Consider the following 68,139-nt stretch of genomic DNA (forward strand, 5'->3'; position numbering starts at 1 on the left):
AGGTGCACCCTGTGCACTGGCACTGCCTCATTCAAGGGAGGAGAAACACAAAGCTGGCAGAGCTGATGGGAATACATGGCATTAAGGCAAGCAGACAGAGCACTAACACTTATTAGCTCATGACCAAGCCCAAGCAGAGAAGCACAGACTGGGCTCACCATTGCTCTGTACCTGAGATGGAGAGAAGGGCAGTGTCTTGACAGGGGTGCTCTTGGGAGTCATGCTGTTGCAGGAGTCAAGGAAGGAAAGGCTGGTGCTGGTGGTGTTCTCTGTGACAGGGGACAGGGAGATCTTCCTCTTCTTCTGCCTCTTCAGCACAGAGGGTGGCGTGCCAAAGCTCACCTCTGCATATGGAGAGATGGGGATGAGCTCCCCCTTGCTGCTCTTGCTTAGGTCTGAGATGGTGTGGCCGTCCAGGCGGTACTCAGTCACATTAGGCAGGGATGGCATTGGCTTGCTGGGGGTCTGCCTCACCGGGCTGTTGCTGCTACTGCTGCTGCCAGCAGAGGGTTCCTCAGGTAGGTCAAACTGGGTCAGATCACACCACCCATCTGGGTCCTGCACAGAAGGGAAACCATCAGAACCAGACCAGGAGGAAAAGCTGAGCAGCCAACTGGTGCAGATGCAGATATGAACTGGGAGGTGAAATAAGTCGGTTTGTGAGATTGCACCAGCTTTTGCAAGGAGCCTGGCTAGAGGAGAGCTCAAGCACTCCTCCCCTCTGCTGCCAGCTCAGCTGAGAACCAGACCAGGGAAATGACCCAGCTGAAAGCTGCTGCTTGTGCATAGGGCAGATTTTTCTGTTTATGCAAGGTTGGTTTCCCAGTTCAGTTCACAGCACAGCTGCACAAACAGCTGCACCCCCACACAGAGGGGACGAAAAAAGCAGCTGGGGATAGGTCTGGGGACAGGGGCTGAATGAACTGTCACCCAACACCAAACCACCGTCTTGGGCACATCAATACAGCTGGACACAGGGCTCTGCTGTAACACACACTGCTGAAAGCAGATTAAAAATAACCAGACCAGTTCAGAGATCAGCTGTTTCACAGCTCCACCCCACCAATACCCAAAGCACCATACAAGCAGGCCCCTAAGGACCCACAGATGGGCCGTTAAGCCTTAGGCAAGGACTCTCTGTCCTCCTATACACATGCAAAGTGGATCCTTCACGGATAATCAGCTCATAAGCTCCTGAGGCAGGCTGGGGGCTGCAAAGACATTTCCCTCTGATGGCAGCAAAGTGCTCTGTTAATTCTAGCCAGCCTCCCTCCGTCACCCTGGTGACCTCAGGACTGCTTGACTGACCCAAAATTACTAGTTTCAGTGAAGCTACCTCCACTGAAAGCAAATGGTGGCATCATGCCGGTGTGAAAGGGTCTGTCTTGCATACTACAAGTGGGCCTGGCCTATTCCCAGCCTGTCCTATCCTATTCCATCCCATAACAGGAGGGAAAGGAAAGCCCGTGAGCATGGGCCTGAACCGTTATGAACAGGAGAACTAGGGACGATCTGGCTGATAACGGAGGGCTTGAGATCAGGTTTGCCAGTATCTACAGCCTCCCACACCAGCAGAGCCCAGGCACAAGGACACCCACCTAGGGGAATCTGCAAGCCCAGAGCAATACTGGCAGAGCTGGAAAGGTGTAATCCAGCCCTGGAAAAGAGTTGGTGGGAAGCCACAAGCCAATGACAGACCTAGCCCTCCTCAGGATGCCTATAGTGATGAGCCAGGGGACCCGATAAGTTCACTCAAGGGAAAAGGGTGGGGAATCAGTCTCCCTACATTAGCTGGAGGAACAATGGTCTGTTACTTACGGATTCAATCATGTCCAGAGCGTCACTGAAGGCTGGCACAGATGTTGGGTACAAATAGTTGGCGGCTTCAACGACCCATTTGTACGGTGATGTGAAAAATGAAGAGGCATCCTCAGGCACAGCATCATCTGAGGTCCCCTCAGCGTTATGCTCTGCCAGTTCAGCAGCTGGCAGCTCTGAGGGTAACTCCTGTACACCGGTCACTTCCTCGTCGCTGACATCCTCTTCCTTTATTTCAGAGATATCAACTGGCCAGTTTGGCAGGACATTCTTTGCACATACAACAAAGAGAGTGCAGCCATTAGTAGAAGCCAAGGGAACAATGTCAAGTTCTGGGGAAAAAGAGCAAGGGTCCCTGGACGCATTCAGCTCTGCCTGCTCTCCTACCTGCCATTCAGTTTGTTTCACATCCCCACTCTCCCTCATTGCTCCGTTCCCTATACCATCTGAGCAGGAGTCCATGCAACATAATGAGCACAGGACTGTTTAACTGAAGGTTTCACTTAACAGTATCCCAGGAGAAAGCTGAACAAAGGCTGAGCACGTAGCACCAATTCTGCATTTCCTACTTTCCAAGAGCCTGCCTTTGAAAACTACATGCTTTCTTCATGAAAAAAATAATTGGGTATACTTCCCCTGCTTCCTTTTTTAGAGGAAAGGAACACAATACCTTTTCACCATGTCCCCCAACACGGTCTGGAACAGCTACCTTCTCCCACTAGCAACAGCACAAGAGAGTCAAAAAAAAATTTGGTCTCCAAGACAGACCTGATGCTGGGATTGGCAAGATAACAGTACTAGCAGACTGCTGTCCTCTGCCTGGATAACACACTTGGGCTCTAGCTCCTGGAGAGAGAGGTCTCCCAAGAGTTGGTCTCTTGGAGAGGGCTAAGGGAAGGCACAGACTGTCTATGTAGACACCAGGCTGTGACAAAAGCAGCATGAGAGGCAGCAGAAGGGTGAACAGCTCTGATATGCATTAGCAGAGCAGACGACTGACAGCTGCCTGCTGCAAATGTGCTGGTGCAGTACCTGGCTCCCAGCTCTCGTTCGACTTTGGCTCTCCTTGTCATCCACCTCCAAGAGGAAGTATAGTGACTTGGACTCCTTAGTTTCATTGAGGAAGCCTCCCGTGTCCACCTTCCGCTTGATGGTGGAGTTCCAGTGATTCTTCACAGCATTGTCGGTCCTGCAAAGAAAGCAGAAGGAAACAGAAACCATTTACAGCAGCTTTAAAGCACAGCTAGCAGCTCCTACACACTCTCCAGCCCCATCCTGTGAGCCCAACGCGTGGATCTCCACAGGCCACCCAGGTGTGAAGGCACCAGTGAGCAAAGAGGTCCTACCTCCCAGGCAGCAGCTTGGCAATCTCCGCCCAACGATTCCCCAGCACCTTGTGGGCCTCAAAAATAATGCGATCCTCTTCCTCTGTCCATGAGGATTTCTTCACCTCGGGGTTCAAGTGGTTATGCCAGCGTTCCCGGCACTGCTTCCCTAACCGCCCTTTCAGGTGCTTGGCTATCAGGGTCCATTGTTTGGTGCCATATTTTTTAACCAGTTCAATTACCTTTGAAGAGAGTGGGAGGGAAATAAGGAAACGGAATAAAGGATGGGAAGGTCAACACAGTCATCTTCAGGCTTTGCTCTTTACCTCTCTTGAGACCAGGTAAGGGCAGAGAAAGGCCCCTTAGGAGAAAAAGCTGGAGGGATCCAGCACTGACAATCAGGTATACCAACACTTGAGAGCAATGATTTAGCTGAATTTCTGAAAGAGGCTGTTTCCATACAGACATTTTGCCACACAGTACCTGTGAATGCAGACGACTGCCACAAGATGGGGTGGAGACTGACAGGTGCACCAGGGACAGAGGGGCCCAGATTTAGAAACACATGCCCATTTCTGAGCAAGGGCCAAGTCCCACATGCCCCAAGGCTCCTCTGCCCCCACTCCTACCGAGGACCTGGCCGCATGACGGCAGTCTCCATCAGCTCTGCACTGGTCTGCCCACTGGGCACAGCCTCCCTTTAACAGAGTGTGCCACACCAAGGACGTGGCAGAGCTGCAGCTCCATGCCCCACTAGCGCCAGGACACATAGTGAGAGCTCCAAAGCATAAACAAGCTACATTCACTTAAGAGCCATCCACTTTGCCACTTCCCATTCAACCAGGGCTTTGTCACTTCTGCCTGAGGCTCAGTGCAAATGCTTCTGGGCGTGGAATCTGTTCTGAGTCCCTGCGATATGTCCATGGCACAGTCAGGACAAAACAATCTATTGCCTGCAATGTTCAGCCCACCAAAATCTTAGAGAGGAGGCTAAAGGGTTCTCAAAGAGCACTTCTAGCCTGGCCAACTGTGCTCACCTGAAAGATGTGGGTAGACAGGTGATGCTCACATTGCTCTTGGCCCACAACAAACGTCCCTACTGCAGACTCTTGACTATCAAGCACAGACAAATGGACCAAAGACACCGAACTGAGGCACAAGCCAAGGAGCTGGAGTAGCTTGCAGGGCAAAGAAATGTGCAGTGTCAGGAGGAGAAAGCTGAAGCCCAGTCTGGCCAAGATGGGTATGCTGGCAGTCAGGACATGTAAAGGGAAGGGGAAAGCAGGCAGCAACTGCTCTGCTGTAGGGAGGTGGAAGGACATCATGAGAAGCTTCCTTAGGACATGCTTGACATAACACACAGATAGGAGGCAAAAGGGACAGTAACAGCCTGTAATGGGACCAAAAGGGAAAGAAATGGGGGCACAGAAGTGTTACAGAGAATATGACAAACTAGGACATTTTGCAGCAGAAAACCTTGGTAGAAGTTGGAATGAAGTCCAACTTTTCTTAAGTACATCAAGGTGATGAGTCTGCCTGAGCTGGCCCCTCTCAGCTCACTCCGGAATCAGCAGAGAAACAGATTCACAGAAGTCATGATTCACCTAGCCAACCTCAGACATCACTTCAGTCTGTCTACTGTAGCAGAGGAAATGGCAGTTTTATTTTCTTTTAGGTCCAGCATGGCCAGGTCAGGTGGAGATCTGCCAGCAGGCAGATGAATTAATTCCCTTTTCTGCTCACTCCCTTGGCAGCCTACTGTAGCAGTACTGTGTGAAAGGGAGAAGGTATTTAGTTGAAGAAGCCTAGACTTGCTCCGGCACATCACAACCATGGCTGCATTAGGCTGCTCAGAACAGGTCAGAGTGCTGCTCTCACGGGTATCCAGCATTGGAAAGAATTACCCACAGTTTACAAAAAGACCCAAGGGTCTGAGACCTCCATCCTCTCCGCAGACAGTCACAGTTCAACACTCAGATCCTCTCAGCCCTGACTTACCTTTTGGTCCTCCTCTTTGGTCCAAGGGCCCTTAACCAAGTCTGGATTCAACACTCTCAGCCACCGGTACTGACACTGCTGATCGCTGCGGTTCTAGGAAAAGGAATGAGAACAGCCATGCGTTAGACCAAAGGTTCCAAAAGCCCCTATAGCAACAGCAGTCCCCATACACACAGGCTGTCCCATAGAAAACCTGCAGAAGCACATGAAGAATACATACTAAGACTAGGACACTGGGCACAGAGGTAGGAACCTCAATTTCTCACCCCAGCTCCAACAGACTCTCCCTTGAAAGCCCTCTATGCAAGAAGGATGACTCCCTGCCCTGAAGGATCACCATTTCACCGCATGGAGCTGCAGCCACAGAACAGAGCCACACTGTGCAAGGTGCTGCACAGACACAGAGAACCAGCGCAGTGAGCACAAGCAGCAACATGCAAACACTACAATTCCCACCTGGGCAAGGGGTCACTTACAGGAAAGTGACTGGCCAGGAACTTCCAGTCATTCTGCCCATAATGTCTTACTAACATCTTCAGTTGCTCATCCTGCAAAGAACAAAGACATTCACTTTCACATACACTGAGGCAATACATGCCACGGGCACCCCGGGCTGACAGCATCAAGAGAACAAGGTAGCTATTTTGAACTGTCAAGAAGGGGTTTTTTTGGCATTCTGCATTCAGGGGAGGAAGGTAGCTCACACCATCCTTTAGCAGTGCTCCAGTACATGGAGCCCAACTGGAAAAGGTCGTTTGGTTCTGGGCTCTGTACTAAGGTGAGCTCATACAGCAAGGACAAAACAAGAGCTCAGCTCTGTCCCAGTACAGTCTGGTTCAAACCCTGCTTATCCAGCCTCAGTACACCCCTGACCACACAGTCCATCTCCCAGCTCAGCCACTGCTTTTGCCTGGCCAAGAAAGCTGACTGGTTTAAGCGTATCACCACTAGCCTGGTGGTCTACAGTCTTTTAGTGCTACGGGGCTCTACAGCATTTCTTTCATGAATCCTGCTATAGCCAAGGTGTGCCTACTCTTACAGCTTGCTATAGGTGTCCTTGCCTTTGTGCTCCAGCTGGGCAAAGAGGCATGAAATAATTCCCTGCTCAACATGAGCCCAAGGCTTTGATCCCTGCACAAAGACCACCTTACTTAGTGTTCAGACCCAAGGGGAGATAGGACATCTTGTAGTTTTCACACAGAACAAAGATGATGGAGTAACTGGGAAGAGGGAAGAGAATATCCCAACTAATTTCAGGCTCTCAGCCAGGATGACTAAGCCATAGCCCAACAATCTCGATGCTCCCTGCTTTTGCTAGAGAAAAGGCAGGACATTTCCACTGCACAATTCAGCTTGCTGGAGGCCTCAGCCATCCTCTGGAACCCCTCTTTGTTCACAAGAGCGTGGCAGGCAGCAGATGGCTCACTTGGGGCCCACAGGCTTAAGCTAAAGTGGTTGGAGCTCTTGCTCTCCAGGCTACACCTCAAACTCCCCTGAACATCAGCTCACGGGAGCAAAACAGACACATGGTCTTCTCCAGCAGGAAGACAGCAGGAGGTGGTATTGTGGCCAGCAGATGGAGACTGGGGTGGATGCACCCAAGCCCCAGGGGCCAGGCCAGAAGCCTATCCCAAAGCACTCACTCTCGGCAAGCACCAGGCTCTCACTCACCTCTTCTTGTGTCCACTTGACTTTGCACCTGCCGTCCCGCTGCTCCGGCACATCTGAGTCGGTATCCTGGTAATGCAGCTCATCCTGGTCCTCGCTAGAGATGAATGAACAAAGATTATAATTTCCACCTCTGATAAAAACACAGCAAAGGGAGCAACCTCCACCATGCAAAGCAGAGCTCCACAGAGCAACCTGCACTGCGCAGAGCAGAGCTCCAGATCTACTTTCTTCCAGCACTGAGCCCCAACACCTCACAGACATTCACTCAGACACCCCAGGTGTAAGGGGGTCCCTCAGCTTTGGACTCCCGGTGCATGCTAGCAATTTTTATGCTGCCGAGAGCAGAGGAAGTAGTGTTTCTCTTGATTCCTGCTCCCTTCTGTCCCTCTGGGAGGACTCTGCATGGAGGGACTGGCACCATTTCCCCTCCTTACAGCTCACCAGTCTCCCGTATTGCTGGACTAAAGAAATGGGCTGCGAGGAGCAGCCAGAAGCCAGCCAGCTAGTGCTGGGACAGCAGCCCCAAAGGGCTCTACCCATCACCCACCGGACCCGCCTCGGCCTGCCCTGTCACCCCCAGCTCCGGCGCAGGCAACAGCCAGGCCCGCTCCCAGCCCCCGGGTGGGGCCAAGAGGAGCCTTTAGAGCGGGACTCGCGGAACACGGAGCCCAGGGGTACGGGGCCGCGGCCCTGCCTGCGGCCCGCCGTCCCGCTGCCCGGCCGGAGAGCGGGAACGGGCCGTCCTGGGCGGAGGGGGGGGGGGGGGCGGGCCGCGCGGCAGAGAAGCGCCTCCAGGGGGTCCCCGAGGCTACCCCACATCCTCTTCCCCCTCACCACCGCCGCCCCAGGGAGAAGGCGCGGGGCCCCCACACAAAGCCCCCGCCGCGACGGGGGCTGCACTCACCCGCGGCTGCGGCGCGCCATGGCGGGGCCGGGGCGCGGCTGGGCCGGGCGGCGGCGGCGGCGGCGGCGGCGGCACTTTTCCTATCTCGCGCCAACGGCGCCCCCCCCCGCGCGGGGCCGGGCCGCGCATGCGCGCTGCCGCCTCCCGCCCGCACAAAGAGGCGCGCGCGGGAGGGCGCCTGCCCGCCCCGCCCCCGGGGAGCCCCCGCGGCCCCGAGAGACCCTCCGCGGCCCCGAGACACACACACCCCCCCGCACCGAGACCCCCACAGCAACCGCAGCTAGGCGGTCCTGGGCGCGGAGCAGGAGGATTCCCCCCCTCCCCCGGCTCACCTCTACCCCTGCAAAACCCGCTGCAGCCCCCCCCCCCCCCCAGGATCGCGGCTTTGGGCGGGTTTGGGGTGCACCGAGAACCCCTCAGGACAAGGCTTCGATTAGCTCTGGGAGGGGGGTTGCTTCTGCTACGGCACTGCTGCGGTCTTCTCATGCCACAGCCAGCCAGCCAGGCGACGCAGGACCCCCGGCAGCCACCTCCCATCAAAATGGGCAAAAAAAACCCAAATTAAAATCAACCACCTTCCCCACGTTGCTTTTGCAGCACCTCTCGCTCCAGGGGTGCACTATGGGGCCCCCAGAGGCAAGCACAGGTTTGGCGCTTCCTAGGAGAGAAAAGAGGCGGTCAACGTGGAAAAAGCTCCGCTCTTCCCTGCATCCCGCAGCCGGGCAGCGGCACTGTCACACCACGGACGAAAAGCGGGAGAGCTAAAAGCAGCAGGAGCGGCTACCCTACTGACAGCTGGTCCTAGGCAGGCCAGCACTTCGTACATGTGCGTTTTGAATTCTGGCTATTTTCAGACTGCACGCTGCCTGCGTACACGCAGCACGCACACCTGCTAGTGCCCATGCATTATCTATAATGTCCCTACTTAGCCTGTGCATGTGGATGCTCCTGGCCAGCGTTCCAGAGCAAACAATACAAAACTGAAGAGAGATGTCACTTTGTCGGAGACCCTCCCAGAGTGTCGCGTCCACGCAGGAAGGCTCCATGTGTCATTCTCCTCCTCCTGCAGCAGAAGGCCACGGTTCCTGCAAACACCTCTCTGTTCTACAGGGCTGCCCACCGACAGGCTACAAATGCAACTGAGCCCTTAAAGGACTCAGTTTACCTTCAGCAGTTAGCCACAACCCGTAATCACAGCCCCCGTGCTTAAAAAGAAGCAACAACCCCTCCCTCTCCCAAACTAGCTTAATTAGGAAATTAGCCTGTTAACAAATTACCAGAACTATAAAACCGCTATAAGCCACACTGGCAAAAAAGGATCAAGATCTCAAAGGGGGTCTTCATAGAAGCTGAAGGTAAGTAGTACTTTTTATTTCCCTAGTACTTCTCACATACTTCTTTTTTTAATTATCTTTAAGCAAAAAGTATTTTAGTCTCTTAAAGACTTTCCTTCTAGGCTGGCTATACAGCCCCCCCTCCCCCTGCAGTAAATTCAGGAGCTTTTTATTTCTGCTTTTAATGTGTTCAGTGTAAAAATGGTTTCAGGCCACAGTGACTGCCTTCTCCTTCTTTGATCTACCCTGTTGCCTTTGGAGGTGGCTGGAAGGCAGCTGCTGACTAAGCTGGTGGTGAGAACTTCCCTCTCAAGCAGAGGGGGAGTGTGAAAGAAGCTCCTGCCCACAGAGCAGAAGGCAGGGGTGTATGGCATGAGACCTGCTAGAAGGGCCTGTCCTCAAGGACCTTGCTCGGTGCCCTGTGTGGGCTGTGGGATCCCACAGGCCTGCAGGTGGGGATTACCAGCTGTGGGACTAAAGGTAAGATGAGAGCTGCTCCTCAACCTCTTCCATCCTAACCAGAGCCTGGTTTTATTGCCTTCCTCTCAAAGGGACTCAACTGGGGTTAATGGTCCTCCGACTTGAGGAATGAGGATAAAATATCTTATCTCTGGGGAAAAACAGCTCCATCTTAGTACCACTAACAGATGGAGAGGCTTACTGAGACTGAGACACCCTGTACAAAGCTAAAAGTAGTGGTATACAGGCTGAGGCCAAATAAATAGAACTCTGAGGAGGCTCCAAGCAATGATCAGGCTGTGGTACAATTGTGTTGCTCTAGAAGACAATGACAGGCTGGATGCCCACCTCCCTCCCCTGGATCCTGCTCAGCTCCTTGCTTTCTTAAGCAAGACTGAGACAGGATTTTGCAGAGAGCAGTCCTGCTACTTTAAGTCTGCAATTTGCTAGTGAACAGTAATGTGTTTGTTCTGACAGGGACGTTCTGGTCTCCATAAACCTGACAGTAGTGGGATTCTGCACTATGCTGTCCACCACAAGGCACGGTACCAGCACCCTGACCATAAAGGAAATCCTAGAAAATGGATTTGTGGCCAGGGCCTCCAGCCATACCCATTCTTCTCCTGTCTGCAGTTACTACATGGACTCTAGCAGTGTCTCCAAACCAGATACCTGGGAGCTTCTCACGGACTTGGACAGTGCAGCAAAAGGCAGTTCCCTGTGTGTTGTCAAGCAGTCAGAGTCCCTGAGCAGCTGCGTGAAGACTGACCTGCACAGCCTGACCCAGGACATCTCTGACCTCAGTCTTGTCTGCTTCTGCAAGACCCACCACAATCAGGCTGCCTTTGACCTGTCCAGTTTGCCTTGTGAGCACCCCAGCAGAGCTGGCTGCCTGATGGATGTGGCGTTGCAGAACACCTCAACACCGTGCAAGAAAGAAAAGCACCCCAGACTGCTGGAGAGCCTGCTCTCCAAGAGCACCGAGCTCGTCGGTGACCTCTCAACCCTTGGGAAGACGCCAGGACCCAGATGGGAGATCTCAGCAATAAAAGGCCCCCTGGATACCAGCCTGTCCCTTGACGTGAGCACCGAGGAGCTGAGGTTACTGGGATGCTCCAAACCAGACACGCCGTCCCTGGAGACCTCTGTAGTAATTCCTCTGGCTTGGCCTGGAGCCTTCAAGAAGCACCCTAAAGCTGATCCACAGGTCTGCCACCCCCAAGACCCAGCTGAGTGATCTTGACCCTGTCCCTGTGTTTCTGCATCAGGCTCTGTGATGCTGCTGCTCCGGCTCCATGCCGGAGCACAGTGGGCTGCAGGGTGCCAGCCTGGGGACCTTCTGTGCTGCAGAGGAGCATTGCGTGCAGGGCTGCCGACCCTGCTGCAGCACAGAAGATGAAGCACCCCTGCTCTGCCCTGAGCCAGGGCCTTGCTTGCTGATGGCACCACCTGGTAGAAGGTTAAACCACCCAACCCGGGTGACTGAAACCGCAAACTGCTTGGGGCGCTGCTGGGTGGAGGAAGCTTCTTAGGCTGCCGGTGGCAGCCCCCGAAAGGTAGCCCCAGCTAAGCAGCAGCCCTGCTGGCTCCCCCTTCCTCCCCGATCGCTGTCTTTTGTATTAATGCAACAAAGATATAAATTTCACTGTGCGTGCAGTCTCTGGTGCTCTCTGACCGCCCGGCTGAGCTCCGCTGAAGACGGGCGCAGGGCCGGCCGGGGCCCGCGGCCGGGGCCCGGCTCCAGCCGGACTGGGGCCCGGCTGCCGGTAAAACCCCACCGAGCGCAGCCGCCTCCAGCGCCTTCCCCACCCGCGGGGGGAGCCCCCCGCGCCCCAAGCCCGGCGCGGAGCTCCGCGGCCCGTGGGAGGGGGCCCGTCCGCGGCCGGCTGCGGAGGGGCGAGACGCCGCGACAAGATGGCCGGGCCCGGCCGAGCCCCGGGCGCGGAGCCCCGCGGCAGCCGCCGCCCCGGCCCGGCCCCGCTCCCAGGTGCGCGGCCCGGGGCCGCCCCACACGCCCCCGTTACCTGGCAGAGGGGCCCGGGCAGGTCTCGGTGACGGAGGGGCGCGGAACCGCGGCCCTGGCCCCCGCCGCCGGGCCATGGCGGCGGCGCCGGGCGGGCTGCCGGGGCCGGCCGGCTGCCGGGGCCCGCCGCTGCCCACGGGGAGCGCGGGCAGGGAGGCGGCGGCCGGGTGGGAGGCGCCGCCGGGGCTGGGGATCCCTCTTCTGGCACACTGGGAGAAAAACAGCCCGGGAGCGGCGGGCCCGGCCCGGCCCGAGGCCCGGCGGGGCGGCACGGCGCCGCTCGTCGGGGGCAGCGGGGAAGAGAGCGGCTTCCCGGGAGCCCCCCCGCGTCGCGGCGGCGTCACCCGCCCGCGGTTCGTTTTATGCGGGATTCTAAGCCTCCTCCCAGCCGGAGGCATTCGCCACCGCAGGCCTTCGCCGAGAGGCAGAGGAGCGGGGACAGTTTGCTCTGTAACTCCCCCACCCTGGTCGGGAGGGGGAAGAAACGAGCCCACCTCCATCTCAGAGTTTCTTGGTCTCCTGTTAGGGCTTCCCACCTTCTACAGCCACTTGCTCTCCTTCCTTTTTTCCCTCTCCCATCACTACTTACAGCAGACACAAAGACACGGAGAATTACTCGTTAAAACCACTTTCCAAGGCATTTACAGTTTGCTGAAGAACCAATATAGGCTCCCCCCTCTTCTTTTAGGGATAGAGTAAGGGATGAGCAGTCACGTTGCATGAGAGGACAGAGAGAAAAAAAAGTGAAAGCAGCAACAGTTGCTCGGACCCAGCTTCTGTGAATTACAGCAGTAATTTCTTTAAATACATAAACTCTGTGGCTAGCTGCGTGTCTAACCTTCCAACGGCCTAGCCTCACTTCCTTAAAACCCTCACCCACTTGTACTCCTTCAAAATTCTGCCAATGAATCAGCCCTAAACTTTATGTGTATCATATTCCCATGGCCAAAGCAAGCACTTCTGTTTACAAAATAACAGTTTAAATACTTTCAGAGGGCCAAAGGGACATCTTTGAAAGAGGGATGCAAGCTATTGCTTCCACATGTATTTCACGGCTTCTGGCCAAAAAAACACATCCATTCAGTGAAAAATCTGTTCTTTCACTTCAGCTGTCAGAGTGGCACTACAGATAAACAGCAAACAGGGAGCTGCTTGTATTCTCTGGAAGCTCAGATGACTTTTCTAAACCATGTTACAACATCAGGAACAGGTGACAAAACAACTCAGAAAAAGGACCCAGAAAGTATTTACAGTTTGAAGTATAAACACCATAGAACAGTACAAACCGGATCTATAATTAGGAAGAGGATCACGCAGTTGTTTGGTTCAACTGCAGTCTGTGCCGGTTGACTGATTGGTATTGATACTGCAGAGGAAAGATTAAGCTTATTGTGTAAATCCGTAGCTGGAATGTACAAAGTACTCTTTGTGATAAACACAACCATGCCATTAAGCAAAAATAAGCAAGAGAGGAAGAAATGAAACATTTCAAACATGCTGCTATGAAAAAAGGCATGTCTGCAGAGTAAGCAGAGATACAACCACTTTGCTAACGTTATACTAACACATCTCAATTGGTCAGTAACTTAGCAGGTGCTTTGGGACACCTCCTTTAGAAAAACCTGCATCAAGTTGGCATCCAAAACATGAAGCAATGTAAAATTAAATGACTTTTTGTGGGATAAAAAATGAACAGATCTTTTGGAAAAAGCAGCTTTGACGTTGAAAAGCATGGCAAAGCACAGGTGTCACAAAGGCTGCATAGAAGGCTTGAGTGGGGGAATAATTTAAGTTTCACAGCTTGGGTGTCAGATTAAATACAAAATGTTTTGGATGTCAAAGTGCAGTCTCAGTGTTGATGTAAAAAAAAGTCCTTGCAACAAAGACACACGGTGTTAATGATGTTGACAAGTCATCTTTTCTTCTCACCACTCATACCCTTGGCTCTATTTTTGCTGTGCCTTGAGCTTCAACATTTCATGGTCTATGAATTTCACTTGAATTTCCATTCTTGTGCATTACCTAGCTCACTATCTCTGGGAATTTGGGATACCAAGTAACTGTGAGTAAATATATTCCTGAGTTTCTGCACAGTATCACATTTTCTTAATAATGATCCATTAAATCTTAGTGTCTTTTTCATCCAAATACTGTCTCTTCTTTTCAAAATGATGTATTTCCAGTCTCGTATGAGGCAGCGATCTGCAACAATGTCATTATTGCTTAATTTCAATTCTTCCCCTCCCTTGGAAGAAACGTTTTCCTTCTACAGTAACAAACCCACCTCTCCTTGGTTCACTTTGGCAGAGAGACAAAAGGAGACTGCCTCAGTCTAGCATATTTTCAGCAGCTCCTGTATTTATGGTTGTATTTTCTTTTCCACAGTTCACAAACCAAAATAACAATCTTTCCCACAGTGCAACTAAGGACTACATGTACACCAGGAGAACCCACAATAAGCCTTACTACAAGAAAATAAATACTAGAGTCAGGAAGAAGGACCCAAACGACATTGTCTTAGTACAAGATTTTTTATTCATATATTACAAAATTACAGTTTCAATAAAGAAGTAGAAAAATAGGGAATTATTTGGGAAGTGCTTGCAAAATACAAGCACTTCCTCAAAAGGCATTAATTATCCAAATTACTACACATAAATGATCCAAACATTCAGTGAACTACTGAGATGGCCCTTATCAATATGCTGAACACAGAGGTTGAAAAAAATGGAAAAGTATGTTTTTACTAAAAGGTCTCTCTCAAACTGGGGAAACCCAGGTCTCAGTTACCATTCTGGAATCCAGCTTCACTTGTGTCAGTATCATGCTCCTTATGTAAGGGAAGAGAAGGGGGAGAAAAAAAAAAAAAAGAAAAAAAAAGAATTTTAACAATAGGATAGAAATGTCAGATTTTCGTCTTAACTAGACTCTTTGAGAAAAAGGGAAAACTTGTTAGTAAAAACAGATGATCTGCAAATATGCTCCAAACAGAATTTGAAGCGTCAAATTTACCATGAAGAATTATTTCAGCACAGTACTGGTTGTGAGTAAAAATGCTGGTTTCACATCTACATTGTAGCATTACCACACACTGTGAACATTCATGAGGGCACGCTGCTTTTACTCAATGCACCATTAATGAACTGTATTTAGCTGAAATTACCAAAACTATACTTGCAATGTATTAATCCCCCCATTAAAATAAATGAGAGACTTAATAAATTGAGCACTACACATTCTATACAGATGAACAGTCATAAGTATTCTGGATCACAATTCGCTGGTCTAATTTATTGCACACAAATGTCTTAACACATCACTGTACCTCTTGCCTGCGACAAGTGTAGCTGCTACAAAGATGTATCAGCCTCAGTGGTGATACTACCAACTATTTACTTGTAATTCTGTTATTAAAAATACCTGATTCAGTTTCTTAAACTCAACCACTTGGAAGAAAATGTGCTCCAGGATATGTTTGGCATCTTGCTTTTCCTTTGGGAGTTTACTTGTTACTCCTAGGATATCGCCACATTTTCGTATGTAAAACTCCAGGTCATCATCAGTACCTAAACAAGCATCCCAGAGAAGGCGGCAGTTGAATATCACACGTTATCTGTATCAGCTGGGCAAAAACTTACTACACATCTCCACTTATTGTTGGCATTCTGGGAGGTTAAGTCCTATAAGCAAGTTCAATGGACTAGCCATGATGTATTCCTGCAGCTAGTACTTACTCATCTTGGTTAGAGGTAAGGTGTGTTTAGAATAATCTGAACATTTTAACTTCAAAGCATAAAAAGATGTGAAATAAATCAGCAAGAGTGCACAAAGCAATTTATGCATGATATAGGAAACAGCAGGCAGAAACATAATAGAATGCCATGTAACAAACAAAATAAAATGTCATGGTACATAAAGTCATGTTATCAATTTCCAAGGCATTCCAATTTCTTGGCCCAGGATGACAGTAGTGGATTTTCCTAAGTGAGGCCCATGTTTTAAAACAAAATATAACAATTTCCCTCCAAAAATTTGGACTTTATATATAAATGTGTAAACAATCAGTCTGCTCCACCTACATTTGTTTGTAATCTCTGCAAGACGAGCTTTCTCAGAGGAAAAAGTTTCATCCAAGTCAAACAGCTCCAGAGGGGGAGGAGGCAATTCTCTGAAAGCAGGTGGAAAAACCTTGAAGAGAAGAATTAGCATGCTTTATTGCCATACATTCTTCTTACACTTTACAGATCTCTCAGACAACAGTTTTGGACTTAGACTGGACTTGAAGACACCTTTTATAAAGTCAAAAACAACTCCAAAGCCCACAGTAAAAGGTACACTTTTTAAAAAACTCCATTTATATTTGTAAAAATAACTGAATATTCCAAAAGAGTTTAGTCATGAGTATGCCAGAATGATCACCTAGCATCACAACTAGACATACTGCATTTGCAGTTTGTTTTTAGTTTTGCTCCATGAGATCCGGGTGATGGCTGAGATACCTGAGGTACTAAGTTCACTATAACAGCTCACCTTGGAAATACATTCCCACTAATTCTGGTAAGATTATTTTCTTTTTCATGCAGTCACCACTTATGCCACAAGTTGCACTTGGGTTTTTAAAGAGCAGCGCATGAGACACTACTTTCAGTTGCACCCCTGCAGGTATAACGATCCCAGTACTGTTTCTTTGGTGGCTAAGGTAAAGTAGGATGGAGCCATGATGGCAAAAATCAAAGATACCTGCTTTTCGAAATAAGTTTGACATCACCGTAGCTGGTGTTGTTGCTGCCAGCCCAAATTTCTGCTGGTAAAAGTTTGGTCAGCCCTTGCTGTAAAAGACCAACGCTCCACTTTCTACTTCCCCAAAGGATATGGGAGATGGAAGAAGAGTGGGACAGACTGGCTTTTCCCCTGTATTACTTACACCACCACCACTTTCTGAAATACCACATTCTGTTTTCACAGCGAAGGCTGAACCAGCACCTCACAGGACTGGGAGCAGCTACTCGGCCGAAGGCTTACATACATAAGGCATTCTGCTGTGGTAACAGATGTTGCATTTTCAAGAGCTGTTGATAAGAATTAAGTGTAAATAAGTGCTCTTTCCTAAAAGATAGTCCCTGCAATGTATTCGACTCCCGAGTGATTAATTATTACCATAGCATTTCTCACTTTTTTCTTTTTCTTTTTTTTTTTTTTGAAAGAACTATGGAAATGACACATAGAGGTTTTACATGAAACGGAAGGGTTCTCTGTGCATGGTATTAGCAAGGAGATTACTCACAGCTGGCTGGAGGACAGGTAGTGGAGTCTCAAATTGAGGCTGAATGAGTTGGAGAGGTTCATGTTTCACATTCAGCTGTTCATAAGCTCTGCAGCACAGAAAAAGACAAAGTATATGAGAGAAGAAATGATACAACATACATTTCCACTTGCAGGCTATAAAGATGAATTTTTCTGAAGACACCAGGGACAACATTATGCACAGTCATAGCATTAAAAAAAAAAGGGATGCCTCATTTTAGAAGGATCCCAGAGACCTATGTATCAATAATAACTGACTTCTACAGTGAGCGAATTAGTTAAAATTATGAGAGAGAAGAAAATAATGATAGGTAAATATATTAAGATGTGTCATGGTTTAACCCCAGCCAGCAACTAAGCACCACACAGCCACTCACTCACTCCCCGCCCCCCCCCCAGTGGGATGGGGGAGAAAATCAGGAAAAGAAGTGAAACTCGGGGGTTGAGATAAGAATGGTTTAATAGAACAGAAAAGGAGAAACTAATAATGATAACACTAATAAAATGACAACAGCAATAATAAAAAGGATTGGAATGTACAAATGATGCGCAGTGCAATTGCTCACCACCCACCGACCCACACCCAGCTACTCCCCGAGTGGCAATTCCCCCGCCCCCACTCCCCAGTTCCTATACTAGATGTGACATCCCATGGTATGGAACATCCCGTTGGCCAGTTTGGGTCAGGTGCCCTGGCTCTGTCCTGTGCCAACTCCTCGTGCCCCTCCAGCTTTCTCGCTGGCTAGAGATGAGAAGCTGAAAAATCCTTGACTTTAGTCTAAACACTACTTAGCACCAACTGAAAACATCAGTGTTACCAACATTCTTCGCATACTGAACTCAAAACATAGCACTGTACCAGCTACTAGGAAGAAAATTAACTCTATCCCAGCTGAAACCAGAACAAGATCATAAAAAAGAAGGAAGTCACACCTCAATTCTTCAAGCAACTTTTAAAGGGATGAACGTGCATGAGGAAAAAGCGCTTCAGTTCAAAATGGTTTTTCAGGAAGTCCATAACCAAAAGCTATTTTAAAAAAATATTTGTTACAGGATCAGAAAGGAGATCCCACTATGAATTCACATCCAGTAAAATACAAGAAATAGAGAGTAAGAAGAAAGAGTGTCCACAACTGAGTGTAGTTTCATGGAATCTCTGTTAGGCCTGCTATTATTCAGCGTGTTCACACACGATCTGGATAACAGATGAGTTATGAGGGACAAAGCTGCTAGTGATACAAAACTGGTAAAACTGAGTAGCAGATAAATCTCAAGACACAGTTATTGGGAAATGCAAAGATGAACAAAATGCAGCTTCAGTAAATGGCAAGTAATTCAAAAGTGGAAAAACAACCAGCTCTCAGTTATCACTCCTGAAAGTACCCAACATCACTGCATACAATTCTACTAAAAATATTAGTTCACTGAATCAGCAATAGTCAGAAAAAAGGAAAAAACAATGTCAGGAACTACAGTTAAGACAAGAAACGAGAAAAAACATCACTGTCACACTATACAAATCAATCTTCTGGTATATCCATATTCAGAATGCTGCCTACAGCTCAGTCCCTTCTGCTCATAAGCAGACACAGTTAAGCACAAATAGAAAATGCAGAATACAGAATGGAAATAAATAAATAAATAAATAAATCACAGCTGCTCACTTGATAACTGAAGGGAGGGCACTTGTATCCAGCTGATAAAGGGATGTATCAAACAGCTTTGTGAAGTCTCTTGGGTTCTCGTCTCCTTCTTGCAGACAGACTCGCAGTTGCTCAGACAGCGCAGCTGTATCTGGGAGCAGGTTATAGTCTGAAATCTGAACACACAAACACACACAGATAGACACACCTATGATTTAAAAAGAAAAACCCATTTACATAGTCTCTTTCTAGTTTCTCTCTCACCTAAAATCTCATCTAGAAATAATTATTTCACTCTTTACCAGGTATGACCCTTTGCAGTGCAGCTTACTAGATTAGTAAACTGTGAAAACTCTGTTCTCCTAGCTGTAAACCTACACACCATATGGACGTTGTATCTGGATTTCTGTTAATCCTTTAAAATTAAGAGAGACAGCTTACTAGTCAACTGTGCAAGACTGTTGTTCTTTTTATGCACACAGAGTATACAATTTTATCACATACAGTATTTCCAAATAAAAATAGTGTTTGATACATCAGTTAAAAAAACAACTAAAATTGATACACAGGTTGATCTCTACTCATCTACAGAAAATCTGTCTTCACTTCATCCACACTCCTCTTGTCTGAGGACTCAGAGCAAAGTGCAAACTTACTACACTGGAGCAGCAAATGATCTCATAAACACGGGCAAATTGGAGAGAGACTTTCACAAATGAAATCTGATAACAAATAGCAATCTAAGTCTGACAGATACAATACCAATATTTTTGATGCCTAATCTACCTGTCTACTCAATCTTAGACCCTGAATAAAGGGTCTGCAACAACAGCATCCATCTAGCTGTTAACCACTTTGTGCTAAACACACAGTTTGCCAAAACTGGTGCTGCTAGATCACACTATTATTTACCTCCTTGTGATGCATCTCTTACCTCAGGGTCCTCCATATCCATCTGGTTTAAATGGATATCTGATGTTGTGAGCCACTGGAAAAGCACATCCTGGAGAAAGGTGAAACTTAATTTCAGGAGGGACCGAGTAATCTTAACATTCATTTAATGCTTAAACATTCATATTAAATCTATTGAATAACAGACCATGAAAAAAAAGAAGAAAATGGGTAATAAATCAAAGAATATCTGTGGAGAAAATACAAACTTTATCTGTATTTACATATGGAAGCAATAAGTCATGGCAATGAGCATACTTTACATGACGTGCATAATTTCAGGAACACCTCAGCAGGAAACTCCCCTTCTTACACATAACAATGCTACATACTGCACTTTGTAAAGTGCATTACAATCTCCAGGTATCAGAAACCATATACACAAAGGTTTATTATTAATCAGTAGCCATAATCAAGCACTAAAGAAGCTTAGAAAAAGTAGTAGACAAAAAAAAACCCTACTTAATATTTAAATATCAACAACAATAAAGCAGTGAACAGAATTAGGAAAAGCTTTTCAGAGTCCTATAACATAAATAATAAACTATATCTTTAAAAACTCTTTCCTGTTAGTTGTGCTTTAACAAATTCCTCAGGATGTTAGTATTGGGTTAGAATCTCCATACTGAATCCATTTCATAGCTGTCTTGCTCTATGATGAAGCTAGTAAGCTTGGATTGCTTTGTAAGCACTGTGAAGATCCACTAAGGTGTTTTTTAAAAAAAAACAAAACAAACAAACAAACAAAACTTACCATGATCTTACCGTTTTCTTCTTTATCTAAATATTGATCACTGAACATGTGGGAAGATCCCAGCGCTGCCATCTTTCCACCTTGACTCTACCAACAAAGAATACAATACAGCAAAAAATCCTTCCAAATCACAGTTTTAGAGGCAATTGGTAATGCTGTCTAATTACAAAGTGATTTAAAAAAATAGAAAATTTTGGAATAACTAGTGGCAAAAGCAGCTTCAAACTTGGCAAGCTCACAAGAGCGCAGCAGCATTTTAAGTATATATGCTCTTAAGGCTCATAAATTTATTAAAAACACTGATCTGCATTTCGTAAGAGTAGACAGATAATTGACTGGCAATCAAAAAAACCCCCAAAAAACAGAGAATATCATCAACAATAGCTGCACTTAGGTTATTTTTGCAGAAAAAGAACACTTTTTTCAATCAAGTAAAAAAGAATTAAGTGAAACGAATGCTTTATTAACTTTCTGCAACCTATTCTTCAGTATTCAGAATGTAAACATAGAGGCCAGTGACATGCATGCATGTCAATACTGCACATATTCATGTCAGCTAATGACAGAAGAGTTTGGTAGTTTTATTATTTGAAAGCTAAAATGCAGAATATGCAGGTCATTACATTTTAATTTAGCTAAATTAAACATGCATGAAAATGCATTCATGAAACATCTTTGGAGTTCTTCTCTAAGATACCCCTTAATCCATCCATAAGGACATACATAAGAAATAGTTACGTTTTCAACAGAACAAGAAACCCTGTAATGCTCCCTGCACCAACTGTGAAACTCAAGGCATAATATAACCATGAATACTGCTATAACGAATTTGAAGATAGATCAAACAAAGCTCCAGTTTGTTTAACAAATTTATGATGTTTCATCCTCCATGTTTTGCAAGGTTTTAACCTGAATTCTACATGCTTTACCCACAACAGAATAACTGGGCAGCATCCTCTGCTCTTACTTTCCATTCCTTCACTTTCTATTGCTGTTCTTTACCGTATCTCTTTTTCACTCCAAGAGATCTTGTTTTCCTTCTACCAAGTTTCTCTGCTCTGCTTGAGAGACAACCTCTGTCTCTGGCTTAATTTTCTACCCTTGTGTCTGTAAATTCCTTGAGCTACATAGGAAAAACGATGCCATCTATTTGACATTTATGTCATGGTATTATACCAAACGAAGAACTATCAGTATGATGCGTAATGGTTTCCACTGCACAAACCTATTACACTTCAGTGATTAACCCATGCAAAACACTTCATGGAGGTGCAAGCAATTTATATGGATTTCACTTACAGCATAATTTAGTTGTTATAATTCTTAGAAGAAAACACTCCTCTTCATACCAATTACATGAAGCACATTAGACCCCATATAAACAGGCACAGTCTTGAAACAAGAACACCAACCAACAAGGCTATAAACCCAGAGTTAAGGCTTTATATAACTTAGATGACTTATGTCACAAAAAGACAACTCTATCATTAATGCAAGTAATGTCACTATTATCATGGGTGCAAAATTAGGCACGGGTCTATGGGTCCACTGGATCTATGTGCAAATATTGTGTGGGATTTTATTATACGTTACCCTGACAGCTGCAGATAAAATGCAAGCAGTAAGTGTACTTTTAAGTTCACCTAATGCTGCTGTATTATCTTTTATTTACGAAGTTTATTTCAGCCACAACATGGGTGGATGAAGTTGGGCATCCTCAGGAAAAAAAACAACACCTTCCTAACAAAGATATCAGAAAAACACAGTAGTGTTAGAAACTCATCTACATAGTAAAAAATGTGTTAACATGTTTACGTTCACTAACAATATTAATCCTTTGTGGGCTGGATGGGTAAGATAACATATAAAAATCTACTGGTGCCAAGGTGACAGTCCTCTTCCTTAACTCAATATGGCGTATTTATGAAGCTAACGATAATCTTACTTACTAAATGATCACTAAAACAGGGGGAAAAAAACCCTCAAACTTTAAAGAACTGAAAATATCCATCTGTCAATTAAACAAATATATAATCTTTGCTGACCACCAAATTAATTCTCCTTTGACCCCAGGCAAAGTTTTCCGTAAAAGGAGGCAGGAGTCACTAGGCTTATCTGGAATTTGCAGATGTATCAAAAATAGAAGTGGATATGTAAGTACTCCCAAAAATATGCTCACAATTTTTGTGGGGGGTAGGGGGAGAATGCATGGCTTGTCACATGCAGAGTCATACCTCATGCTGATAGAAAGCAAGAATAGGCCTGTTGAGCGGGAAGCAGACAGATCCTGTTGACAGAACAGCCACTGCTGGTTTCATCACATTCAGTGTGGCACCAAATGGATACACAAAAGTGAGAGCTCTGCGGGAAATACAGAAACTCTGTAAGTAGCTGCATGTATCAAGTAGGCTGGACATATTTATAAAACTCAGTCTACCTAAACTGCAAACTGTAATTGTGCACCGGTGGTGGAATGCCAAGAGGTATCCTCTTGAAAATTCAGATCATTGTAACAACGCTCCAGTCTCTTTCTACAGGTTCAGGTTGACAGTTTGTCTTAAGGAACAAAGAACACTCTTGATCTCTGTTTGTACACTTCCGTATCTGAGAGAAGAGTAGGCGTATTTAACTCACAGATGAATATATATTCTGGAACAAAATTACACAAAATGTTTTTACACTTACGTTTTTCCTTGTAATCAACCACATGGTCATTTATTAGTCTAAAAACTAGCTTCAAGGAAGAATACAAACCTTTATAGTTATTTATGGAAAAGCTGTATTCTTCTCAATGCCTTTTCACTCCTCTGCAGCACAGAGGGATGGAAAGCTAAAAATTGCAATAAATATCTATCTTACCCTGGATTAAGACTCTTTAAAAAGATGTAGGGTTGCTCATGCCTGCAGCCAGACCACCCACTGTCTAGAGGTTATTCATATTTACATTGTTTAATCAAATTCAAATCCACAGACTAGGGGCAAAAAAGATCTGATCAGGAGAGTAATAATTCCCTTCAAAACCTATCACTCCTGCTCCTTCGTTGGTTATCAAGTAATACTAAACAGATTCTCCTTTCCAGATACAACCCTGAGGAGGAAGAAGCTGACATAAGAAATACATTAGAAAACCTCAACACAAGCACAACACGCTCCTGCTAGATTACAAACCTGCTAATTCCGAGTTATTCTAAATCTTTTCATATCAGCTTCCTCAAAGAAAGACACTTACTGTGAGTCATGTCCACTTCCATCTTCATCTGTTGTCTCATGCACTGTTTTTCTTGCAGCTTCACTGATTCCCCTACAAGATGTTGAAAAGCAAAACTTACTGAAAACAACACGGATTATAAGAGTTTACTGTAAAGATTTATATACCCCAAATATTTACCTATTCAAAACTCCATCAGAGATTAGTGCTTCTTTTGGGTGGTGGTACTTGTAATACACATTTCGTACTACAGCATCTTGAAGAAAGAAAAAAAATAAAGAAATTTACATTTTAGCTGATCAGGGTGCTACACATAGCAATGAAAAATGAGTTTAGCTCTTGGATTCCCTGAGTGTTTGCTTCTAACACCACAAAGCTGGCATGTGGCTCCCAAAAGAATTCAAATTAGCCTCCACTACCATTTTCTTCTGAACATACATATTTAGAACAGGAATATATTTGCAATTTCAAATAAAAATATGAAAAATAAGCATACCTCTGTGTCTTCTGCAAAGCAGAAGAGGCAAAAGGATGATCCAGTTAAAAGAATATGTATCAAGTTTTACAAGTTCAATTTTTTTTTACACATCTTCCAACAGCATGATTAATTGAATACTGTCGATACAAAAAAAAGGCATAGTCTAGAAATGTCACCAAAGACACTAAAAATATTTTATGTACACTAAGACACAGTTGTTTTGGGTTTGTTTTTTTCACATTGGCAGTACAAAACCTAATGAATGGCATTTTATTGGTCTGCTAAAGAAAAGTGCCACTGTTTATTCAGGGCGAGTATGAATTGATTCAATCCATTAAAACACGTGGAAAAATGTTTTAAATGAAAGGCTTTTTAACCAAGAAATGTCACTAGAATTAATTTTTGTTAGTAAATACCATTAAAACTAACAACCACAGCAAAGGAATGGAGATGGCTAAGTTGTCATCAAGGTACTCTGCCCATGGAGAGCCTTTGGTGTGGTCCAGTATTACACTGCCATGTACATGTAGATTTCAAGAAAAAACATCTCTTAGAACAAAAGGTACTTTGTTAGAGGGATCTGCTTGGTTTATATCTACAAAGGCTGAACCCATTCTTTAGATTTTGCTGAAAATGGATAAATAAACCATTACCATTATTGAAAACGATCCCGTATTCTTCTAACAAAAAGTTAATATTTGTGCCATATCGTGACTCTCCGCCTTCTCGTAGCATCACCAGGATGGCTCCACCATCCTCCAGGAATTTCTTCAGAACTGAAAACTAGAAGACAACAAAGCTCCAGAAAAAATCCATGTGAAAAAAGCCACACACAAGACTGCAGGAAGTTATACTGAGATGAGGGAAGGTAACTGAGTCTGCCTGCTTGCAATTAACTTGATCCTATGAGAAAAGCATTCAGATTTCAATTGGTGTAAATTCATTCAAAAGCAGTACTATTGCAAAGTCTTCTATGTTGTTCTTTTCTATTTTGCATTAAACAAATCTTAAAACATAACTAATTTGCAAATAATTATTGACTTCTTACCTCAGCAGCACTGAACTTTTCTCTTGGCCCTGCCGTAATCCACAATTTTACCCCAAACAGTTTCTCAGATGTGATCTCATCTTTTAAGCTATAAAAAGATTAATAAAGATGTGTTATTCTTGGATACAGTCCTGAACCACAATTTTTTTTCTTTTTTTTTTTTTCTTTAAAGGACTGGCAAATAAACACAAAGCAAATCACTTCAATCACTTCACATCCTTTTATCTGGGTTTAAAGTTGACAACTTGAGCAAAAATAATCCTTACAAATTTCAACCCACTGAATAGTAAAGCCCCTCTAACAAGGTACTGCGGCAGATCCAGAACTGGTATAAACTGTCACAGCTGCTATTAAACTTTGCACCTGAGGAGCTCTTATTCTTTTTTTCTTTTTGCTCTAGGCACATTTTGTAGTGGTCAGGCAGGCAATATCATATGCACAACAGCTGTTTTGTTTTTATCCCAAACTGTACATCAAGATAGACTCAAAAACCTGCATCAGGAGTTTCATCCTTGTAACTTACGTGCTCTCTCTTCCACAGATAAGATAGCTGGAAGCTCCAAAGACAGAGAGCTATGGACAGCATCCAAAAGTGAAATTATAGCTAATGCCACAGAGTGCAATCAATGCAAAAGAGAGATCTTAGCTTACAATATACATTCCCAAAGGCTGTTTGGGTATTCGATGCAGACCACACACAAATTTCAGGATCTCTCTACCGACTGCAGGTGCCCCAGCCCTTACCCACCGGGGCTGCACAGTGGTGAGGATGAGGCATCCTAGCCTCTTCGCTCAGGAGGGGCCGGTCTCTCCCTCGGAGATGAGGTGGATCCACACATCCTGGGCCGGCTGAGAGAAGACTCTTCTCCACTAGCTGCAAGGCACCTCGGGGCGCCTCCGGCCCTGCCTCTGAAGGACCCTCAGACCACAGAAACGCGGCTTCTCTCCCACGCCAGCGCTTCAAAAAAAGCTGCCGGCAGTTACTCAGAAAGCTGCCCCTCACCTCTGTATCTTCCAGTTACCGCGAAGCCTTTTGCGCAGGGCCTTGTAGCTGCTGGCGAGAGTGAACGCCTCCCCTTTGGACGCGTTGAAGACTATGGCATTCCGCAGGCCCCTCTCCATAGGGTTACCCGGGGCTACCGCAGGGGACGCCGCAGGACGCCAGCTCTCGGGACGTGAAGCGAACCGCCGACGCTCCTGCTCCCCGGCGGGACCCCCGCGGCCGGCGGAGCGGGGAGGGAGAGCGGGGCCGGCGGCCGTTACCACCGCGCGCTCCGCCTAGCAACGGGCCGGCCACCAGGCGCATGCGCGGAGGCCGAGGCCCCGAGCGCAGAGGTCGCTGCGGCGGCTTGTTCCATTCCCAGAGGGGGGGGGAACGGGACGGTGCCACTGCGGCGGGCTGGGGGGGAAAGGAGCGCGGCTCCGCAGCCGGGCCGGTCGGCCCTCGCTGTGCCCGGGCCCGGCGGCGGGAGATACCGCATCCTCGGCCTCCCGCCGAGGTCGGTGTAGGCCTGGCCCCGGGCAAGGCCGGCGCTCGGCCAGTGACCGCTGAGGCCTACCCCGGAGCAGCCCTCGCCTGGCAGTGGCCCAGGGCAGGGCTGTGTCCCCTCAGGTAGCTACCTCCCCCCCTCCCCAACAGGTTTTTGGGCCTTGGACCCAAGTAAAAGCCTATTAGCCTCGAGTAGGGACTTTTTTTTTTTAATTAAAGTTTCAGTGACTTTTTGCATGCAGCCAAGTGCTGAGGTACAGCCACTCTCAGGCACAGTATAACACCAACACCCACTCCCTGCTCTCCTCACACACACCCCCCACTCCCTTACATACAGGACAGAGAGGGAAACACATCGGTATATGCACTTTAATATAAACCATGTCATACTTCTGACAACTTCAGCATGTACAAGATAAAGTCTGATAAAAAAAAATTGTTCCAGCACAAGCTTTGCAACAGCGTGAGCATCACACAACTTCTTGAGGGGCCCTTGTTTATCCCTGTGTTGCAGTTAGAAGGTCTTAGCCCCCTTTCTCCTCCCCACAGCAACAGAACAAAACTACTTTCAAAAAAAGAAAGTGGGAAGTGACATTCAATGAGTACATCAGCCTTTAAATTAAGGCAGAATAAAGAGCTGTTCCACACCAGCAACAGGCATTTTCAGTCGAGCGCTGGAGCCCGGAGGACCGCTGCTGCCCTCCCCGTCCTGCGTGGGGGGGCTCAGCACCGCTGGCCACCCCAGCGCAGGGTGCGGAGCTGGGCTCAGGCTCCCCTCGCTGCGTGCCCTCCTGTGCCCCATGGCGCTCCGGATCGTGCTCGTTGCAGTAGTGTTGGTGTGCCTCAGGCAAGTCAAGCACATGCTGTGAAGTGACCCCCCCACCCCACCCCATGCAGGGTTTGGCCATAAGGTTATTTTTATTTTTCCAAGCAACTCAGCCTCTTCCCCACCCATTTTTATCTGGGATTTTCCTCCCACACACTGGCTCCTCCATAACAGCCTCCTTATTGCTTCAGCAGTATCCCTATCCTGGACCAGAGAGATACACAATCCACTCACATTGGGGAGGGAATAGCTGGCATGAAAGACCACAGTGCAGTTCAGGATTTACAGACCTGCAGCTGCCTGTGGAGCAATGACTGATGAACAGTTCCTCTGCCCAGCTCAGTCCAGGACAAATGGCTTAAGTGGCACAGTCCACTTAAAAGGAGGAAGCCACTGCTCTCAGTAGTGTGAAGAGTTCCCCTCTCTATTGGGGAGGCAAAGCAGTTGGACAGAGCTGGGCAGAGTTAGCGCCACAAAAAAGAAAAAGAAAGAAAGAAAAAAAAAAGAGTGGCCCATTACGGGGACATGGCTGTTCATGTGAATGGTGGTACATACCTCAACCATAAATACAACCACAGAGTGAATACAATTCTGCCAAGTAGCACAAGACACTTGGGGGAGGGAGATCATAATAATCAGTATCCCACTTTCCCTGCCAGGGGAACAGTCATTTAGAGGGAAATCCACCAAACAGCAAAAGTTAAGAGCTCTGTTCCATCCCAGGCAGTTAGTATATTAGTCCCAATTTCCTTAAACCGTGAGCAAAGGACAGTACCCATCCTTTTAAAAAAAAGAAAAAAAACACAAACCACCCATACACAAACACCCAACAAAAAAAAAAACAAACAAAAAAAACAAACCAAAAAACCCCACCAAACATAAAACCCAATCAGTTAAAAATCTGGCTTCTCAAAGCCTTTATAAAACCTAGATGCCCTCTTCAGTTGGTGCATAAGAAAATCCTAAAAATGCATCCGAGGCACTGGAGCTGCTGGCTGCTAGGTCAGGTGTGTGAGTGATGGAGGTGGAGATCGCTTCTTGGGTGAACTCTGGATCAAAATGTCGCAGATCAGCTGGACCAGCCTAAGCCAAGGAACAGAGACATGCATAGTCATTTTGAGTGAGCAGACCCCCAAACAACCATTTGTGTTCAGACAGTAACACAGCTGCTCTTCCAAAAGCATCGTCACCACTCACTGCATTTGCAGTCCCTAACCTGCAATTCAGCATCCCTCAGTGTCAGCATAGGACACCTGGAGAGGATTCCTTTTGTACCACTATATAATAGATAGCAACAGAAATACCCACTTACCACATTGGGGTTGAATGGTGGGGTAATCCTCTTGTGGTACAAGTCATCCCAGTTTATTGGGCTGAAGAATACATGGTTCTTTATCTCAAGCTGCACAGAAAGCAGTGGGGAAAAAGAGTCAGTCTTCTGCCAACCCTCCTTTTCCAGCACCTGCCAGCTGGTTTCACAGCATTAAGTAGTTGAAGCAAGACTTGGAGCTACCACATATCCATGTAGGGGCCACATAGCAAATCCTTAGTACAGGAGGGTCATGGTCCCGTAATCCCTTGAAGGGAGATGACACCATCACACATTGGTGTCCTAGCTTGCCACCACACCTTGAATCATAGTGTTTCCCTTTGGAAATCCAAGTCAACCCCATATGCCCCTTTTAGGGGGCTGGAGAGACATAAGTGTGCATCAAAAGATTTTTCCCAAGGCACTGCCGTTATCATGAAAGAAAGGCTCAGAACAGAAAGGTTTCCTATCCATCCTCCCTCCTGATCCTAATGGAGGCAACCTACAAAGTCTGTCTTGGCACCCAGCCTCCTCTTCTGGTCCTTGTGGAGAAGTCCCTGGAGGATGTCACAAGCTGCCACAGTCTTGCTTCCTTGAATCTGGAGTGGCTTGTGCAGAATGTTGTCATACATCTGAGACACATCCCGGCTGTAAAAAGGAGGCTAATTTGAAAGAGAGGAGAAGCGGGCAAGTAAAACATGAGCTACCACAAGGAACCACACATCGCAGGTCAAAATGAGTCCTGTAGCAAGTAGGTGAGGGAGACCTGCCATATCTCAAATATCAAACATATCTCTGTTCAAAGGGCAATGGTATGATTGAAGCAGGTCATCTAATTCAGGATTCAGTTGTCTGTGTCAGGTACCGTGTGAACACCAGACCAACCTCACATCGCAACTTTCAAAAATAAACTCTCCACCATGCAGCATAAAACAGCTTCCAAACTTACCAGTCCAAACAGCATCTCATAGAGGACAGCTCCTAGGCACCACCAGTCTACTGTCCTGTCATACGGCTGCTTCTTTAGCACCTCAGGAGCCAAATACTGGGAAGAGTCAGAAGTAAATATTTGAGTCAAATTATAAAGGAAGGGCTTTGTCCTCATAAGTACACAAACCTGGCTGCAGTTCAAACTGAGCAAATGCATTAGGAAGGACACAGATGTTTTTCCTACTATGCTTTGATAGACTCTCCACTTGCTTCAGAGCAACATGTTTGAGACACCTACTAAAACCCCCAAAGTGTTTTTCAGGGCTACAGAAGGTTCTCTTCCTATACAGAACTTCTACAAGAATTTGCCACCAACCACAACTCAACCAGCAAACCTGTCCTGCACTGACACATTACACCTCTAAGAGGCTCCTGTAGTTTTGAGAAAGCTGCAGTTTTCAGTCCCACTAAGTCTGTCCAAAGCAGCAAAACTGCTAATAACCACAACCAAGCAGCAACAGGGAAGAGTTCAAGTGGCCCGCAGAACAAGCAGCGCACCGAGTCTGGTCTCGCAGGATTATCTCTGTGTACTATCAGGCTCCCTACCTAGGGCAGGGAAAAAAAAACAAAAACAAAAAAAAAAACAAACAAAAAAAACCACAAAAAAAACCAAACCAACACACATTAAAAACCACAAACCTAAGCTCAAACATCCCTGCTTGGTTCATGCTGTACTATTGCGTAAGTGAGTCCCCACTGAAAGCAGAGGGCACCCACCAGGAAATTCCTGCCCACTTCTGAGCTTGAATACTGAAAGATATCTTGTTTACAGACCCTTCTTCAAGCTGTCTCAGGAGGGGCAACAGGACAGGTGCATTACCTAGGCCAAAGTGCTACCAAAATCCCCAGCTCAGTAAGAAGCAGAAAAAAAGCCTCCAAGAAGCCAAACTGGAGATAGGTTTTAGCAAAACCTAGTTGAGGGTGCACTGGAGAAAAGGCATTCCCTCCCCTCTGAGCAGTGCTCACTTTCCAGAGGAGAGCCTGGTCCTCTCCTCCACACAGGGTGTTTTGCTGCTCCTGCTTAGCAAGGACACGCAGAAGAGCAGAGCAAGGTCCTGTGTGTGTCAATACCAGCAGGCTCCTTGTTCTGCAGCTCCAGGGTGTTAGAGCAGGTAAACAGCCTGCTCACAGGCTTGCTCATGGGCTCCCAGGGTCAAGGTTGTCTCCACAGCCACCTGGAGCAGACCCAGTTTCACAAGACTGGCCATTTCCCAGTGCAGGGATCCCTGCCCCTGATAGCACAGCAAATTTAGAGTACTAATCAGCTGTTATAGGTAAAACTGTCTCTGTTGAGTAGGAAAGACCTTATCTGAACTCCAGCTTCAGGCTGACAACCTCAAAGAGCCCAAGGTGGTCTAATTCACAGAGCCCATATTTTGAGACATGAACAGCCACACAAGTCTGAGACCCAGAGTAGCAAGTCTCTGAAGGCTTTCAGCCCCCAGGTCACAGTGAAAACCCAGCACGTGCTGTACCTCAGGAGTGCCGCAAAAAGTAGAAGTTGTCTCCTCTTGCTCCATTCCTTCTTTGCAGAGTCCAAAGTCTGTCAATACTATGTGTCCCTACAGAAGAGAGACATTTCAGCTTGGCCCACTCTTTCTAGAGAAGAGAGGATTTCCAAGCATTGGCCTTCATATTGCACCTCATGTATGTTTTAGTTCTCCACTGCTCATGTGCTTCCCCTCTCTCACCTTCTGGACATCCTATAGTACAAGTACAGGAGCCCATAGAGAAAGTAGATTCTAGATTTATTTTTTTTAATTTGTCTACAACTCTATAGCTATGCGGAGATCCAGCACTGCTGTACTTTGCTACCGCCTTTATCCCAGAGTCAGTTTAGCAGTCACCACCAGAGTAGCAGCAGCAACTTGCTCTTAGCACCCATGATCCCTGCCCACAAGTTAGGTCCCAGCTCTTGGGAGCGAGCTGAGAGGGCCCCAAGTGTGCAGTTCTGCAGAGGGCAAGCTCACTCCCTCTTGCAGGATCTGCACAGAAATGCAGTGGTGCATACATGCAAAATCCATACAATGAAGTAAGCTATAGCCCAGCTTGCAGAACCATAGTCCTCTGATTATGATTCTGATGCTTTAAAACCAGAAGGCAGGCAGCATGAGCTGTGAATATACCTGGCAATCCAGGAGAATGTTCTCAGGTTTTAAGTCTCTGCAAGACAAAAAATGCTGTTTGAGCACATTTGGCCAGATATTTAGAAGAGCCAGACCTGAAACAGCATCAGCTAAGAACAGGAGCTAACAAGATTTCCCAGTCCAGCTCACCAAGACCTTCCCAAAACACATATTCCCACCACTGTTGGGTATCAATACACACACACGCAAACATAAAAAGACTGCTGTCATACAGGATCAGGTATTAGCCTGCATTTCCCTACATATCTATGCATAAATTGTTACTGCGAGAGAATTCCTTACTTATTGAGCCAGGTTTATTTTAGATCTTTACACTTAACCATTCTCTCTCCTTCCCACTATCAGGCTGGGAGTATTTATTGCCCATCAGGTCCCATGCAGACACCATCCCTCTTGCAGGATAAAGTGCCAGCAGCACGCTGTCTTGTCTGAGGTAGGAGATTCTTCAGCTACTCCAGTCCTGCATTTTGCAGGGCCCCAGTGAAGCCCCTTTCCCCCCCAGCACCGCACACAGCCTGGCTGGGCAGACTTGGTACCCCTGCTCTCCCCAGCAGGAGATGTGCCTTACCTGTAAATGATGTTTAAGGAATGCAGGTACCCAATTGCACTAGCAACTTCTGCAGCATAGAATCGGGCCCGGGGTTCACGGAAACAGCGCTCCCTTTGCAAGTGGAAGAACAGCTACAGGCAGATGAGAGGGTTGATCATTTCTTCTCTAAAAAAACCTGAAGGATATCTGGAGCAAGCCTGAAAGCCAGCTACTCAAGTGAAAACTGGTTTGCAGCAAGTAGCACACAAACAGCACCGAATAAGCCCAAACCAAGTGGCTTTAAGCAATCTAAACACCTTTCTAGAAATCACTTCATTTGTCCTCCTTTTATGTCACCACCTCACTTAAAAATTCATTCCCCCCAAAATGGTCATCTGCTGATGTAGTTAAACTTCCTAGCTTGCTACAACTCACAGGCCAATCATAGTAGTAGTATGGCCATGAGAAGTGGTACATGCACAAATGAACCCAGTAAGACCCCCAATATGAATTCAATTTGGGCAAGACATCCATGTCAACAATATGTCCCAGCCAGTTTCAGATAGCACAGAAAAAGACAGCTGCAAAAAAAGGTAAGCTTCTGGAGGACAGAAAAATAAATCTAACATACTGCAATGGCATCACCCAAGCAGTAGACTAGGATCCAGAGCTGGCCCACAATCGGGTTTTGCCAAAATCAGTATTACTCATATTCCCCATAGGATTTTAAAACACCCCTAACACATGCTTTTCTCAGTATCCTTGCCTTGGGAATCATCTGACTCAGGTCATAGCCAGCAAGATATTCACTCAATTTACAGGTGAGATAGCATGCCAGCTACTCCTGGCTGGTCCTTGCCAGCAGACAAAGCAACATTATACTTCAACATCATTATCTTCTGATCAGAAACAGTTTTAGGCAATAAAGCAGCATGTTTGGGAAGGACCAAACAGAAGGTTAAAATAAAGCCTGTAAGTACACTCACCTCTCCTCCATTTACATAGTCAAGCACAAAGTAAAGCTTCTCTGAGGTCTGGAAGGAGTAATGGAGTCCCACAAGGAAGGGGTGCTTGACATTTTTCAGTAGCACATTGCGTTCTGCCATGATGTGGTTTTGCTATGAAAAAGCAGACAAGACGTTAGAGTTTCAGGCAAGGGTCCAGTGCAGTCTGCCATAGGGGCTCACTGCTGTTTTCAAAACAGGTGGAAACTGGGAGCCCAAGAGGGTCATCTCCAGCCCCAGGAAGGGGACCACTCTCTCTTTTCTGACCTGATTCATCTCAGTTCTTCATGTTCCCATGGCACAGAGAAATCCATGTTTAACATGCGAGTTGTCTACATGGATGCCAGCCACAAGACACCTCAATTGCATTACCAGGATAGCTTATACGCTGACCACTATTTGTAGAAGTGGCCAAGGAGAGCAGACATACCTCCTTTTTCTTTAGGATGGTTTTCTTATGCAAGACTTTCACTGCATAAAAAGTCCCATCACACTTGCGTTTGGCCAGCAGAACCTGCAACAGAAGGTCCTGGTCACAGGTTTCAGTCTCACCTTCTGCCATTTGGTTAGCATTTCCTCATTAGCTCACTCTTGTGAGTGATGATACACAGAGTGCAGCTTCAGAGGGTCAGGTACAAAGTTTTAGAGATCAAGCTCCAGCCCTCTGACTTCCCAGCACTTTCTCATTGCCAGGAGAAAAAGCACACAACACCTCCACATACATCTCTTACAAGCCCAATAGAAAATAGTTTTGGAACATTTAGCAAGAATCCACTTTAAATGGGATTGTTGCCATCTCACAAGGTACAGATTAGCCTGGAGATCTTTTGCTAGCTGAACAACTCTGAAGCTTATTTTGAATCAAGTACTGCTCCTCACCACCCTGAGCATAAAACACCTCACACTTCTGTCCTTGGAGAGGTTGCAGGAGAGCTCAGAGTAAGAATGGACAATGAAAACCCTACCTCAGGTCTCATCTGGCCTCAGTCCCACTCAGGCCAAACTCCTCAGGAGAGGTGCAAGCAAAAGACACAGCTAGAAACTCCTTCAGCAAGAAAATCTCTTTCCAAGATGCCTCTAAAGAGCTACAGCCCACCTGTACAAACCCACTTACTTTTCCAAAGCTTCCTTTGCCAATAACCTTCAGGAAGTCAAAGTCTGTTGGCTTGGCACTGTTGGGCAAGAATGAAACAAGTTAATGTTTCTGGGAGAGAAACGTGCAACAGCAACACTACCATCAAATCAGAGTTCCTTCTTGGAAACACCAGTGTTTGTGAAAGGGATTAAAGGGCACTGGACAGGTGACCCTCACTCCCAGCAAACGGCACATTCGCACTGTGTATGTCAGTGTGCCCAGCAGAGGATGAGCAATCCCTCAGCAACCCACCTGCTGAACACAGCAGCAGGTGGAAGCAGCACCTTTGCAGGGGAAACAGTTTATCCCCATTTCTAGAGAAAGATAGTCAGGGAGCCAGCAGTGACAAAGAAGATCTTCCCTTACTACCTCTCAAGAGACATGGGACAAGGGGCTGCAGACATGGACAGGAAAGGATGATTATGATAACAGGGACCAGCTATAGCTGAATGTCTTGAAAGCTGGTGCATCAGTGATACACATGGTATTAAAGGCCAAGTAAAGTAATTGTTAGGACTCTTGCAGACACCACCCACACGAGACACAGAGACCAACTGCCTTCCCCTGCCAGATCTCTTCACTGCATGCTCCATACCCTACCCGGCTTTTGCGGGGAGCTTACTTTGGGTTAGCAGAAGGTCCAAGGTTGATGTTGTCAGTTGGTGTTGGAGGCTAGAGAGAATTACAATAATATTAGTCACAAGAACCATCCTGCAGGTTGTGCTTTCCTTTCCTCAATACAGTATCACTTGCACAGAGCCGTTGATAAACACCCATCAGCAAGAGACACAATGGATGCTTTGGCAAACTTTTAAGTGATGGGGAAAGGGAGAACAGAGCTATGCACTAAAGTAATATTATCCCCACGCTGGAGTCTGTACTAAGGTACTCTGTGCTGAAGTCCTCATCCCATACTTGCACAAAGAAAAAGTACTAAGCGACTGCTTGGCTCCTGACTTGACGCTTTCAAGACCTGCTGTGCTTCCACACTGCATGGCTCAGTTGCTCACTGCAGCACCGAGACAATGAGGTGCCGGGCAAGAAGCCCTGTGCACAGCTCTGAGACAGAGAAGCATTCCTACAGCAGGACATCAGCATCCCTCCCAAACCCTGCAGCCCTCTGCCCACTCCCATTAAACCCCAAAACTGCCAAGTCTGGAGCCTTGGAAGTGGCCTTACACATATGCATCACCACAGAGGTGTAGCCTCCCTCTTCCCAGTGACAAGGAGGTACGTACACACACACGGTCTTCATCCTCTTCCTGCTCCTCAGGAGTCTTCCCTTCGCCAGACTCTAGAAGCATTATGCCTGTCCAAAAGGCTATATAGGGCCTCTCTGCTCTCCTTTTTCTCTACCCAGCATCACTCACAGGGACAAGGCAGCAGTAAGACTCCTAGCAGGCTAACACAGGCTCTCCTCCTTGCTTTTCTCCTACAGGCACCAACCCTCTCTTCATCCCAAAGGTGAGGGCTTGCTGGCTCAGAGCCATGATCTCACCTGGGTGCTTTTGTCCGGGCTCCGGGAACGATCCATTAAAAAAGCAACTCGTTCAGCACTTGAGAAAAGAAGAGCAAGCCAGTATTGAAAACGGAATTCAAGAGAAACACAGCTTCACACCATGAACTTGCCAGGCACCAGCGCAGACCCCAGTGTGTGCTCCCCTCTGTCATAGGAGACCTCAGCTGAGTTCCCCAGCTGCCTCCTTGGTCACACTGCTAATCCCAAGCGGTGAGGGTGCACAGGCTCTGGGGAGGCAGGGGACGGTGGGTGCATGCTGACAGGAGACTGGGGGGGATGGTTCCTAGGCACACAAGTGATTTGAACAAGCACAAGCATATTAAATGCCATAGTTAGCCCTTGATTTGCAATAGCAGAAACTCGTCAGGGCACCAACATATCAAGACCAGCACAGCCCCAGCAGCAACAGAGCATCAGGGCCAGACAATGCTGCAGCCCTCCCGGCCATGGCCAGACCCCTCTCGAGGCAGATGCAGCCCCCACTGCAGCAGGATGCTGCAGCACTCAGCCCTGCAACCCAAGGAATGTCCCCACAGGGCAGCCAGGAGAGTCCAGCTGGGTCTGACCACCACATGCCATCTGGGCTGGCAGCAGCTAGAGGCCATTCCCCCAGGGCAGGGCAGACCAGGGCAGTTTGGGGCTGTTGACATTGCAGGGAAGAGGGGCTGGCCACAGCAGCCAGGGCTGGCTCGGTGAGCAGAGGCATTGAAGCACAGGGCTCTCATCTACCCAGTGCAGCTGCTGCTGGGGCTGGAGAAGGTGGACTTGAACAGCACTTGGTTCAGATCCAACCTGCTCATTCATTACTCAGGAAGGATGGGTCCTGCCACCCCAGGGATTCCTCCCTTTGGTTTTAAGGGTTCCCCCATGCTCCTTGCAAAAGCCAGGATTAAAGAGATGACAGAAGGGGGAAAAAAAAAAAAAAAAAAAAGCAGCAGCTCTTACCTTGTCCCCTGCCTCCAGAGATCTTTGTCCATTCCCCCTCAGCCCCACCAAGCTCTCATACACCACAGGGAGGCTCCGAAGGCTCTCATCCCTTCAGCCACCCTCCACCCCGCCTCTTCAAAAAAAGGGGCCCAAAGCTCCCACCAGCCTCCACCACATCTCACCTGTGGGTGCTCCCCCTCTCCGCCCCCGTGCACTGCCAGGCACAGACCCACGGCCATCCCAGAGCCCCCCTTCTCCACGGCCGGGCTGACCATGGCAGGAGATGCCGGACGGCAGCGGGTGCTGGCGGCTGTCCCCGGGACTGCCCACATCTGGCCGGTGCCAGCCAGCTCCATTCACCACCGAGCCAGCGCAGGGGTTATCGGGCTGAGTTTTTAAAGGGCTCTCATCCCACTGGGAGGTTTTCATACTCACTACGAGCAGAGCCTGGAGCCGGAGGCCTTGATGGTTTGTCCTATCCTCTCACGGCCGTGCTTGATGAGTTCTGTGAGGAAAGTTGGAGCACTGAAGCCGATCAGCTGGCAGCGTGAGCACAAGTGCACAGAGGCACGTTTGTTCTTCACCGACCTTGCTCTTCTCTCCACAGCCGCCCTCCTCCCCCTTCCACCCACGTACCAAAATAACCAGGAAATTATAGGAACCAGGACAGCTCCCCTCCCAGCCCTGCCAGGAGCCCTCAATAGCTCATAGGACAGGGATAAGTGCCACAAAACAGATACCCTCTCCCATGGCAGAGGGGACTCAGGCTAAAACACCACTGTCAAGCCTCCCTGAGCCACCCTGGGTCCCCAGGAGGGACAAGGGGAGTGCTTACAAGGACGATGTTGTACTGGGATACGTCACACACTTGGCACATCCACTGCCCCTTTCATTCAGGGCTCTGCGAGTAATTAGGGACATGAATGAAACCTTTCAGGCCCCTGCAGGAGGTAAGCCAGCACACACACGTTGCAGCAAGTTAAGTGACTTGCCCAAGGACATGCAGCCAGTGCCAGAAGCTGGGATTCCCACCACAGAGCATCTCTGCTGCTCAGCTGTACAGGCAGTTGCCAGTACCCATCATCATCACCTCTCCCTTCACAGAGCCTGCTCCCTACTGCCCAGGCTGAGCAAGAGAAAAGCCCCAGAAGTACAGCCTGCATGGAGGAGTTGCTTATTTTAATTAGGAATAGGTAACAAATATTTCAAGACTCAAGTTTTACTCCCTGGCTCTGCCCTAGTCTTGCTGCTGGAGGGAAAGAAAGAATCAAAATATTCACAGAAACACATACTTCCCTCCCACCACCCCACCCCCCAAAAATGGGCCTTTGTAGACACAGGCAAGTTGTCATCCTGGAATAGCTCTTCTACAGACCAAGGAATAGGCAGCACCAACTGCCAGAGCCCATCTCCCCAGGCAAGGGGTTTGTAGGACAACAACAAGTTTTGAGGTAAACACAAGCCGATTACAGAGCCCTTCCTGCACAGGTCTTAGGATCTGCCAGATGGAAGGACCTGCACGCTCCAGAAAGCCACCAAACCGGCCACCACCAGCAGTTCTGGGATCTGGGTGCAGATCTGATGAGGAGCCAAAAACACCAGGCTGTTGTTTTAGACTTTCTGAATGGATAAGAAAGGGAAAGCAGGAATTTAAAGAAAACCCAACAAACCATTCAGTGAGTGAGCTTACAACATCAGACGGGTCTGAGACCCTGACCTTGTCTGATACATTGCCCTGCAGCAGATATGAGAGCTAGTCCCAGCAGGCACCCACCAGTAGGGACAGCATGCAGGCAGCACCCAGACAGATCAATCCCCATCTCCTCCCACTGGGCAGAGTCCTTATTTCTCTGACAGCCTGGCTCTCCCTGGCTCACCGAGGTCTACTGAAGGTCATCCAACGCCTGCCTTGGGGCTGCATCTGTCCCACAGGCTGCTAGACAGGCTGGCCAGATACCGTGGTTGCAAGCAGAGGGACATCAGCCCTGCTGTCTCCAAGCAGGCAACGCTCACTCAAAGCTCCGTGCCAGGGAGGAGATCTGCACAGGGGATGGCCAGGGGCACGCAGGCATGTGTGGAACAAGAGCCAGGCTACAAATGGCAGCAGTAGGTAGAGTGAGGGCTCCCACCCCCTGCCCAGGAGCCTCTTACCAGAGCAACCCAACCAAGGCCACACAATTTAACACCTCGCTTCCACTCCATACACATGGCTCCATCAGGCAATGCAGCCTGTTCCCTCCAAATCTGAACCCCCACAAGCTTGGTTTGGCTTGGTTTTGGCCGTAGGGTCAGCCTGCTGCCACTGACACTGTTCTGATCCCAGATGCAAGGGGAAAATAATGACATATCACAGCCTGGGCATCTTGGGGAGCACGTAGGCAAGCCATGGAAACACATCCATCTGCCTTGGAGGTATTTGCTGGCAGCACAGGATGCAGAACAAGTTCCCAACTTGCTCTGAGGGGCTTGGACAAGGCTGCTTTAGCAAGGTCTCCACAACCTACAGCTAGGCAGCTAGGCACTGCTGAGCAGAGGCTGCACAGCTCTTCCAGGGCCACAGCCTGGCAAGCCTGTTCATGCTTCCGTCCACAAGCCCCATTCTGCTCCACTGCTGCTTTGCTAGAAGTGAAGCTACTCAACAAGTCCCTGCTGACCAACATCAGTGTTCTCCAACAAAGCTATTTCATTAAATGTACTTGCTCTGAGGCAAGAGTCTCTTTCTGCAGTGAAGTACCACACACATTTTTAGGATAGGCATAGCCCCATCCTGTATCACTTTCTGTTCAGGCTCAGAGCCACCTTCCCCAGCCTGAGTCCACCTTCAAAGCCAGGTTAGTTTCTGGTTTAAATCTCCCGAGCAGTCAAACAGGCTTTTCCTTATCACTAACAAACCCTACTTCCCCTAAAGCACAAAGATTTCCTGAGCGCACACATGCTCAACAACAGAATCAGAAATAGGTCATGAATATATGCTGGAATCCTTGGTTATACATGCCCGGCTGCATCCCTCCTCGTGCCTGCTGGGGCAGCAGGGATGCTCCAGGCATGGCCAGGGCCACAGAGAGCATTAGCAAGCAAGTCTAGGAGTTTCCCGATATGATGTGACTATTACACACCAGGGACACAAACCACTACACCCCACACCCCCCTTAAAGACCATTTCACCCCAACACCTGGGCCAGAGGCATCCCCCAGGCAGTAGACACCCGCTCGCACAACATAAAGCTGCTACTTACAAGTTGGAGCAGTTACAGCAGCTAAATCTCCCCCCACCAAACATCCCTCAGTAACATACGCTTTCTTCCCAGCACAGCACAAGCAGCTCCCTCTTCCTTCAACAGTTCTGCCAGCAGTGACCCACATTCCCATGCTAGCCCAGCGTTATTTGCTACAAACACATTACTAATGCAACGCGTACCTTGCACGGAGAGGCAACATCATAGACTCGTCATCTGCAAGCTGCCTCCCACCCTCTTCCCTGATGTCACTGCTCTCGGCATCATTTCCTACCTAACCTAGATTGCAAACCCCTCCGAGCAAGTCCCTCGTCCTCTTCCGCTCTGAGAAGGGCTAGTTGCCAGCCTGGAGAGGCAAGGAGGCCTGGCAGGCTGTCACTGGGACAGCAGGCGATGTTTTGGAAGAAGCACACGGTTTGGAGGGGCAGGGTTGAGAGAGGGGCACCTAAGGCAGCCCACAGCTTTCATCCAGCACAGGGGCTGCATGCAGCGTAAGGGGGAGATGCCCCAGTTTCAGCTCAGAGAAGGAGCACAGGGGGAGGTGGGAAGGAGGACTCTTGCAAACACATGCTTTTACTGGCAAAAGAAAATGCTCAAGCTTTCCCCGGCTACAGATCTAAGAGATAGCTCCAGGCCAGCACTGGGCTCCACTTTCATTCCCATTGAGGCACTACAGCACACAGCAAGTCCAGGAAGAGGTTAGGAAAGACTTTAAAGGACTTCTTCACTTGGGGAAGCTTTCTTAGCTGCCCTCTGCAGAGCTCCTACCTGACTTTTCCAATTTTCTCTTGTGGATCCTTTCCCCTACACCCCAGGGACACTGCAAACCAGAGCAGGAACCCCAGCTAGGCAGCCGTGGCTCTGAGCAAGCTGGAGTCCACAGACAAACAACCCTCCACGTTTTAGAGGAAAAACTACATGCAAACCTGGAATAAAACAGCAGGTGGCTAAAGCTTGCAGCATTTTGCAAAAAAAAAAAAATAATCCCATGAAAATAGAGAACAAAGCATCAAACGCACCTGGGAGCACATCTACCGGCAGAGGCTGTGTCCTGAAGCATGGGAAGCAGTCCACAGCAGGCAAGCACAGAGACCCCTCATTCCCCACACTTCCCATCCTTGCGCTAGTCTGCCCAGCTACTGGCTGCCCTGGCAGACTAGAAGCCCAAGGCTCTTTCCTAAAACTCAGAGGGGAATAGCTTTGTTTCCTGTAGCAGTTCATTTAGCCCATAAACACCCCCACCTCCTCAGTGTGATCATGCTACTACTACTAGCTCACTGCAGCCCTTTAAAGAGAGCAGGAAAAGCTGATCAGCTGCAAAAAATGAAGAGACACCTGCTAGATATACCCAAGGAGTGAGAATGTAGGTGTCGGCAGTAGTTTTGGATGAGGAGGGAGGGGTGCAGGTGGTGGCTAGGAGCAAATTGCATCCCAGCAGGCATCTCAGGTGCACAGAACAATGTTTTACATGTTAGTAAGCTGGCAATTTGTCCACTGTCCTGTGGTTTGGAGGAAGGTCGAAACTGTCATTTAGTTCAGGTCAAACCCAGAAGAAGCTGCTCCTTCCAGTGTCCTCCACTGACCCAGGAAGGCTGCAGCCCAGGGTAGCCAGACTGGCGCTTTGCAGCAGTATTAAATGCAAACATAAACACACATGGAGGGGAAAACCTGATGTCGGAAGCACACGGTGATTTGAGAGAACAGAGACTAAGCTCTGAGCAAAAGGAGACATTGGAGAAGGGCTGGTGTCTTCTCCCTCTCTTCATTAAAAATAAAGCAGTTGTTTTTTGCTTCCATTGTAGTTTCCTAGAAAATCTCCCTGCATTCAGCTGCAGCAGGAGAAAAGCCAGCTTATAGAGCAAGTTAAGTGGTGGGTGCAAGGTGGTAAAGGCAGAGGTCTGGGCAGCCTTCTCTGGGGAGAGCAGAGGGGCTGGTTGCCATGGGACAGGTCCCTAACCCCAAACTAGAGCTACCAGGAGAAAACCATCTGAAACATCTGATGTGCTCATTGCCACGTGTAATGAGAGAGGGGAAGCGGCATGTTGCTTGAAATACCGTTCTCTCTCAGGTCAAAGCCTGAGTATTTTGCTCAGCCAACATCCTCAAGCTATTAGCATCATAAGCTTTTAAAAATATCTCCTATTATGTTTTTATTTTCTCCAGTTTTGCCTCTACTTGCATTGAAATGGTCAAGTTTCATTCAGCAGCTAACTTACATTTTCAAATCAGTATCTTCTGCTTTTGTTTCTTTCAATAAAAACCTTGGTATTATCAACAAAATCTACTTGATTTTATTTTCCACAGAAAGGCATCTTTAATTAAAAATCCATTTTCTATCCAAAGAAGAGGAAGCAGAATGAACCTGGAAGGAAAAGTTTTTACCAGCTAGAATGCATAAAATATCTAATCTGGAGTGAGGCCAGTAACGATAATAGACACTGATGGACAAAGCAACGGTTGGGTTGGTTTTGTCCATCGTGTCCCTTCCATTTGTAAGGGTTGCTAACACTCAAGGGCTGGGCACACACTGGGTGCAACTCAGGGTCAGGTGTGCGATGTGAAGCTGCTGCCCCCCTTGCACAGAACCACCTCCTGGGCCCCCCACGGGTCCCATAGGAGCTGGGATCCCTGCAGCCCTTGCTGGGAAGGGTTAGCCCCATCTGTCTGTGCCTGTGAGGCTGGGCTGTAGCCTGAGCCAGGCTGGAGCCAGGCTGGAAGGCATGCAGTGGGGCTCTGCCCTCTGCCAGCTGCTCCGCAACCCAACGTCGGAGGGAGACCTCCGTGGGGATGCCTCCTCCACGCCCTCATCATCCCCAGGGGGTTAGTGACACCGTACCAGCCAGGAGCATTACCCTTCGTCTTCCCCAGGGCAGTGGAGGAGGGCTCCATCCAGGCCACGTACATAAAGCCAGCCGAAATAGTTCCCTCTCCTTACGGCTGGGGCTGGAGCTCAGGGACAGGCACCGGGCGTCCTCAGGAAGCAGAGCACGCAGACGTTTCTCTGGCTGCAAAGGTGAAGGACACAGGAGTAAGAGTAGAAACAAGCCCTCAGGTGCAGTGCTGGCTGCCCACCAGCGGGCACGGCTCTGGGATGCAGGAGTGGCTCCCTGAGCCTCGTCTGGCCAGCATCCACCCGGCACTCGGTCTGGTAGAGATTATCGAGGTGTTCTGCCACCGCTCTGGTGTCCCTCTCTTTGCACTCCTCTCCAAAGAGCTTTGGGACTGGCAGATAGAGGGCACTGGAAGAGAGCTGGGTGGTACTGGTTGACTTGTTTGACTTCTGTACAACCAAACAAATTTACCCTACAGCTGTTAAATTCACAGGTTTCTGCTCTCGGGAAAGGATTTTGTTGTTTGATGCTTTTGAGGAGCTGAGACCCAATCCGTCCTCCCTGTACCCAGGGTTACTACCCTGGCACCGGTGGCTCCCTGGCACAGGAGAAGACATTCCCTGGAAGCACACGGACACATGGACTGCCAGTAAATCCCCAGCATAAGGGCAGGTCCCCACCTGGGGATTCAACATCAGACACCACCAGATGCCCAGGGCAGCTGCAGAGGGCTTTGCCCTGGAGACCCCCATGACTCTCCCTGGAGAGGTGTCCTGGGCAAGCAGTTGTCCCCATGACGGAGGACATGAGTGGAACAGGTAGATGTGAGCAAAGTTAGCCTCCAGCGTGCTGCACACCCAGGCAACCCTCCTCATGTGCAAGAGGTGAGACTTTCCCCCTTGCCCTGCCTCTGTGCACCCACGGCCATGTCCAGCAGCAGCCTGCAGCAGCCCTTGCCCCTTGCCCACAACAGGACACATTAATGCTGTGCTGAAGGGGTTGCTGGTTGTGGGAGCACTTGCAGGGCACATACGTTATATAGGCATGCAGGCACGCATCCCTACAGGTGCTGCAGGTGTGGCCATGCACACCTTACACCGGGACTGGCCTTGGCCCCTTCCCCTGCCCAGCACCTGCAGGGTCCTAAACAAAATTAAACAATTCTAGTAGAGCCAGAGATCTGCTGGTGTCAGTGTCGGGTTTTGCCAGTGTTGCTGGTCTTCTGTGCAGGGCTGGTGCTTCCCTGCCCTCCAGAGAGCACATCTATGCCAGGAAAACCTCTGGCTGGACCTGGGTTCAGAAGTGATGAGCAGCTCTCAAGCAATTTAACCCTTTCTGTGCATGTCTCCTGCCTGGGCTGGACTTGGTCAGACCATGGTGGGAGCAAGCCCTGGCCACAGAAAGGTGATTTTTTTTCAGCTGCGCTGGCACAGCTCAGAGCCTCCAGATGTTGCCTGTGCTTGGAAACATTTTCCTTTTCTCCCTGAGGGATGAAAGCTGCCTTCACTTCCCCAAGCCCTATAAGAGGTTGAGGGCTGCATGGTCCTCCATGGCTGAGCCTGGTTTCTCCCGGCGGGGCCAGCTCTGGCCGGTGCCACTCACCCCAGGGAAGCCACATTTGCAGCTTCTCTGGGGCAGGACATGTCCAGTGGACAACAGGTCCAACCCATTGTCTCTAGATGCAGAGAAGTACCACCCTCTCTCTCTGTTATAGTATTTTATATGCTACACATATATGCAATTTTATAGGGAAAGAAAGGTATAGTATCTTAACCTCCCTATCTAGCAATATCCATAACCATAATCATAAAAGTATCACTGGACTGGAACCACAAAGTTCTGAGCAATCGGAATTGCAGGGTAGGGTCCAGATAAGATTAAAACAAATATTTCTCTAGAAAGCACAAAGCAAGTTTCCATTGACCTGAAGTGAAAGGTGACCTAAAATGTTTGCCTACTCAGTTATCTCTGCTGGGTAAGGAATAGGATAGGATAGGATAGGATAGGATAGGATAGGATAGGATAGGATAGGATAGGGTAGGATAGAATATTCTTTAAAAGGTCAGAGCCTATTTCTTTGTCTTAAGAGAATTTAAGAAAGACTAAATAGACTATTGGTGACCACTGGGGTTCTTTAAAAAATTTTTTTCCCCTCTCTATATTTTTCTGTTAGTGTCAAAAAGCCAGGGCTCTGCCTTAGGCATTGCCCTTGATTTTGCCAAGGAGTCCCACAGGGGTGCTGGGAAGTTTCCCATGTTTTGGTGAAAAGAGCCAAGAGGAGGATCAGGATCAGGTTTATATTCCAAAGGGATCAGGTTTATATTCCAAAGGACAGCTAAAGTGGGTTTGAGCAACTCTTGGAACTTTCTGTGCCTCCGTTTCTACAAATATGAATGTGGCAGAGTATTACTGATCTCTTGCAAAGCCTTTACATCTTCAGAGGAATAAATGCCTGATCTTACTATTGCTATTAAATTAGTTGGCTGGGACCTTCTTGATCCCAAGTGTTTTTTAAGTGCAGGCACAGTCTCAGAATAAATAACTCAAAGTTTGAAGCAGCTGGCCAGCCTTGTCCTTGGGGAAGGTGCAATTCTCCTGTTTGCTCTCCTTTCCTTTCCTCCCCAGCAGCACTTCAGGACACATTACAGCCTGTGTTCTAGAGCCTTTCTTAAAAAAACCAAACAACTGTCTTTCAGGGGATGAGCGCCTCTTTTCTCCTGCAGCGCAGTCAGTCTGACACAGAGTGCACACTCAGGGCCATGACCCACAGCTCAAGCCCTGAGTGTGACCAGCCTGGCAGGAACAAGGGCAGAGAGGCAGTTTCCCGGCCGGATTGAGCAGGGCTTAGCAGCTTGGAGACGGCTCGGGGAGCTGCACTGCCCGAAACCAGGCCCCTCGCTGCTGGCACAGTGCTGGGTTCATTAGGAAAGCTTGTGGGCAAAGCGTCCCTAGGAATGCCTCTCCTCTGCCCTGCTCTGTCCCCATCCCGTCCCCGAGAGCTGCCGACTCCAGCTCCGCTGCATGGGATGCATGTTTTCACCCCTTTTTATCCACATGCAAAACCTGAGAAGCAACTGGTGCTGGCAGCCAGAGACTGCCTCCAGCAGAGCTATATATACTAGATCCGGTGGGCAGCCCAGTCCAAACTGGGCCAAGTGCTGCTCAAGGCGTTGTCAGGACCCCTGATCCCCTGTGCAAGAGCAGCAGACCGTCGCTGAAACCTGCTGAGCCCATCTCTTTTCCCCTGCTCTGGCACTGAGCAGGAACAGCCCTCCCTGTCCTGCCAGCAAGGGGGTCGGGGATGCCCCGTTAGAGGGATGCCAGACACAGCACCCCTCAGCTTCACCAGGCCCAGGCTGGTCCCAGAGGCACAGCCTGGGACACCACAGCCAAAACAACCAGAAATTTCTGGTGCAAACCTCACCCTTCTGGTGCTGGCTGCAAAAGCCCAGTGTGTCCCAAGCCTGCTTTCCCCGTGCAGGTGGTTCAGGGACATGGGGACACACATGGTCGGTCACCAGCTACCTCTGCTGATCTGCCAGCTCCTGAAATTACCCAGGGTCAGAAACACTTGTGGCTGATCCCCATGGGAGCTCACCCAGGGAGGTGAGCTGATGTGGGGCTGCGGACACAAGCAGGGTGACGGAAGATCCCGGTGCTGGAAGTTTCCTGGGGGAGGCACAGTTAATGCAAGAAAGCTTTCCACCTGTTACAATATTTCCAGGGGGAGCAAGGAGGCTGCTTGTCTCCTCTCTGGATTCCTCCACAGCTGGGAAAAAAACCCCACTGCTGGAACTCAAACGCCCTCCACTTTCAGCTTCTGACCCTGAGCCAGATCCCTGCAGAGCAGGTCTCCTGTGTGCCGGCTGGGTCCCTGGCAGCAAGGGACGAGCCCTTCACAAAAACCTCTGCTTCTCCCAAAAGGGTTTAAGTCCTTACAAAGACACGGGAAAGTCACAATCATCCCAGAGAAAGTAGACCGACATTACCTGCAGAGCGCGAGGTGCGGGGAGCCGGCCTCCTGGGCTCCAGCCGTGGGGCTGGTGGGCACTGCCACGCTCCAGCAGCATGTGCCGCTCTCCCTCCCGTTGTTTTTATTTTGGTGATTCGGTCTGAAGGTCAAAGGAAAAGTCCGAAGGAGTGGCTTGTGGCAGGAAGTAAATTATTACCCTGCCACTGTTCTCCGAGGGGACTGAGGCACAGGGAGCTGGGGTAGGAAAGGAAAATCCCTCCTTGCGGGGATTAGAGGGCAGCTCGCCGGCAGGGAAGTGCAAAGGGTCAGAACAAAGTGCTCTGTTCACCGGAGGCTGTGCCGGGTCACATGCCGGGTCCTCACAGAGGTAATGAAGCATGGATCACCTCCCAAACGCCAGCAAGACCTCCTGCATGTGGACACAACCCATTGTCGATCCACCAGCAATCCACAGAGCTTGCCAGCAAGGAAGGAAGTAGGTGAGGTGGAGCCTTGTCCCCTGGCAGCACCACGTCCAGGGTGGGAGATCCAGGGACTTTTACATGCTTGAACTTTGCAGGTGTGACAGTGCTACAACCCCACTTCTGCCTCCTGCGCGACCCTCCTCTGGCTCCATGCTCCCCATCCTGGGCCACACGTATGCAAGAACAAGCACCTGAGCAGCCGATGAGGACCGAGCCCCATGGGCACATCAGAACTGAGCCCAGAGGAGCCCTTTTGGAGCCAAAATCTACTGCCCTCCATTCATACCCTCCCCCATTTGCTCCCTGTTCCTCTCCCTTCCCCTCTGCAGGTGCCCAGCACCAATGGTCGGCACATCCCTGCATGAGTGGGTGCCCAAATAACAGTTTGATGGTTGAGCGTGTTGGTGGAGTCACTGCTGGTCACTGGTGGAGCCTCCAGCTCCTCACCCAAAATACAAACTTCATATGCAGGAGGCATTTTCTGATTACCCAGGAAGATTTCTTTCACCCTCAAAAGCCCTTTTGCACCTGCCCCTCTCTTGGTAGCAGACCACGATGTAGTTGGTTGATAGGTCCCATAGCTCTGAGAAAACATGAGTGGCAGCACAGTTCCTCCAGCATTTGTCAAGCTACTGACCTCTCGCCATTGGCACGTGCCTGTCTCGGCTGGGCCTGTGAATCCCAAAGCAGAGAGGAGAAAGAAAAAGGGGCACTGGACAGGGAGGCCATTACAAAAACAAAAGGGTGAGCTGAGTCAGGATTTGAATACACAGACAGGTAGAAAGATGTATAAAATCAGGTGATGGAGAACATTAGTGCCGCCATCAAAATAAGCATTTTCTGAAGCAGTCTGGAATATGTGATTTGGAGCATCCAAGGTTCATGAGGCCAAGACAGCCAGCTGCCAATGCAGCCAAGGTCTCCGGCTCCATGTGCGTGGGGAGAAGGCAGAGCCATACCTGCCCCTCTGTGAGCTCCAGCACCAGCAGCAGCACGCGGAGAGGAGCGGGCTCAGCCCTCACCTCCCTCCAGCTCCCACCGACAGTCCCATTGGGTGGCATGGCCCTGTGGGTGCGTAAGGATAACAGAGATTTGATACTACCTTCATGTCGCAGGGAACGAACCCAAATAGAGGTTCCTATTGTACTTGAGGAACCATAAAGACACAGAGGAAAATAAATCTGTACCCTGCTAGTGGAGAGAGGGCCTTTGTTTGTCTCGTTTTCAGAATGAGAAGGTTTAGAGGATTGCTGCAGCACATGACCAGAAGCTACGAAGCTGCAGACAAAAGCCGTTTGGAACAGAGATCAGACTTTGCCATCGTGCTGGCTTTTCAGAAGATTTCTGCTTTGTCCAAGTTAAACCTGCTGCTATTTTGGGGTTTATTTTGCTCAGTCCACTGCATCCCTGCTTTAAAGACTGCACATCTCCCACAACACTGGTTCATGTACGCTTTCACTAGCATCAGCACAGCATCAAAATGTCTGCTGCAGCAGGCTGGAGGGGGTTGCCTGTATTTCAAGCCCAAGTCACAAGGGTTGCACCAACAGCCGCACTCGTTCCAGCCACGGACAAGTTTAGAGGACAAAGCCTCGGCTTATCACTCCAGCTTGCTGAGCGGGCTCATTTCGCAAGCTCATCTCACGTCAGCCGCGAGCGTGCGTCGGCACCCGGCAGAAAGACGGAGGAAAGCGCTTGAGCAAAACTGACAGTGAGACAAAGCCCGTTGGGGCCCTCTGGATAATCGCTGGCTTTACCACAGCTGAAAATCGCAGCGAGCCAGATGCTGAGATGCCCTGTCATCCCTGGGACCCGCACAGCCTGCTGCCAGGCGTCACAGGGGAGGCAGAAATGCCTCGCAGAGTCCCTCCAGCCAGGCGGTGTCTCATGGGGCTTGGGGGGGCTGTGCCTAGGCAGGACTTGGGGATTTGAGGTGCCCTTGCAGGGGCTGAGGGCACTCTCTGCTTGTGCTCCCCTTCTCTGCACCCTGAGGAATAGAGACGAGGAGCCTTTGGCTGCCCTGACTTTCCCCCACTGTAGCAAAAAGAGCACAAATCATCTTAGACCCCAAATACACTCAAAGCAGGAGCCATTTCTGTTCACAAGTGGGGGGGGGGGGGGGGGGAGGAAGCGCTGAATTAGGTTTAAAACCTCTGCAAAGTTAAAGCTTCATAAAACGTTTTCTATCATCATGTGCCCCAAACCGGAAAACCTTTGGCCCCTGAAAAACACAAAGGCAGGGGACAGGTTAGTCTGTGAGCATCCCCCATCCACACGCAGCCAGCTGCCCGCAAGAAGAGGCGAGCGAGCTGTGCTACCGCTGCGGCACGGCAGCCGTCCTGTACACTCCTGCCATCCAAATGGGGAATGCGGGGAGAAACGGATCCTAAAACCCGCGCGTGCAAAGCAGATGCAAACCACAGATGTGCAGAGGAGCGTGGTGTTAACCTGCGAAGGGCTCCTCGGTTCTCCGCTGACTCCCAGGAACCGAGGGGTTATCTCAGCCCTACACAGGGCAGGGAGAAGATGAGCTGGATCTTCTCCCATGCTGGTCCCTTCTCAGCACCCTAGGGAGAAAACAGAGCTGGAGCAGAGAGCTCACGGCAGAAATAAAAAAGCAGCAATCGCTCATGAAGGAGGAGGAGCGGTCTCCCCGCATCCCGGGCGGTTCGATGGGATGGTTCCCGGGGCCGGGCCGGGCCGCGCCGTCGGGCGAGGGCGCTGCGCTGCCGCCGAGGTCCCGGGGCTGCGGCGGGGCGGGGGGGGGGGGGACCGGGAGGAGGGGGGGGGATACCGGGACCTGCAGGGGGTGAGGGCACATTTGGCTGCCGGTGGGGTGGTTCATCACAGGTTATTCGGAGGAAACGGCCAGAAATATTGTTTTCTCAGGGAAGGGACATCCCCCACCCTCCCCGGCTCCTGGCCGAAGCCCATTTTCCCGGTTTGTGCCCCCCCCCCTCCCAGCCCGCCCCGGTACCGCATTGCGGAGCTGCCCGCTGCCGTCGGGGCAGGACGAGGGCGGGGGGGGGACACGGGACCCCAGTCCCTACCGGGGGTGGACATGATTTGGGGATCTTTGCTGTGCCGGGGCTGCGGGAGCGCTGCCCGTGGGTTCCCCCCCCCCCCCAGTCCTCCTCCTCCGCTGTGCAGCGGGCGGACAACGAATTAGTTGTTGTGGCTTTTAAATCGGTGTCAATCGAGGTGTTTTCGGTCACGGGTGCGGAACGTGGGGCTGATCCCCGCCGCGGGGATCAGCCCCACGTTCCGCACCCGTGACCAGGACAGAGTGGTTCGAGCCAGGTGATACCCCCAGCCCATTATTTCGTTTATTTTCCCCCCCACCTCCACTGCATTTTTTGTTTGTGAGGGTGGGTTTTTTTTTTTTCCTCCTCCTTCACAAGAACAAAAGTCTCAGGGTACCTCTGCAAACTCCCTCCATCTCTGGATTCTGAGCGCTACGGGATAAAGCAAAGCTGAGCGGGGGGCGAAAGCAGCCCCCCCCAACGGTAGGACGACCCCTTCCCAAAATATAAGTGTCCTACCTCCTGCAAACAGCTTAATCCCACTGTGGGTGACAACCCAGCGCTACCCCTCCGTTACCATCAAGGATGTACGGTAACCCCATGCCTCACCCCCCAGTGCAAGCGGGTGCGGGGAGGATGAACCCCCCTCTGCCCCTGCTCAGCTCCTCCGACCCCCCCACGAACGAGGCCAGCCTCATCGGCTATGTTTTCTCTTTATTTGATATATTTATGTACCACATTATATGTTAAAGATAGATTTTTTTTTCTGATATACATTTTTCATCTTATTTACCACAATGACACCACACGTACATTGGAAACAGCTCCACGGATCTGGTAGATTGCACAGAATGAATTGTGTCGTAGTTTTGTTCCTGTATCCTGAACGACGTCAAATCCAACAATTATTTTTTTTTAACTTTTCATAATTTAGAAATAAAAATTGTTAAAACAAAACAAAAAAAAAGTCACCGAGAAGCGGACTCCAGGTCTGCGATTTCAACCAGAGGCAAAACATTGTAATCGATGGGAAGCGCTGTTCCTCGGTGTGAATTCGGATGGAAGAATTAAGCTGTCCTGACATCTATGTGACTACGGTGTAAACATTGCAGGTAACTGGCATCGCTGGTCATCAGCCGCTGCTTGGATTTGTTGGGCTGGTCGTACAATCTAGGTCTGATCTACATCCATCTCACACAGTGTAAAATGAAGGTCCCTGCTCCCAGCACCCACGGCTGGTTCGCTTCTGTCTGTGAGCGCAGTAACCCAATCCCATCGGATCGGCACCTGTGTTTCAGCTCCTGAAACACTGAATTGCATATCTGTAAGGAGTATTGAAAACTGCGACTGTTTCCCAACAGGTCATTCGCGGGGGGCCAAGCTTCAGGCAACGAGTGAGGAGATAAGGGTGGGGCACCGGATAATTTCCTTCAAAGAATTCTAAATAACAAAAAAATATATTTAATTCTTAGTTTATTTAAAAAGACGGCAGGGCAAACACTTTAATCTCTTCTTATTTCCTTTAATTTGCAGATTCTATGACATAGAATTTGTTGGATGCACGTAACGAAAATAATGACTCTTTCCATTAAAGGGATGCAGAATTATTTGGCTATGCGGATGTTTGATGCGATTCTCTTACTGCAGCTGACTCTGGCCCCTCCTTAGTCTTCAGCGTTGGTTCTGAAGGCCTCTATGAGGCCTTCTAAAGAGTGGATGAACCCAGAGACGCTGCAGATACCACCTATAACGAAAATGGCAACATCAAAGAAGACATGGTGCCACAAGAGCTTCCTCCACAAGAGTTTGAGGTGGAAAAGACTGGGGAGCAGGAAACAAAGCCCTGCGCCTGTGAGGCTCCCAGTAAGACCCATCAAGAGGGCAAAATGCGGGACATAGATAGCCATGAGCAGGGTGAAAACTACCAGGGCACATCTGAGGGTGAGTCCCCAGGATTTGAGCCGCCCGTCACCCCCGTAGCAGTTGGGGAAGAATGCCCTGTTTCCATCTTGGAAAAGGGATCGCTCCAGGACTTCCACAGCTGCAAAGAACGGCAAGGGGTAGGAGAGCAAGGCTTTGGCCACCAAGAAAATGTTGACTACTGCCCTAATGGTGGACGGCAAGTTGTCTGTAATGACTTCCTTGGTCTCGTCAGCCCAGGTCAGATAGGCGACCAAGGCAAAGAGTCCCTTAAGGATGCAAGCTGCTATGTGAGTCCAGTTCATCATGCAATGAAACTCCTTGGGGTTCTGCATATTCCCCTCCAAGGAAGGCAGAAAGATCTGAGAGGTGTAGCTGAAGACAATGATGCCGATGGAGATGGGAAACTTCTTTACATCGATGTAAAACTTGACTTTGTCCCAGGCCCAGTCACGTGCCCTGGAGAGGCAGTAGGCGATCACCAAGATGTTGATCACAAAGTGGGCTAATGTGCAGAGCAAGCTGAACTTGGAGACTGCCTTGAGGTTCTTCAAGAACGCGCAAGGCAGGAGCACTGCCGTGGCAATGATGGACCATGACTTCTGGGAGACGGGCAGGTTGGGGAAGCTGTTGTACATCAGGTTCCCACTGACCACCACATAGAGGATGCAGGTCATGACCAGTTCAATGATCTGAGCCACGTTCACAATTCTGCCTCCGAGGGTGGGGAAGCGAGGCGCGCAGCACGCGTTTGCTATGTCCACGTAGGAGTCTCTCACCCTGACTATCTCCCCATCCTCATTCTCTTCATAAAGACAGGCAATAAGGATTTTCCCAGTGTAGCAGCAAACCACTGCAGCGAAAATTATTAAAAAGAGTCCTAGGTATCCACCATGAAGGATGGCATAGGGCAGGCCCAGAACAAACATCCCCTGGAAAGAGACAAAATGGAAACCGTGTTGCTTGTCTCACCAGGCAGGCACCTGTACCCAGGCACACGCAGTCACACAGTCGCAGTCACATGCACGCTCGCTGTCTCGCTTGCACACCATCACACCCACGCAATCGGTCGCACAGTCACGCCATGCAATCACGGCCACACACGATAACGCACCCCTCCTTTCTCTCTGACGTTCCACCCCCCCCCCAATCACACCCGCACGATCACAACCCGCACACTCACGCACACTCGCATAATCTCACCCCGGAGCACCCAGAACAAGCGAGCACGGTTTTGCCGCCCGCGCTTTGCCCCGATCTCCACCCTCTCTGTCCCCAGCCCCTCGCAGTGCACCAAGACCCCCCAGAGCCGAGAAGCCGGCCCGGGCCCACCTCGGCGCAGCCCCCACCACCGGCCCGGGCCCCCCGGGGTCCCCCCTCGCCCCCGGCCCATGTGCCGAGCCAGCCCGACGGGGAGCCCCGCCAGCCCGGCCCCGCGGGGAGGCGCAGCGGGACGCGGCTTGGGGCCCGGCGCCGCTCCCGGGCTCTGCGCCGTATTCGGGGGGCGGGGGGCAAAGCAGCAGCGATCCGGGTTTGCGCTTTTTTCCTTTCCTTTTTTAATCCTTCCCCCCCCCAAGTGTTTCCTCTGTCTTTCCTGTATTTTTTCTTTCTTTTTTTTCCCCGCAGCGGGCTTGCGATCAAGCCCGGGGCTGCCGGCCGGGCGCGGAGCGGGGAGCGGGGAGCGGGGAGCGGGAGCGGGGCCGGGGAGCGCTCCCCGGTGCCCGGCGGTGTGCCGGCGCGGTGGCGGTCGTACCTGGATGGCGTTGGTGACGTTCCAGCCCGCCTCCCAGGCCGTGATCTTGGGCTTGCCCTGCCCGGAGAGCTCCGAGCAGACGCCCGCCTCCTTGGAGGCGGAGGGCGGCAGGGGCCCGGTGCCGTCCCGCTGGTAGTGGATGTCGCCTTCCAGGGGGGGCTCGCCCCCCTCCTCGCCGCCGTCGGACTTGAGGATGTCCATCTGCAGCCCTTGCCGGTGCTCCATGTCCAGGTCGTCGCAGTGGGCGAAGCCCACCGCCTCCTCGTCGGTGGCCGCCTGGAAGCCCATCCTCGCGAACATGCCGCTCACCTTCGCCTGGGACTTGTTGGACACCGAGGTGGCCACGTTGGAAAGCTTGCTGCGGAGGAGGGTGGCCATGGTGGCCGGCTGGCCGGCTCCGCTGCTCGGAGACCCTCGGGGACGGAGAGACCCGACGGGGCGGGGGAGCGGCGGGGCGGCGGGGGGGACCTCGGCGCCCGGCGAGGGGGTGGGGGGCGGCCGCTACGGGGGGGGGGAGCTGCTCCGAGCCGCTACCTCCGCGTCCCGGCGCAGTGCGAGCGGCTCCCGGCCGGGGTGCCCAGGGGCATGACACCGCTGCGGGGAGGTGCAGGCCCGCACGTCCCGCCGCCCGCTCCGCTCCGCGCCGCTCCGCCGGCCCCCGCGGCGGGATCGGGGGGCGAGCCGGGCGGGGATGGCGGGGGGGGGGGGCAGCTGTCAGCAGCCGGCGGCTGTCACCAGACGGGCAGAGCGAGCCCCTGGCAGAGCGCGCCGCGTCTCCATCGCAGTGCGCCCACCTCGCGGAGAGAAGAGGGAGAGGGGAGAGAATTGCTGCATTTCTGGGGGAGGTACCAGCCTCCCCGGCCAAGCCCAGCCTTCACCCCCCCCTCCCCGCCCCACCCACGCCCGCCGGGCCCCGCCAGCAGCAGCGCCGCAGCGCGGACCCCCCCCCCCCCCCGCCCCGTCCTTCCCCCCCCCGCTCCCCTGCGCTGCCCGCCCTGCCCCACAGCCTGCCCCACAGCCGCGCCGCGGGGCCCCCGGCCGCCAGCCCCTTCCCCACAGCGAACAAAAGAGCCCCGTTGAAGAGGCGGACAAACGGTTCTCGACCGGTTCTTAACGGAATTTTCCTCCTCGTACGCCCTCCTTTTTCCTTTTTCTTCCCCCCAAAACCTGCAGCCCCTATGGAGGCTGGGGACAGCGGCGGGGGCAGCTTGGGCAGCGTGTCCTGCCGTAGCCGCGGAGCGCAGCGGTGTGTGGAAATCTGCGCCCAGGGAACGAGGGTTTAGCTGCCTGTAACGACTTCTGTCATCTGCGTGCTCCGAAAACGGAGGGAAACGGATTCCCGTTCCCGCCCGGGGCTCGCAGCCGGGCGGCAGCGCCTCTGCCCCGCGGAACCGCACCGGCGTCTGCGGGACACCGGCAGCCCGCGGGGATATCGGCTGCGGATTTCTCCTCTTGGTCCCCACGATCTAATGTAGAGAGTCTCCTTTGCTTAAAAAAAAAACAAACCCAAACCGGTATTTTCGTTTTGCTTCCAAATGCTTATACTTATTTGTAATTAAAAAGCCTTACGATTTTTTTTCTTTATTTAAAATATTTCCGAGTTGAGCAAACAACGGCAACGAGAAATCCCTGTCCTGTGCTGTGGCAAAGACAAGTCCAGGGTGGCAGGGGGAGCGCTGGCATTTTGGGGCGGTGTGTGTGAGAGCACGTCCCCCTCTGCTGCGGGGGGATCGTTTGCATCGTTGTTTTATAAAAAAATAGATGTTCCTTGAAAGGCCCGGGGGGGAATCTGTGTTTCGTTTGCCGCTTTGGAAGGTAAAAAAATAATATTTTTTTACTATAGATGGGCGGAAAAGCCAGCTTTAAATTATTTCGTAATATCGTTGTTGAGGGAGCGGGGAGGGAGCGCTGGGGCTGCAGTTGCAGGTGGGATGCGGCACCGAGCAGAGGTGGGGAGAGAACCCCCCCACCCGGCTCCAAGGAAAAAAAACTTAAACACTTTTTTTTTTTTTTTTCCTTTCTGCCAGAATCCAAAAGGAAATTGGGTGCAAAGCAGCTGAAATGTATCAAAAAAAAAAAAAAAAAAAAGGCCCCGGTGAGGACTTTACCCCTAAGGGGGGTCTCTCGGCTCCGGGCGCGGGGGGTCTTTTGCAGCAGACTGCCCCCCCCAAATGTTTTTTTTTTTATAGCAACCGCTCCTCTGCGAGGAGAGGGAAGGCGGCTAAGCGAGGCGCATCCTTGGCTTTGCGGAGAAATTATTACATGTCAGCGCACAAATAGGTCGAGAAAGCCAAGCGGGGCAGGCTTTCGCCGCGGGTTTAGCAGGGCCCTGCCCGCCCCCAGGGCCGCGGCGGGCTGGGGTTTCACCGGGGACAATTAAAATCCAGGGGAGGAGGACGCGAAGGGCTCGGGCCGTCACTGCTGCCCTCGGCTGCCGCAGTCGCCGTTTCGCCTCTTTACAGTCCTAGAAAAGGACTGCTACAGTGAACACCTCGGGGGATAAGTTCAACGATTTCTTCTCCTTTTTTTTTCTTTCTTTTTTTTTTTTTTTTTTTAAATTTAGCCTAAGACAAGTTCATTGTGAGAGAAGACATGAAGGAGACCTGGTTCTGGCGGCTGCAGGGGGCATCACGGAGGAAGGAACGAAAATTCACCCAAACCGCTGTCTGGTGCGTGAATACTTCCTAAACCCGTCTAGCACATCCCCTCCCCTGCCCCGGCACCCCCAAACCTCGGCCCTGCCCCGGCTGGGAGCCGGCGGGGCACTGCCGCAGCCCCCGGGCAGTCCCGGTGCGGGCCCGCCGGGGCACCGCGCCGCATCCCCCCCCGCCCACCCTCCCCTTGGTGCCGGGGAGGGGAAGGGGGTCCCAATCACCGGCATCACGCCAAGGGTGGAGGAGACGGGCTTTCGGCTGCTCCTTGAGCATCCAGCGTATTAGGGACGTACTGGGCTCGGGAGACACCTCGTAGGAAAAAAATAATAAAAACAACAAAAAACCCCAAACTAAATTAAAAAGAAAACAACCCCATCCAAACAAACAAACAAAAAACCCCTTCCAACCGAAACCCAAACAAACCAGCCAAACAAAAAAAAAAAACACAGGGGGCTTGAAAATAAGTCCAGCTTCGCCGGGCCGGTGGGGAGAGGCGTTCCCCGAGGCAGGGGCTCCCTGCGTGGGCTGCGGGACCCTCCGTCCCCGCCTGCCGACCTGGCCCGTTTCTCCGGGCGGGGATGCCCTGGGGGCGGGGGATCTTTCTTCCCGCTGCTGGATGCGGCAGTGTCCCCTCCTTGCCCGAGGGACCCCTCACCCTAACACCCCCGGCAAAGCCCCGGCTGCCTGCCCAGCCTTGGCGGACACCGAGGCGAATAGGAAACTGAGGGGGTGCAGGAGATGCAGGGGATGCCGGGGGGATGCTGAGGAGTTCAGGGGCCGCAGGGGGGCCGGGGGATACAGGAGCTGGGGAGTGGAGGGTGCCGGGGGTGCCTCTACACCCACTCGCTAATCCCACGCGCGGTTCTAACGCCGGGAAGCTGCGCCCGCACCCACCGCCTGCCCCCGCCGCCGGTAGGGCGCACCCCGGAGCCCCCCCGGCAGCACCCTGCCTTGCTGCCTGGCTAGAAACACCTCCCCGGGGATGCCTCAGCCCCCGGGACGGCGGCTCGCTCCTGACCCGTTCCAGAGGAGGGAGAAAAAGACTTTCTGCAGCAGCGGCTGGAAAAAAAAAAGACCCCCTGAATTTGTACCGGCGGCTAAAACCAGGGATAAAGCACACAGAAAAAACCAAAACAAAACAAAAAGGAGGCGGGGGGGGGGGGGCGGAATAGAGGAAAGAGGCAGAGGAAGAGAGGAAAGCGAAGCCCGAGAAATGGAGAGGAGGGTCGGGGCATTTACCTCTGCTTCTCTCCCCATCGCCGCCTGCAGCGCGCCGCTCCACCGGGGAGCCGGAGCGGAGCGAGCAAGGGGGGAGGCTGGAGGGGCGGATGGTGGGAGGGAAGGGTGGATGGATGGACGGATGGATGGATGGATGGATGGATGGATGGAGGCAGCCGCGTCACTCCTGGGCTCCCCCTAACTCTTAATTAGCCCAAGCAGGATAACGGAGCCAAACCTTATCCAAAGGTTAGCGGGTCCCAGGGGGGTGTTTGAGCTGCAAATCATCTCAGATCAAGCTAAAAGGAAAGAGAGAACCTGCAAACGAGCCGTAGCCCTCCCCTCTGCCCGGGGCTGACGCTGGGGGTTTCTGGCACTGACTGCTTTCTCTGCACCCGCTCCCCGGGGTGGGCTGAGGGTCTCGTCCCCCGCCAGGCAACCCTGCCAGGGCTGGGGGTGTGCAGCCCTGCTCCTGCGGGGAACAGCTCGCCCAGACCTCCCCCATCCTCCCCAGGCACTGGCAGATCCAGCCGGAGGAACGACTCTGCCTTATCTCCACAGAGCAGGCTCGGGGAGTGGGGGGCTTGTGGCTGAGTCTTCTGATTAATAAGCTGAGGGAAAAGAGCTATTCGTGCTCCCAAATCATTTCAGAAAAGCAGGAAAGGTCAACCCTGAGTGAATTGTCTTTCTACAGCCCTCACTGACAGACCCTCTCCAGGCTGCTGGATGGCACAACACAGTGGCAGGTGCATGAAGGTGTGATTATTTGGGAGCAGGACGAGCATCACTCCTAGTTCACTGCATAGTCAGGCTCCCAAATCCCAAAGGATTTGATTCTCATGGGCTTCAGTGGGCTGTGAACTGCCTCAAAGCCACCGTGCTGCAAATCATGTCCGAAATGGGTCCCTGTGCAGAAGGGGACTTAAGGCAATTCCTGCATGCCCATCTTCATCCTCCTCTGTAATACTGACAAAAAGCACGGATGTCCGAATGCAGGTGTGCAACCCCCTGATTCCCGCACAGCCTCCTTGCTTATGCCACAATATTTCCCCACACCCCTAAAAATCCACTGCTGGGCATCATCAACAGAGCTGCCAGCTGCAGAGATGAGAAGGCCGGGGGGGCACCTTCTGCCTGACCAGCCAAGAAGCTTCCCCAGCCACGTCTGCCCAAGAATCAGCCTGCCCAGAGCAGACCTAACGCAGTTCAGCCCAGACGCTCGCTCCTTGGAGAAGCAGCCATCCCTCCCGGACATGTACCTAGAGATGTGATCACAGGAGTCAGAAGCGGTCCGCCTTGCCCCCAGCCGTTGCTAAAAGTACCTCCTAGGTTTATTGCCCAGGCCGTTACCATCCTCGCAGCATCAGAGATGCACAAGCTCACCCTCGGCTCTCGACCATGACTGGCTGTGCAGCAGTGAGCTTCATCCCAGCTCTGCCTCCCCGTTCCCCCCCTCCGGCACCATACAGAGGAACTCTGACAGGATAATAAAGAGTTGCACAATATACTATAAAAAGGCAATTAGATAAACTACTGGATTGGGACCAGCTCCCGTGACCTAGTTAATAGCTCTGGGAATTTCGGGAGGGTAGGGAAGGAAAAAAGCATCAGTGTCAGTACGTCGTGCAGGGCGAACGGGTTTTGGAGGGGAGGAAGGGCTGCGGTCTGCGGCACGGCGCTCTGGAAACACCCCGAGAAAGCAGCCCCAGCATAGTGCAGCAAACACGCCTGCCTTGGATTACACCTTCTCCTTCTTGCCCGTGTTTAGAGCTTGCTGTCAGCATTTAGAGTATAAAGTAGAAACGGTGGATATAGAATCACACAAGCTGCTATTCGGTTTGTGCGCTGGATATTGAGGCTGGATTCATGCGCAGCATGGTGTTCAAGACAAAGGCAGCTGTAGACAGACACTTTGCAGTAAGATAATCATAAGAGAGTAAAATCCAAAAGCAAAGTCTCCAGGAGAAAGTCTGCAAGGGATGTCCCTTCCTTATTTAATTTTTTTACTGAACACAAAATGGCTGCCTAAATTAAAGACACATAAAATAAAGACAGAGCATATAAAGCCTGGGAATATCATTATTTTATGTTAACATGTCTCATGATAAGAAAATTTGCCTGGAGAGTACGTAAAAACTAAATAAAGGCTTCTTGATTTAACCTCACTATTTGCAAAATAGACAACTTCTGATCTGCAATTTGGGAGACACTTTGTACATGAATTTCTGTGGTTTTCATTTCCCAGAAGGGAAGAGCCCTGATAAAGCATTATCATATATAAACTAAAAATTCATTTGCAATTGAACCATGATATGTTCTCAAAGATAGTTCCAATAAGTTGGAATTAAATTTATTGTTGACATAAAAATTAAGTGATATCCATTGGTTACTTGAGATGCCAAATTCCAAGGTCAGTACACAAGTAGTGTTGTTCCCACGAGCTTAACAGCATTTTTATTGACTTAATATATAAAGCTTCATCACTGTCAAATTAGATATTCATATATGTACATGCTCTTGTATTTCATAGAAAACGATTATGGACTAGGAAAGGAAAGTGTATACTTCCTAGATGCCAGGCTTTTTAATGTCAGCTTTCAAATCAAAAGCTCCTCTGCTACAGTTGTAGAGTCTAAGTGCTGTTTTTCAAAATTAGATTATTGTGCTCCCCAGTCCTAGACTGGCTGTTTTCCTCCAGCATAATGTTATTTTTGGGGCTTGTTTTTTTTTCCCCCTCCTTTTTCTTTATGATTTTAAACAAAATTAGGGTCAACTTGCAATGAAAGCACAAGTTGCAGGGAACCGAGCATTACCTATAGCTATAGGCTAACGGGCAGTGACTGCACAGGCAGCATCCATGCCTGCCTCGCCCGGCCCAGCCCGGCGTATTCCCGAGCGGAGCAGGACTGAGGATTGTGCCCAGGAGGGCGCGTGTTCGGCCGCCCCGCTCGGTCAAGGGGCAAACGCTTACGACGTCCCTTGCTTGTTCTGCTGACCCCGGCCCTGCTCCCCGCGCTGAGCTCAGCTCCTCGCACAGTGGCCTCTGGACCCGGCAACAGCTGCCTGGATCCGACCCGTCTCCACCTGGTCCCATACCCTATCCTGGCTGGTAGGTGATGCTTCAAAGCATAGAATAAAAGCTGCTGTAATGACCGGCGACTGGTCTATACAGGAAATTTCTCCCTAAGCAGCCTGTGGTCAGATGATGCCCAAGTACTGAAGAGCTTTTATATCACCTTTTTTTTCCCCTTATGTTTTTTCCTCCTTTTTTTTTATATTATGTTTTCTTAGTTTTATTTGATCTGTGCAGGCTGTGAGGAAGGGCCTTTCAGAGCAGAGGGACAGTGCCAGCAGCCAGCTTGCCTTTGGGGTGTTTCTTGTCAGGAGGGCTCAATCTCAGCCAGCTCCATCCCCCATCTGCCCATTTTCCTTCTCCATTTTGTGTCCATTTCCAATAAAAGCAGGTCAATGACACAAGACAGTTACTCACATCTCTTGCAAACATTCCCCAGCCCCATCCAAAAGCCAAGACTAGCACATTGGGAAAACCTGGCCCCCACTTTTTGGTATTCCTGGCAATTCAGCCAAGGCTAACAAGGGAAGGCAGCAGGCACAGGCTTGTGTATCTCCCTTTAACAGGACCTTGCTCAGTATTTTGGAGTGACACAAACAGAGTACACCTAAGCCAGGGACTGCTGCTACCGGCAAAATTTTAGTCATGTCTCTGAACCTGGCCCCTGTATCTCTTTGTGGAGCCTCACGCACGGAGGCTGCTGTTTCAGAGGCAGGATTTGGATGTGCAGCCTCCGTGTGCTGATATCATCAATTAGTTTATTTTCTTTTTTTTCCAGAGGCCAAAAATAAAAGCCACATAAAGGATACAGTCAAAATCTGAGCCGAGAAAAACGCCTCGGGAAGCTACTGCTGTGTCGTAAGGAAAACCAAAGGGCAAAGCGAGGTACGTCATGGCTCAATCCAAAGGGAAAGACAGGTCAGCCCACAGCAACAATTCCAGTGCCACTGCATCTGCTGCTGGAGAGGATGAGACAGAAAACCTCACCTTGTACTAGTGTTGGTGAGTCTTCTGCATGCCTACTGCTAGCTACTGAGATAGTGGTGCTTGTGGGCGAGGACTGGATGCTGTGCTTGACTCGGCTTCCTTTGCTCTGCAGTGTGGGCAGAGTCCTGCTCTTAAAAAAAAAAAAAGAAAAAAGAAAAAAAAAAGCCTCTTTTTGCAGAAAGGCTCCACACATGTTGTTCTCTTTCATCCCACACGTACCAGTGTGAGCACCGCAATGCACTGCACTGGGAAAACATGCTACAGCCCAAGGAGGGTGAGAGCGCTGGGCTTTCTGCAGCCAAAAGGGGTCTCAGGATCAGGCAGAACCAGCTTTCCTGTGACTAACGGTGTAACTGAGGGTAAATGCAAGGAAATGCAATTTGCCTATGTCTAACACAAACAATGGAGAACCTGTTTATTTCTTACATGGCTCAAAGAGATCAGCTAATCTCAGTGTCTTAATTCGCTGTCGCAGCCTGCCTCTGCCAAGTGTCTGATCCGTGATATAACAGAGCAGCAGACCATCTCACGCTGCAGGCAGCTCCTCCGTGCTGACTCCGGATGCGGTCACGGGGACAACACATATTAATTTCAGTCTAAATGTAGCATTTCTATATAGTTTATCAAACACCCTGACCTGGAAAGTTTTCCTGTCAGCACTTCAGATTAGGAAAACTGGGACAGGGTAAAATGTATTGCCCTTATGAGCAGGCAAGCAGTGAGCCATGCTGCAGGAGCAGCTCCCTGTCCAGGGGCACCAAAGGAGCCCAGCCAGCCCCGGGGGTTCTCAGCATCAATCTCATGCAGGGAAGACCAGACCATTGCAGAGCAGCTCTTCTTCTTTCATCTAGTGTAACATACAGAAAGAAAACAGATATTGGGACATGACTGAAATTATCCCTTGCCAGGAAACAATAAGAAGGGAACAGACCATGAGCTGGAAATCACAACTATAGCAGAGGATGGGTTTTTTGTGATACAGCAGCACACATTTCAGCTGGGCAGCTCACATTAACCCACAGCAAATATTTCAGCAAAATAAAAATATCACCTGTTACTGCTGCAGCAAACCTTTCGTGGGTTTTTCGGTTAGGCTTCCCGGCGGGCTGCTCTGCACCAGGGAGAGGCTGAAACAGACCCAGGAATATGCAAGGTGCAGCCAGCCAGGGTGCTCCTCACCCAGGGGTCTGCTTGGCTGCTGCCAGGAGCCCGACGGTATCTGGCTAATGGGTGTTACAGGGACAACTTCTGTGCTCTCCCATGAATTTAGCTTAAGCCTTTGAATTAAGAGGGGAAAGCAAACAGGACTAAAAAAATACTTGCAAATAATAGTGCTTGGCACCTTCGACCCCCACTGAAAAATATCATATATATATATATAAAAAAATATATATATAAAAATATGCTTACACATGCATATATGTACTTATCATGACGTGCACCTCCTTGCACCTGCAAAACCGGGCAAACCCACTCCTATTACCATTTAGAAAGCTAAGAAAGTAAGAACTTAACCCAGAGGATGCTGAATCCCAGCTCCCTGGCCCCCATCCCATGCTCACTCTGCCCGTGCTCAGCCACCACCCCAGTGGTGCCCTGGCTTTTCACAGGGATGGCTGTGTCATGCTCCCAGAGCTGCTACGTAGGTGGGAAGTGGTTATTCTGCCTTTCAGACATGATAAATAGAGGCATGAAGAGACAGGTACAATGGGTACATATGCCTCTAACTCCCACATTACCCCCTGCAGAAAACTGCAGTTAAGCACTTCATTACGTATATATGTCTTGGCCTAAATTACTAGTACAAACAATTTTTATCCCATGCCAGACAACACACTAATAATGCCTGAATCCCAAGCCTGTGCTTTTGTCACAGGAGCATCCACTTTATGCTTTAGCCATTGGCTCCGATTCCTCTTTAAATGCCCTGCTTTTCCAGCCTGAAAAACCTTCTTTTTTAAAATAATGGGGTTTGGTTTGGGTTTTTTTGCATTTTCTTGTTATTGCATTGACTCTCTTTTAGCCTTAAAAACCCACCACAGCAAACGGCCCACTGAAGCAGTGATCGCACAGTACCCTTGAGTACTTTCTGGGCACTAAAGCAGCATTTCTGCTCTCCCTCTCCATCCTTACTAGAGAGCAGAGGGCGGCAGCATGGGGCAGCTACCTGAAGCTCAGAGATGCTCGTGGTGCCAATGAGGCCACTGCCACCCCTCTGCTGAGCACACCAGGAGCCCAACCCAGGGCAGTGCATCTCTTTGGGACACACTGTAGGTTTTGGAGGGGGTTTTACACTCCTGTGCTGCTGCTCTTCCATCTTGCTCTGCACTGGAAGCTCAAACGCTGGGGAATCTTGCTGTGTTGATTTGCTGTTCCCCCCCACCGCTTTCTTCCCGGGGTAGCACCTAATAGAAAAAGGGGGACATGTTGCTTTATGAAGCACATCATTGAGTCCCATGAAAGAGTCCATGAACGCACCAGCTGGCCTTACTGTGTTTGCAGCTCAGGAGCTTTCCAAAACCAGTCAGGACCACGACCTTGTTCATGTCCCCATGGCTGGCAAACCGATTTGGGACCAGCTGTGGCTGCCTGGCTTCTTAACATTGATAACTGCTTCGATCAGCAGGCTCTCAGCCTCTCAATGACCACAGAGCTTGAAGGCTAAATGGGGCCTAGATTCACTCTCAGAGCATATTTTAGAGGACCATAGGGTCTATCGCCCTGAATCTATTTGAATGCTGCTAATGCTCAGGTGACCAAACTGGCTTGTTGGGTTTCCTTGGCACAGTCCCTGGAGGGGGAAAAATTTCCCACCCCCTTCAAGTCTCCAGTTCTGCTGGCAACCCCAAAGGGAAGGAGGGGTAGGGATTTACTGACTGCTCCATCTCTCTGGCATCTTAAATGATGTCTCCATCATAAAATATAATGAAGGGCAGAGATCCCAAAGTGCTAAAGACCCAAAGCCATAAGTCCAAAAACTAGAGCTTTGACTTATCAGTGTGTGCTGCTGTGGTCAAACCACGTCAATCCACCCAAGAACCAGGTCTGGTTAGGTGCTGTGCTGGGCTAACACTGAAACCCTGCTGCGTAAACACCTAAACTAAAGCGGTATTTGATTTGATCTGAACTGCTAATTGTCCTGGCAATGAATGTCCACCAAGATGTCAGGTACCACTCCTGCTCTGCACAGGGATCCAAAGGTCTTCAGCAAATATAGTAACTAATGTTTTAGCCACCTTTATACCTTTTCACCTATTTGTGCCTCGGTTTAGACCTCTGTAAATGCATACTAGAATACACATTTCATGGGGGAGTCTTGAGCATTCTCAAAGCCTTTAAACTTTGAAGAGAAGATAGCAGCCCATAAACTCAGAGTATAACTATTAAACAGACAGTTCTCATAATAAACCTTTTGGCATCATAACACTATCTTGTTTTAATAGAAAAGTACTTCTTAAGCAATTTAGTTAATTTGATTTATGACTAAAAGGAATTTGGAGAGTGTAAAACCTCAGGAAAAGAACAGCAGGGAAGGTAGCTCTGTGATTACCTCCCCCTGCACACATGTAAACTGTGGCTGAGATAAATTAATAATGAGACTTAAAGTTACTACTTCTCCATGGAGCACATCAGAAAACTGAGTGAAAGAAGACTGCAAGCCTGGGAAAGGAGAGGGCTGTGCGATCTGAGAGCAGGACTGTGATTCAGGAACTCTCTTCCAATACTAAACCACCTAATCTTAGGATTAACTTATTAATTAAACATGTTTTGGTGATTGCACAGGGTAGAAGATCCTCAGGACTTGTTCCTCAAGACTTGCAAGTGTCATTGAACTTACCAAGCTGAGCACAGCACCCACTTAGTCTTTTCAGGAGGAGCTGACATCCTTCTTGCTGTGTCAGAGGTCTTTGGCTGATAAAGCTGGAGGTTTTGTTTTGCCAAAAACTCCGTTATGTGATACAAACTGCCAACAGGGAAGGGGCAACCTGGGATCCCAGACTTTACCAGTTTGTGCAGGAAAGCAGAGATTAAACTTTCTTGTTCCTATTTCAGTCACTGAAGATTTGTCACTATGGATAAATGATTTGAGCCCAGTTCAGGTCACAGCACAGCTGATAATGGGACAGAAGTGCCTGGAGGTAAAGTTAAACTAGAGAATCTCACCTTCCATGATCTCTCTAGGTTTAACTCTTTCTACAAACCAGGATGCCTTTCTGGTCATCTGATGCCAGATTTCCCTCTGATATTCTCTAACACCTCACTGGCTGCCATCCCAACAGAGCCCTCCGCAGGGATCCCCTCCTCACCCGATGGCTCTGTCTGGCTCAACCACTAGCTGTGCTGAAGGTTTGTGTACATCCCAGTTCATCCTCCCCCCTTCCACTATCACTGCTTTCCTGCCCCAGGAGGTGTCTTTCATGATGTCCTGACCCATGCCAGGTGACCTGAGGGATGCTGCTAAACTGGAGGGACCAAAGGTAACACTGACTTGCCCTCATTAACAGTTAATTACTGCGGGGTCTGAAGCTGCCAGATCTGATAAATGGACATTAAAATATTCCTCATCTTTTCTCATTTTCCCAGTTTCACTCAGAACAGGGCTCTGCTCACTGAGTCCCAGTCTGGGAGGGCTGAAGGTGACCTTCTAAGTCCCCGCATCACAGACAAGTTGCTAGAAGTAGCACCTCCTCTTGCTCTGAGTCAAACCTAGTATTGTTCAGATCATCATCCATGGTTTTTCAGTTGTGTTTGTACCCATCAGTCAACTCTTTCTGAGGAAATTAAATCTTTAAAATTATTTTCCCATTAATCTTCACCATAGAAAGCCACTTGAAAGAGCACTACAACAGTCACCTTTGAAACCAGCTCTCAGAGCAACCAAATAGCTGCTATGTGGCATCTCTCTGGGGCAACGAGAGAGGTTACAGCAGTCAAAAAGTGACCAATACTGAAAGAAACTTCTTGAAAGCACAGCTCCAAAGCAGGGATGATTTCAGAGCAGAAAACCCCATGTCCCCAGGAGCTCAGATGGTGCCCTGCAAGGAGACAAGGGTGTCTGCAGAACCATTGCTAGGGCTGAAAGCAGGGAAATAAATCAATAATTGTGTAATCAGTGGCATCTTACTTTTTTTTAATGAACCTGTAGGACAAGGATTTCCCCCCAGCGCCCTCTCTCTCCTCTTTTTCCCAGAGCTCATCTTTCACTTTGTCATGCAATTCCCAGCTGGCCAGCCGCAGCCTGCCTCGATCCCTTTTCCATTACACACTCGGCTGAGCTGAGGACGAAAGGGCCCCTGGATTCCAGCGAGAAGGTAATTAATTGACTTTCTGCTCTCGTTGCTATGCGGCAAAGGTGGAAGCCGCAGCAGCTACAGTTCATTTTTAATCCTGGAAGATTAGTCACAAATGGCATCATTACGGAGATGATCGGTTGCCCACAATAAAGACACTGGCTCAACTAAAGGGTGCTCTTAGGATGAGAAGGGCTGTGATGAAGAGGCTAGGAGCCGTCAGTAACGCACACCCCGTTAACCCATCAGGCAGGTATTAGTATTTGTAGCTCCTTTCCTGGGTAGTCTTTTTCCTTTTCATGTTAAACCTGTCCTAACCTCCAGGTTGGGCAGAGATCAGAAGATCAGAGCCACCACTGCTTTGGTGGCTGGTGTCAGCTCCCAGATGAGCACTCCAGGTGAGAGCGAAAAACTCGCTTTTTGGAGCTGTACGTAAAATAAGTGGCTGATTCTGCACTGTGCCCAGCTCAGGTGAGAGCCTTTCCCCAGTGTGACAGCAGTGCCATGCCCTTGGAGGCACACACATCACCAAGATCAGCTTCTTAGTGTGATGGAACAGCAAATTTTACCAAAATTTGTTAGAAGATCATTCTTCAGCTCAAAATACTAAAAACTATTCTGCAGCTAAGACAGCAGAACGACTCACACACAGAAAATCAAACATACGCGCTGAAAATATGTTTGAATTTCAACTCTAGACTCACACTGGAAATTAATTCCTCTTTCTTCAGCAACAATAAGTAACTGCAAAAATAACCCATTTTACTACTGGAAGAAAAAAATATTAACTCGGGGGTTGCTTCCATTCTAAGCTTTATAAAGTCGTAGTCAATCCGAGTAAGAGCAATTGTTTTGTTAATTGTGCAAAAGAGCTTCTTATTCTTCAAGAGTTATGTATTTGCCTGATGATTTTCAGCTAAGCT

The 68,139-nt window shown here is 49.7% G+C and overlaps 5 protein-coding genes across 7 annotated transcripts in view; 1 reads left to right on the forward strand and 4 right to left on the reverse strand.

Annotated features, from left to right (window-relative positions):
* The window catches only part of MYBL2 (MYB proto-oncogene like 2), a gene marked incomplete at its 5' end in the record, with an annotated part of 18,428 nt that extends 6,536 nt beyond the window's left edge, over positions 1 to 11,892 (reverse strand). Inside the window, 8 exons of the mRNA XM_075042149.1 lie at positions 172 to 558; positions 1,819 to 2,088; positions 2,851 to 3,007; positions 3,165 to 3,385; positions 5,142 to 5,234; positions 5,618 to 5,689; positions 6,813 to 6,906; positions 11,534 to 11,892. Of these exons, the coding sequence (XP_074898250.1) occupies positions 172 to 558; positions 1,819 to 2,088; positions 2,851 to 3,007; positions 3,165 to 3,385; positions 5,142 to 5,234; positions 5,618 to 5,689; positions 6,813 to 6,906; positions 11,534 to 11,892 (1,653 nt within the window). The remainder of the gene's footprint in view (positions 1 to 171; positions 559 to 1,818; positions 2,089 to 2,850; positions 3,008 to 3,164; positions 3,386 to 5,141; positions 5,235 to 5,617; positions 5,690 to 6,812; positions 6,907 to 11,533) is intronic.
* LOC142028699 (uncharacterized) lies at positions 8,254 to 11,096 on the forward strand. Its single transcript, XM_075022546.1, has 2 exons — positions 8,254 to 9,071; positions 9,987 to 11,096. The coding sequence occupies exon 2, from the start codon at positions 10,033 to 10,035 to the stop codon at positions 10,744 to 10,746; it is 714 nt and encodes a 237-aa protein (XP_074878647.1). The 5' UTR covers positions 8,254 to 9,071; positions 9,987 to 10,032; the 3' UTR covers positions 10,747 to 11,096.
* A 2,158-nt stretch (positions 11,893 to 14,050) lies between the features above and the next one.
* IFT52 (intraflagellar transport 52) lies at positions 14,051 to 26,207 on the reverse strand. 3 transcript variants are annotated; one of them, XM_075059138.1, is made up of 13 exons: positions 25,922 to 26,207; positions 24,919 to 25,006; positions 24,524 to 24,653; positions 23,573 to 23,648; positions 23,414 to 23,485; positions 22,419 to 22,545; positions 20,185 to 20,271; positions 19,414 to 19,482; positions 18,501 to 18,655; positions 16,817 to 16,904; positions 15,612 to 15,720; positions 14,953 to 15,098; positions 14,051 to 14,362 (listed from the first exon to the last, which is right to left on the reverse strand). In XM_075059138.1, the coding sequence occupies exons 1-13, from the start codon at positions 26,038 to 26,040 to the stop codon at positions 14,315 to 14,317; spliced, it is 1,314 nt and encodes a 437-aa protein (XP_074915239.1). In that variant the 5' UTR covers positions 26,041 to 26,207; the 3' UTR covers positions 14,051 to 14,314. The 3 variants fall into 3 exon arrangements, 2 of the variants coding, with proteins under 2 accessions (XP_074915239.1, XP_074915252.1); XM_075059151.1 differs by lacking the exons at positions 24,919 to 25,006; positions 25,922 to 26,207 and adding an exon at positions 23,889 to 24,007 and having other exon boundaries at positions 24,524 to 24,648; XR_012654641.1 differs by lacking the exons at positions 14,051 to 14,362; positions 14,953 to 15,098 and adding an exon at positions 16,457 to 16,601.
* Positions 26,208 to 27,358: 1,151 nt separating this feature from the next.
* On the reverse strand, positions 27,359 to 42,933 carry SGK2 (serum/glucocorticoid regulated kinase 2). The gene is made up of 14 exons (XM_075022547.1): positions 42,882 to 42,933; positions 37,229 to 37,298; positions 35,846 to 35,903; positions 34,970 to 35,019; positions 34,327 to 34,384; positions 33,643 to 33,726; positions 33,195 to 33,326; positions 32,248 to 32,360; positions 31,659 to 31,695; positions 31,008 to 31,094; positions 29,492 to 29,587; positions 29,049 to 29,204; positions 28,546 to 28,635; positions 27,359 to 28,316 (listed from the first exon to the last, which is right to left on the reverse strand). Exons 1-14 carry the CDS (start codon positions 42,931 to 42,933, stop codon positions 28,161 to 28,163), a joined length of 1,239 nt encoding a protein of 412 aa, XP_074878648.1. The 3' UTR covers positions 27,359 to 28,160.
* Positions 42,934 to 51,984: 9,051 nt separating this feature from the next.
* On the reverse strand, positions 51,985 to 54,371 carry SLC32A1 (solute carrier family 32 member 1). Its single transcript, XM_075022548.1, has 2 exons — positions 53,994 to 54,371; positions 51,985 to 53,172 (listed from the first exon to the last, which is right to left on the reverse strand). The coding sequence occupies exons 1-2, from the start codon at positions 54,369 to 54,371 to the stop codon at positions 51,985 to 51,987; spliced, it is 1,566 nt and encodes a 521-aa protein (XP_074878649.1).
* Positions 54,372 to 68,139: the final 13,768 nt, after the last annotated feature.

Source organism: Buteo buteo, chromosome 2 (genome assembly GCF_964188355.1).
Source record: "Buteo buteo chromosome 2, bButBut1.hap1.1, whole genome shotgun sequence".
Taxonomy (NCBI): domain Eukaryota; kingdom Metazoa; phylum Chordata; class Aves; order Accipitriformes; family Accipitridae; genus Buteo; species Buteo buteo.

Coding starts and splice junctions, on each gene's coding strand:
- LOC142028699 (XM_075022546.1), top strand. CDS start 10,033: ATGCTGTCCACCACAAGGCACGGTACCAGCACCCTGACCATAAAGGAA.
- IFT52 (XM_075059138.1), bottom strand. CDS start 26,040: ATGGAGAGGGGCCTGCGGAATGCCATAGTCTTCAACGCGTCCAAAGGG. Junction 23,649..24,523: donor CGGGATCGTTTTCAATAATG/GTAATGGTTTAT, acceptor TCTTTCTTCAAG/ATGCTGTAGTACGAAATGTG. Junction 18,656..19,413: donor TGGATATGGAGGACCCTGAG/GTAAGAGATGCA, acceptor TTGTGTGTTCAG/ATTTCAGACTATAACCTGCT.
- SGK2 (XM_075022547.1), bottom strand. CDS start 42,933: ATGTACGTGGCCTGGATGGAGCCCTCCTCCACTGCCCTGGGGAAGACG. Junction 31,095..31,658: donor ACATTCTCCTGGATTGCCAG/GTATATTCACAG, acceptor TCTCTTCTGTAG/GGACACATAGTATTGACAGA. Junction 29,205..29,491: donor ATGAGATGCTGTTTGGACTG/GTAAGTTTGGAA, acceptor CTTTCAAATTAG/CCTCCTTTTTACAGCCGGGA.
- SLC32A1 (XM_075022548.1), bottom strand. CDS start 54,371: ATGGCCACCCTCCTCCGCAGCAAGCTTTCCAACGTGGCCACCTCGGTG. Junction 53,173..53,993: donor ACGTCACCAACGCCATCCAG/GTACGACCGCCA, acceptor GTCTCTTTCCAG/GGGATGTTTGTTCTGGGCCT.